General features: G+C 43.9%; 3 protein-coding genes, 1 long non-coding RNA gene and 2 pseudogenes across 4 annotated transcripts; 4 read left to right on the top strand and 2 right to left on the bottom strand.

Annotated features, from left to right (window-relative positions):
- Positions 1–15,609: 15,609 nt before the first annotated feature.
- On the top strand, positions 15,610–17,343 carry LOC136525466 (uncharacterized; annotated as a pseudogene).
- Positions 17,344–23,249: 5,906 nt separating this feature from the next.
- LOC136528067 (monocopper oxidase-like protein SKU5) lies at positions 23,250–28,044 on the top strand (annotated as a pseudogene).
- Positions 28,045–52,704: 24,660 nt separating this feature from the next.
- Positions 52,705–59,766, top strand: LOC136528268 (NAC domain-containing protein 105-like). The gene is made up of 5 exons (XM_066521197.1): positions 52,705–53,166; positions 53,422–53,601; positions 55,360–55,570; positions 55,657–55,943; positions 56,864–59,766. The coding sequence occupies exons 3-5, from the start codon at positions 55,390–55,392 to the stop codon at positions 57,419–57,421; spliced, it is 1,026 nt and encodes a 341-aa protein (XP_066377294.1). The 5' UTR covers positions 52,705–53,166; positions 53,422–53,601; positions 55,360–55,389; the 3' UTR covers positions 57,422–59,766.
- LOC136528269 (uncharacterized) lies at positions 59,763–63,321 on the bottom strand. The gene is made up of 4 exons (XR_010777037.1): positions 63,278–63,321; positions 62,258–62,360; positions 60,478–60,544; positions 59,763–60,317 (listed from the first exon to the last, which is right to left on the bottom strand). It is a non-coding gene; the product is annotated as an uncharacterized lncRNA (long non-coding RNA).
- Positions 63,322–63,701: 380 nt separating this feature from the next.
- Positions 63,702–65,792, bottom strand: LOC136528077 (uncharacterized). Its single transcript, XM_066520978.1, has 2 exons — positions 65,685–65,792; positions 63,702–65,018 (listed from the first exon to the last, which is right to left on the bottom strand). The coding sequence occupies exon 2, from the start codon at positions 64,972–64,974 to the stop codon at positions 64,066–64,068; it is 909 nt and encodes a 302-aa protein (XP_066377075.1). The 5' UTR covers positions 64,975–65,018; positions 65,685–65,792; the 3' UTR covers positions 63,702–64,065.
- Positions 65,793–65,920: 128 nt separating this feature from the next.
- On the top strand, positions 65,921–71,391 carry LOC136528075 (uncharacterized). Its single transcript, XM_066520976.1, has 15 exons — positions 65,921–66,408; positions 66,493–66,750; positions 66,982–67,161; positions 67,252–67,387; positions 67,912–68,246; positions 68,634–68,763; positions 69,151–69,279; positions 69,532–69,576; positions 69,721–69,800; positions 69,896–69,992; positions 70,072–70,161; positions 70,257–70,310; positions 70,425–70,490; positions 70,586–70,751; positions 70,850–71,391. The coding sequence occupies exons 1-15, from the start codon at positions 65,966–65,968 to the stop codon at positions 70,852–70,854; spliced, it is 2,214 nt and encodes a 737-aa protein (XP_066377073.1). The 5' UTR covers positions 65,921–65,965; the 3' UTR covers positions 70,855–71,391.
- The last annotated feature ends 392 nt before the right edge of the window (positions 71,392–71,783 follow it).

Raw genomic sequence — 71,783 nt, 5'->3', positions numbered from 1 at the left:
TCCACAAATCTGAGCTGCTGAACCTACTTGGCTATGGCGGCCCTCAAATCCAAGGAGTCACTGGAGGCGGACCCTATGGTCTAGGCAGTGGGTGAGAACCCCTCTGCTGTGTCTCTGACCTCAGGGTGACTGGAGCACGAGTACGACTAGAGCGGCGAAGCTGTGGCTAAGATGCCTGCTCTATCTCCTCAGCCTGCTATCCCTCCTGAGTCTGCTCTGCTGGCTATGGCTGCTACTGAGGCTCCCCTTAAGACTAACTGTCATCAATAGCGACACGTTGTCCTCCAACCATGAGAGTCCCAGCTAGACCACCATGACGGTGCTCAACCTGCTCAAGTGCAGCCCTCGTAGATGGAGAAAGCTGATCTGCAATAACAACACCACTTCAAGCACCTCCTCTCTTTGCGCACTCTATGGCCTCTGCAACTATGGCTGCTCTCGTTGTATCTGCATTAGGATACTTGCGCTTCCTTGTTGCTAGCTTCTTTGTCGTCTTGCCTTTTGCATCTGTAGACTAGCAAGGTAGGGGCCTCGGATCCTCATCACCAAGACATCCTCTGACATTCTTGACACGAGCCATCTGATGAAGCTATAAAGAACAACTGCCCTAACAAGAATCAACTGCCAACTGTCACTTTTGAGGCTTGGCCTTGATCCGTACTCACGAGCTTGGCCCCGAGTTAACTAACAACTGCCAATGGGACCACAATGGCACCAACTCGCTGCACGATAGAATAGATAGGATATACAAATAAATACAATATATCTATAGATACGAAACCCTAAGAAAGCAAGCAATAGATATGAAATTGGAAATGAGGGCTTGCTACCTTACGAACTGGTAAATCGATGAGAAGAGGAACAAAATAGGGAACCACCGGGTCGGCAATTGAATGTCAAGGGTTAGGGTTGCGGTGAAGTTCGGTGGCCCAACAATGCAAAGAGGACACGAGCGCAAGGATGGCAGTAGAGTCTCTGGTGCGGAGGACAGCTAGGGTTCTGGTGAATCTGGTGGTGGCGCTAGCGCGTGGATGATAGAGTAGAGCGACGCTAGGGCATGGGAGAACTCAATGGCAGTGGTGCGGCGGTGCTAGGGTGGCTGCATAGTGGCGTGAAGGCACGAGCACGCTGTGGTAGCACTGGAGCTAGGGCCCACAGAGCAGAGGCACAGCAGCATAGATGTGTGGTGGTGGCATACTGGCGCGGCAGCGCAGGCAGGGCGCGAACGACACAGGAGCATAGTGTAGGCGGCGGCACAGGAGCACGGCACGGGCGGCGGCGCGTGGGCAGCAATGTCGATGCGGGCTTAGGCAGATTGGGTCAAAACAAGGCACGCGCTGCGGTTATAAGGTGACCCCCATGACATAACAGAAAAGGAAATAGGAAATAATCCAGAGACCGCATGTTTTCTACTGACCGGATGCTCTGGTGGCAGCGACCGGACGTTGCCACCTAGCGTCCGGTCAATTCCAGATAGGTACAAAACCCCTGGTATCACGACCGGACACGTCCGATCACCACTGACCAGATGCAGCCAAAGTCCGATCAATCCTGGCTTCGTCTTCTTCGATCGACCGGACGCTGGATTGCCATCTGACCGGACGCTGAGAAAGCACTATTTTAGCATCCGGTCACTCCTTCTCGGCAGCAGTTCACCTCCTCTGAACTGACCGGACGTTGGACATTAGAGTCTAGTACAGCGTTCGGTCACCCATTTTCTAGCAAATCTTCAAAGTCCTTCGTGTTGCATGTTCCCAATCAAGTCCCAACTTCAGTAAGATCCAAATAAACACCAATTGGGACTGATGTGAGTGACCTCTCTCAAACCCTCAAAATTTTCAAAATATTTTGCCTTAGGCTATAATTCTTTTTAAGAAAATAGGCAATAATAGGGCAATTTAAGATAAACGACAAAACAACATTCATGCATATGCAAAGCAATACTTGAAAGTAAATCTAGTTGCTTCTCAAGTTTGATCCAAGGTTAAGCTTTTTCACACGCTTTTCGGCGGTTATCTTAACCATGTTTGACAAGCCCTATATGCATTACCATAAAGAGTAAACATGTTGTATATTACAATGCAATGCAAGGGACAACACAAGATCATTTTTTAGTGAAGTTACTAAAATCAAGAACATTAAGCTCATTTCACAATCGACAAAAAGTCGCCTCATCTAGCGATTTAGTGAAGATATTCGCCAATTGATCCTCGGTCCTTACACCTTCTAATGAAATATCATTCTTTGCAACATGATCTCTAAGAAAGTGATGATGGATATCAATGTGCTTGGTGCGTGAGTGTTGAACCGGATTATTTGCAAGTTTTACCACTTTTATTGTCGCACAAAAGAGGTACTTTTTCTAGAACTATACCATAATCTAGCAAAGTTTGTTTCATATAAAGAATTTGTGCACAACAAGCACCCACGGCAATGTATTCCGCTTTGGCGGTGGACAAAGCCACACTACTTTGTTTCTTGGAGGACCAAGACACAAGTGATCTACCAAGCAAATGGCACCCTTCGGATGTGCTTTTTCTATCCACTTTGCAACCAGCATAATCTGAATCAGAATAGCCAACTAATTTAAATATAGCTTTTTTGGGATACCAAAGGCCAATGCTTGGTGTGTGCTTAAGATACCTAAGAATTCTTTTAACGGCAATTAAATGAGTTTCCTTAGGGTTAGTTTGAAATTTAGCACATATACACATACTAAACATGATGTCGGGCCTAGATGCAGTTAAATATAACAAGCTACCAATCATAGAGCTGTAGAGAGTTTGATCAACTGTGTTACCTCCCTCATCTAGGTCGAGAAGATCATTTGTATATTTCTCTTGAGAGATGAAAATTCCTTCTCTCATTTGCTTGACTTGAAAATCAAGAAAGAATGTAAGCTCTCCAATCATTGACATCTTGAACTCCTTCGACATCAATTCACCAAACTCTTTGCAAGAATCTTCATTTGATGATCCAAAGATGATATCATCAATATACACTTGACAAATGAAGATATGCCCATCAAGCTTCTTGGTGAATAGTGTGGTATTGACCTTCCCAATGATGAAGCCCTTCTCAATAAGGAAGTCCCAAAGGCACTCATACCAAGCTCTTGGGGCTTGCTTAAGCCTATATAATGCCTTGAACAACCAATAAACATGATTAGGATATCTAGGGTCTTCAAACCTAGGAGATTGATCAACATAGACTAGTTCATTAATAAAGCCATTTAAAAAAGCACTTTTCATATCCATTTGATATAATTTCATATCATGATGTGATGCATATGCAAGAAGGATACGAATGGCTTCTAGTCTTGCAACCGATGCAAAGGTCTCTCCAAAATCCAAACCTTCAACTTGAGAGAACCCCTTTACAACTAGTCTTGCCTTGTTCCTCACAACTACACCTTGATCATCTTGCTTGTTGCGGAACACCCCCTTTGTTCTAATGACTCTTGCACCTTTTGACCACTCTTCAAGAGTCTAAACTTCATTGCGGGTGAAGTTGTTCAACTCTTCATGCATGGCATTTATCCAATCTGGATCTCGAAGAGCTTCTTCTACCTTAGTAGGCTCAAAACAAGAGACAAAAGAGTAATGTGCAATAAATGAAGCAAGTTTTTGTGAGTAAGTCATTACACCCTTTGATGGACTCCCTATGATGAGATCTTGTGGATGATCTTGTAGTAGAGGTGTGTTTCTCCTATTGACCACTTGAGGAGGAGGTTGTGGAGCATCAACATCTTGTGCTTGTACCACCATTTGATCATGGGAGACATGAGTGTCTTCATTTTCTACTCTCTCATCTTTATCACCATCTTGTGACACATTTGATGAAGAAGGTGGATCAATTGCTTGTACATCATCTTCATCATCTTTAGGCTTGATATCTCTAACCGGAATGTTCTTCATAGCCTCCCTCAATGGTTCATCACCTACGTCATCAAGATTCTCATATGCTCTTTGGGAGCCGTTAGATTCATCAAATTCCATATCATATATTTCTTCAATCAAGCCGGTGGCATGATTAAATACTCTATATGCTTTGGACTTTGATGAGTAACCAACAAGAAAACCAATATCACAACGTCTTTGAAACTTCCCTAGGTGTTGCCGCTTCTTATAGATGTAGCATTTGCAACCAAACACCCTAAAGAAGGAGACGTCCGGCTTCTTCCCATTGAGCAACTCATAAGGTGTCTTGCTAAGGAACTTTTGAAGGAATAGACAGTTGGATGCATAGCATGCAGTGTTGATAGCTTCCGCCCATAGAGCTTCGGGGGTGTTGTACTCATCTAGCATTGTTCTTGCCAGAGTAATCAATGTCCGGTTCTTTCTCTCAACTACACCATTTTGTTGAGGAGTATATGTTGCGGAGACCTTATGCTTGATCCCAACTTCATCACAATAGCCTTCTATGTTTGTGTTGTCAAATTATTTGCCGTTGTCACTTCTAATCTTCTTGAGCTTCACTTCAAATTCATTTTGTGCTCTCTTAGCAAAATTCTTGAAGCAAGATGCAACTTTAGATTTATCATGAAGAAATAATACCCATGTGTATCTTGAATAGTCATCAACAATCACAAGACAATAAAGATTTCCTCCCAAACTCTTGTATATTGTTGGTCCAAATAAGTCCATGTGAAGGAGTTCTAGCACTCTTGTGGTTGACATGAAAGCTTTTGTTAGATAAGTATTTGCAACTTGCTTGCTAGCTTGACATGCACTACAAAGCTTGTCCTTCTCAAACTTCACATCCTTCAACCCTCTCACCAAATCATTCTTCATTAGCTTCTTGAGTGAGCTCATCCCAATATGAGCAAGTTTTTTATGCCATAGCCACCCAAGTGTTGTTTTGGTGAATAGGCATGTTTTCAAGTTAGCATCTTCGGAGGTGAAATCCACAAAGTATAGGTTATTGTATCTAAATCCTTTGAATATCACTTGATCATCATCCATCTTAGATACAACAACTTCCTTCTCAGTGAACAAGCATTGGAAGCCAAGATCACACAATTGTCCAACAGATAGCAAGTTAAAGCTCAATGAAGCAACATAGAGCACATTTGAGATAGAATGATCATTTGATAATGCCACTTTGCCCAATCCTTTAAACTTACCCTTAGAATTATCTCCAAATGTGATTCTTTCTTGTCCATCTACTTCTTCATCTAGTGAGGTGAACATATGAGGATCACCGGTCATATATTGTGTGCAACCACTATCTATAACCCAATAACTTCCACCGGTCTTATAGTTCACCTACACATAAGAGATCAAGCTTTAGGAACCCAAACTTGTTGAGGGCCCTTCACCTTCTCAACAAGTGACTTTGCAACCCAAATTTTCTTAGGACTATTCTTGTTTGGAGGTCCTAAGAACATGACTTTCATCTTTCCACTAGAATTCTTTCTAAGCATGTAATGAGCATTGAAGGCAAAAGGTCTAGCATGCTTGGGTAAGGGTTGTGGTGGTGGAGTTTGGCACTCATGGGCAAAGTGGCCTTCTTGTCCACACTCAAAACACTTCTTTGGCTTTGGCTTTTGTTGTTGTTGAGCTTGAGCCTTTTTCTCTTTGTTTGCCATGTACCCAATGCCACTTTTATCCATCTTCATGACAATGTTTATTAGTAGCTCACTTTGAAGATACTTGCCTTTTGTGAACTTGCTCAATCCAATCTTGAGATGCTCTTTCTCCAACTTGAGCTTCTTGTTCTCTTCCTTGAGAGCATCATTATTCTTCTCTTGCTTGAGCTTCTTGTTCTCTTCTTTGAGCTTCTCATTCTCAAGAATCAAGTCACTATCATGATCACTAGTTTCAAGCACTATGGTGTTGGTGATCTTGAGCTCTTCAAGATCTTTCTTGAGCTTTTCATTGCCATTCTTGAGCTTGAGAAACTCATCATAATCATCGGCCTCAACCACTTGCTTGCCCTTACTACTAGAACTTAGCTCAATGCTCTCAATGATCAAATCATCACATTCTTGAGCAATAACAAGATTATTATGATTAATCTTAAGAGTAATATATTCTTCTTTTAGCTTGTTGTGGCTAGTGATGAGCTCTTTGTACATCCCCTCAAGTTTATCATGTTTATCTTTAAACTCTTTCTTAGAAGATTTGAGCTCCTTGAGTTTGGATGATATAGCATCATTTGCTTCTCTAAGCTCAACACTAGCCTTTTCGGCAATATCACATTTTGCTAAAAGTGAATCATTCTTAGCCACTAGTTTTTCATTCTTAGCTCTACTCTTTCTAATGATCTTAGTGTATTGATTTAGCAATTTAACAAAGATCATCATAAGAAGGTGATTCATATTCATCATCATCACTATCGCTATCATCATTGCTAGCATGTTCACCACTACTATCATCATTTGATACCTTGCGATCACCCTTGGCCATAAGGCATAGGTGTGTAGGGGATGATGGCGGTGGTGGTGGTGAAGATGATGAAGAGTCAATAACAATGGTGGCCACCTTCTCGTTGTCACTATCATCATCGGATGAGCCACTAGATGAATCAATGTCCGTGAGCCAATCACCGATGATGTATGCCTTTCCACTTTTCTTCTTCTTGCCATCTCTCTTCTTGTATGGCTTGTTTTTCTTCTTCTCATCTTCTTCTTCATTGCTTGAGTCATCTTTCTTGCCCTTGTACTTGTTCTTGTACTTGTCTTTCTTGGGCTTTGTGCATTGATGTGCTAGATGACCAAGTTCTCCATAATTGTAGCAATCCATCTCGGAGATTGGCTTCCTTCTAGAGCTTGTGAAGAACTTCTTCTTCTTGCTATCGAACTTGATGCCACTCTTGTTGAGCTTCTTTAGCATCTTGGCGGTTCTTTTCACCATGAGAGCAAGGCTTGCATCATCAACTTCATTATCACTTGAGCTCTCATACTCAAGCCTTGCTTTGCCCTTCTCTTGGCTAGCTTTGAATGCTAAGTCTTTTTCTTTCTTCTTAGTAGAGGATGAGCCATCTTGTGGTGTGATGTGCATGTACATCTCATGAGCATTGATCTTTCCTAAGATTTGTGTTGATGTAGCGATGGAAAGATCACCTTGATGAAGGATGATCACAATATGCCCATATTTATCAATGGGGTGAACACTCAAGATCTTCTTACAACATTAGATGGTTGCATTTGAGTGAGTCCAAGCCCATTGACTTCCTCTACAAGAACATTCAAGCGTGAATACATTTCATTAGCACATTCTTTGGGAAGCATCTTAAAAGAGTTAAGCTTTTTCATGACAAGATGATAGCGTTCCTCACGCTCACTCTTTGTTCCCTCATGGAGCACACAAACGTCTGACCATAGTGCATGTGCGTCTTTGTGGTTCCTCACCTGATTGAACACATCTTTGCAAAGGTCTCTAAAGATGGTGTTTCGAGCCTTTGCATTCCATTTTTCGTAATTCACCTCATCGCCTTGTAGGTGTGTAGCATCCCAAGGTGATGACGATCACCAAGAGTAACAAGCACAAACTCTCACTTGACCATGACAAGCCTAATAAGAAGGGTGGATGCACACTTTGTTACTCTTGCTTTCACTAATGAGAGCTCTCTTTGGGATTCTCAAATCTCAATCACGTCACTAGGACCTTGCTCTTCTTGGCACTCATAAAGGTGTTTCTCAGCTATTGGAATGAGCAAAAGTATCCCCACACACGAATGGAGAAAGTATTTATAACCATGGCTGAAAAATGAACCGTTATGTGCTTCTGCGGGGTGACCGGACGCTCCGTTCATGTTGACCGGATGCTCCGATCAGTTCTCCCTAAACTCTAGTGTTTAAAATGTGACCAGACGCTGGACAACATCTGGTCAACACTAACCGGACGCGTTCGGTCATGATTTTCCCTCTCAAGAACCTTACTAGAGTTGACCGGACGCTGGGACTCAACGTCCAGTCACTTCACGTCTCAGTGTTCGATCGCACCAGATGATTCCACCTTGATCAAATGAACTAACCGGACTCTGTGCCAGCGTCCGGTCACCCCAAAGCCAGCGTCCGGTCAGTATTTGATCCTCCATTCACGTCCAACTTTCGATCATATGTGAATGAAGTTTGCTCCAATGAATCTAAGGGCTTTTTAGGAGCTACCTAGTGCTAGGTTTAGCAAGTGTGCACCACATCTAACCCACTAAACTCACCTAGGTCAAGTTACCCGTCCATACCCCCTTAATAGTATGGCCAAAGAAAAAACAAAGTCCTAAACTACTCTAAGTGTCTCTTCCACTCCAAACGACACTTAGAACTAGTCCATCCTGAACCTTATCGTCCATCCTTTGAAAACCAAAATAATTTCCATCATAGGGGCATGACCACCATGATAGCCCAATCGATCTCCATTACCATGACCTAACTTAATTGCCTCTGTAAAACACACGTTAGTTATAGTAATCACATATTGTCATTAATCACCGAAACCCAACTAGGGGCCTAGATGCTTTCATAACTACCTAGTGCTAAGCACGCGGACTTTGTCCTTCATACTTAATTCTTTGATCCTGCTACAAGATGTTTCTCTATCTTACAGCAGGCTCGGGGACTAAGTGTGTACACTTCACCTTGAGGTGAATGTACTGATATTCCGTCTTACTAGTTTTTAGCTAAGTTGGGGGCTAGTTGTGTGCTCGGCTACGCTGGGAGTTGATTATCCTGATTTAGTGATTGTTATAATTGTTTGATCCTGACACTAGATGATGATCATCTGACTTCGCCAACGAAGCCTAAGTGTGTACACTTCACCTAAGGTCGATCTCTCCGGCAAGCTCCGCTATTGCTTTCTCCACCGATCAACTGGTCAGACCGCTAGGTTCATGACCTTCGTCGCCAACCACCTGGTCAGACTTTTTGGCAATCACTTCTACTTGACGCTCACTTTGTCGTGACCAGTTGGTTGGGTTGATCGATGTTTGTTTCTTCGCCAACCAACTTGTCGGATTGTCTGTCGCTTCATCGTTAGTTACACTGGGGGCTCGCCAACTAAGCTAGGGACTCCTCGATGTTCGGTTTGTTTATCGCTTCATCGCCAGCTAAGCCGGAGATTCCCTTGGCGGTCGGATCTTGCTATGTCTCATTGGTGTGCTATCAGCTCGCACCATGCTGTTCAGATCAGGGTGCTGATTTTGGGCAGCACATCTGGGTCTTGATACGCACATATCAGATGACGTAACAAGCTTTCAGATTTATTGTCTTTGATCCTGCTACAAGATTTATTCTTCATCTTTCAGTAAGCTTGGGAACTAAATGGCTACACTTTACCTAGCGGTGAATGTAGTGCTCTTTTCTTAGTTTACTCTCCTTATTTGACTAAGTCATAGATGATTCCTCGCAAATGGAGTCTAAGTAACTACACTTCGCCTAAGGTGAAGAATTTTCAAATTTTTATCTTGAGTCCTGTCGGGTACCTTAGAACGGGGTATCCCAAGCAAACATCAAAAGGGTCGATAAAGTCCCATCTAAAAAATAAAAAACTAGAAGGTAAGTCATGGGTCCCTCACCCGCCACGACCGAGCCCACTGGGTCCTCCTCCCCCTCGCCTTGAGCCTCGAGCAGGAGGTCTCAGCATCCTCACGCAAACTTCGTGTCGTGCGAGGCTCTCTAGGGAAGGCCTCGGCAGGGAACGCCGTCTCCGCCTCGCCCGAGGCTCTCCACGGAAGGCCTCGGCAGGAGGTGCATTCTCCGTATCGCGCGAGGCCTCGGTAAGGAGCCTGATCTCCGTCTTGCGCGAGGCCTCATTCTCCATGTCGCTCGAGGCCGGCTCGTCCGCAGCCCGTCGCCCCCCGCCTCGGTCGACCCTCCCGACAGCACGTCACGTCTCATTAATACTTCAACCACTCCCACAATCTTAGCCGGACGGTGGCTCAACGCCACAGAATGACCGACGTGACCCGAGGTCGCATCAGCGCCATACCGGCTGGGACAGGGCACGGCGGGGATTACCGATCACTGTGTCCTAACACTGTGTCCACGATCAGCACCATACCGGCTGGGACAGGGTACGACGGGGATTACCGGCCACTATGTCCTAACGCTGTACCCATGATCCGCCGCTCGCTCAAGGCCTCGGCACTGTACACCAGGGCCTCGATGATATTGGGGTTCGTGCTTGCCGAGACCTCCCCACCGCAGTGCGAGCCTCGGCACCGACTAAGTCTCGGTCTCACGCACAGTCCATCCACAGTGGCTTGCATGTTCGCCGCCGCGTCCACTCCGAGGCATTCCCGGGGCTCCCACGATGCATAGGATCTGATGGGACAACCACGCCGCCCCAGTACTCCAAGGATGTACCACTCCTACGACCACGCCGCCACAGGAACAGGCCACAGGGTTTGGACGTGCCACCCCTATTGGTACGACGCCGCATAGTAATACATGTACGGTCCTTGTCCTCCCTTCAACTATAAAAGGAGAGGACTTGGGCCACTTAGGGGGGAGATGGGGTAACACACACGCACACATTCCAGCCGCTTGAGAGCAACGTCTCAGACGGCCCACACGACACCCTGCTGAGACCTGGGACTAGTTCCTTCTCTCCCTTAGCTTGTAACCCCTACTACGAGCACTTCGGTGCAAGGAATACAAGTTCGATCTCTTAGACTGGACGTAGGACATCGATTGCCCGAACCAGTATAAATCTTGTGTCTCTTTGCATCACCATCCAGAATCGGGAGCATGCAGAACAAATTCACTAGTCGGTTGAGGACCCCCTCGTCCGAAACACCGACAAGCCCCTTACATCCTTCTGGCAAGTCTTACTTGGCTAAGTCTGAGATCTGCGTACCAGTTAAACCGGTCGACTTAGATTTTCACCGCTCAGTTCATCAGTTAAACTGGTCGGCTTTAACTTTCACCGCTCGAATCACCGGTTAAACTGATCAGCTTCATGTTAAACTGCTCGGACTTGCTCAAGACGTCGTTGCTCAGCGAATACAAGGCGATCGGGGATTAGCTGTGGGGGGTATAACCCCAAATACCCATGGCAATGGACATGGGCCACAACACTAGGGGTGGTCCAGCCCATAAGAAGAAGACGTGTGATGCAAGACACTGATTGGCATGCATCACATGGTTTTAGGAAGGAATCTTGAAGACAGAGAAGGATCTGTTCGGATATGATAAATATCGTATTCCTTGTAAATACTCATTATATACCTGAATAGATCTAGATCTAACCAACTTATAACCCTGCCCCCCAGACTATATAAGACGGACAGGGACCCCCTCGAACTCATCTCATATTCAATACAATCCAACAAAGACACAAGACGTAGGGTATTACGTTGATCAGATGGCTCGAACATGTCTAAATCGCTGCCTCTGCACCTTGTGTGTTAACGATGGCTGACCAGCTAAATCGATTTGTGCTTTCTAGCTAAAATAAGAACTAGAAGTACCATGTGTGTTGCAAGACTTTATAAGAAATAATTAGAGGTGCCATTGCATATATATATATAAGTTAGACATGCATGTTCTTGCATCGGTTCTGAATGATAGATCGAAGTGTAAGATGATAGAAAAGCATTAAAAAAGCATTATTCTCCACATATAGAGGATGGGCTTTGCACCATTGGCGGCTCCAATTTTATCTGCATCCAATCGAGCATACGACGACTTATTCGCAGGGAATTTGATGTCGAGCGAAGTGAAAGCTCTGGACGAGCTATTTCCGGCGACCAATGCTAGACTGGTAGAAGACTCTTATCGGATGACGGAGCAGGGTCGCGCAGCCAGCAGCGGAGACGCTCAGCTCCGTAGGTTACTGCGCTGCTCTTAGTGCGATTGTTCACTTTTATGCAATATCGAAGTTCGAAACAGTCTGCTAGGAAGGTCCAGTCACAACTGTAAAACCTCATAGGACGCTCATTAGAAGCGTGTCGTGTATATGGTTAAACTCTTGTTCTTAATTATAATGATACACAAATCTTTTGTGTATTAAAAAAAGCATTATTGAAGAATCAAAGTCAAGAGAAGCTTATACTCGTCGTTGCTTGCAGTAAGGGGTTGTACTCATGGAGGAACATGGCGTAATCCTCTTTTAGAAGAACTTGGTGGCATTGGCTTTAATTTCACCACACCACACCACGCCATTCCATTTCCATTTTCCTTCGTAAGCGTCGCCGTCCGTCTCGGTCGTGATGAACTTGTTGTTGCTAGTGTCATAACCATCCAAGTACCTAGCTCCTTTTTGGCATGCATCTGGTAGCAAGTCTCCCCGCCAGCACTGTCACCACTCCTTTTCTAAATTTATAGTGTTACGTGTGTATATATAAAAGGAGATTATAATCAACTTATCATATACTCAACGATGGCTACAAACCAAACGGCCATGCAAAACTTGTTTACAGATCGTGTGGCTGATGATATTGAAACCACATGCATGTCCAATGTGCCGCGACCTGGCTAGGTAGTGGTAACCGACCAAACAATCATATTCAAACCATATAGTTGTGGCCACCGATCACACACATGTTTAGTGAACTATTCCAACTGGGAATCGTTCCGGAACCGAATGAGCCATAGCATGTCCACCGATCAGAAGTATCCTTGTTCAAACCGTATGTAATATAACCGACTTTGTTTCTGACATCTAAAGTTCAATTGCTCGTTCGATTTACATATGCCACGGTTCGATTTCACTTAACACTAGAGCTACTCTGAGCTGCTCTGTGTGTGTGTGTCTCTCTCTCTCTCTCTCTCTCTCTCTATATATATATATATATATATATATATATATATATATATATATATATATATATATATATATATATATATATATATATATATATATATATATCGCATTCATTGAGCATCGACGAAACACACCGAAGAAGCATCACACCGAAGCCTCAGACACATCCACCACCAACTCCACACCCTCACACATACATATGAAGACATGATCTCAGAAGCTCTCTGAGAATCATCCACCACGAATAGTAGTAATCACACACTACCATTGTATCAGTTCACCTTTGTAAATTAGAGAATAAAGGAAGTCCTCGATCTTCCTGCGCTTGTAAGGTAATCCCTAAGGTTTGTGCTAAGTGCTTAGGGTTTCCCGAAAGGGAAAGCCGTATGTAAGCTTGCTCTGTGAAAATGAATTAAGCTTTTCCGTTTGAATCCCTGCCTTCCTTTAAGCTCGTTCATATGGGACGACGTCTCTATGCTAGGGACCCTAGAGGAGAAACCTCTGCGTGTGTTGTTCTCGTGTTAGCCCTGATAGCGGCGTTTGTAGAGAACCCTGTGTGCGCAGAGAAGTGTTCCCCTTGGGTGGAACTGCCTGGGGAGACGATAGAGCCTGAGTCCTGTGTGTTCGTGGCTGGGGATAGCGAGGGAGTAGACCGGGTTAGCCTGGTTCTGAAGCAAGTTAGTGATGCATACGGTGAGTACCGAGTAGGACTGTCACAAGCATAGTACGCACGACCGGCTGAACTTTTGGTCTCGCCAGCCTTGCTAAGATCCTTAGAAATATTCCGCATAAGCATATTCACTAAGCACCAGATTAGCTAATCGCGAAAGCGACATATCAATTTTATATTCACTAATCGCGCGCTCGCTCATCCAGCGTGCATAAAATATTTGCTTGTGAAAGCGACGCTTGCCTTGAATAGTGAAGTGGTTGAGCCACTCCCGGTGAGTGCTCGGGCACTGTTCATATCCCGAATTTGAATAGTGAACGCGAATTTGAATAGTGAATCTGAATTTGAATAGTGCTATGAATAGTAACTCGAGAATTTTAAAATTCGAATTTTGAGTTCCGAGTTCGCTTCTCGTTAGAAGGTACCCCCCCAGTCGTATTGGTATCAGAGCCTGGTTATTATATTTTGAATTTAAGGGATTTAATATAATCTATTGAAGATTGAAAAGTTATATTATTTAAATTTGGAAGTGAATACAGGAAAGACAGTCACTACTAAAGAGAATATAAATATAAGGTGTAGATTAAATAGTTCTGAAGAATATACTTGGCATACCTCTCACGGACAGATAAATTTAATAGTTGATTTGATACATAACTTTTACATATCTTGGGGAAAGAGGCAAGACGAGCTAGAACTAAAATTTGATAAGTTGCAAAAGGAACATAAGCACCTTGAAGAGCAATATTCAGCTACTAATAATAAATTAGAATTAGCTTTACAAATTTTGGAAGAAAGTAAAGTTTCTCTAGGAAGAATTAGCCAGAATAGTGATTATATTAAAAAAGATATAACTTATCTATATAAGAAGACTGATAATATTGTTGAGCATAACAAAGATATATTGTTATCATCAGCAGGAATAGTTGAGTCCACTAGATCTTTAAATTCAGAAAGATGGAAGTATCTGAGAGCCTGTCTAGAAGAGACAAGTCACTCCAGCTAGTAAATAAAGACATAAGACCTCTAAGTTTTAAAGATAAACTAAAAGGAGGATGTGAGGATATTGAAACCTTAGAAGAAGTGATAGACTTAGAAAGAGATCTTGAAAGATATCAGAAAGATACTTTAAGGAAAATAAGGCCTCAACAAATATATCAAATGGGTTGGTTTGAAAATAAAAATGGATTATATAGAATATCTAGAGAAGTAGAATTAAGTGTATTGTCAGAACCAGTTCTGCTAAGAATTGTTAGTAAACAATTTGAGAATGCTTTAAAATATTCAGGGTATAAATATATACATCAGGGAATGTATATCATTGGAATTAAAGGAATGACAAGGAAAAAATTAGGAACTAAGGTTCTAATAACTTTATTAGATAAAAGATGGGACACAATAAATAAAGCAGCATTAGGATTTTTAGAAGGTGATATGAATGAAAATATGTTGATAACATATATAGCTCCAGACTTAATAATGCCAGTTAAAGAATTTATAGATAAGATGGCATTCGGATTTCAAACTAAAGGATATGAAGAATTTAAAGGAACGAATTTATTAGTAAGCATAGAATTTATAGGAAGGTTAACCAATAGAAGTGAAACCAGATATAAGGTAAATGTGAACAATGTTGTAGAAAGTATGCAATCTAAAGGAATAAAATTTATGAGTCCTCTGAAAATAAGTTCTGAAGAAAGAGCAGGAGAAGAATGGAATATAAGCTCATTAATAGAACCAAAAATTTTAAAACAACCTAAAGATTACATAAGCTATGAAAATAATAGAGGGTTGACTAGTATTAGGTTTGTAGATTATAAAGAACAAAGTTTAGATGATTTAGAAGCATCCAGTTCAGAGTCAAAATTGGAAGAAAACAGAAGGCATAGCATATGTGAATTTATGAAAAAATTAGATATAGATAATGAAATAAATCATTATAAGCAAAAGCTAAACAAAATTCATGATGAATATAAAACCTCAATGATATGCAAATGGGCTGCTATAAGAGAAAGGGAACTCTACTTTAGACGAGAAATATATAGACTTGAGAATATCAAGAAAGATAGAGAATTAAATGCTAAGAAATTCAGCATCCCAATAAAGAAAAATGAAATTGTGTCAAAACAAATAGATAACAGGGTAAGGGAAGTCCAAAAAGAATTAGAACATAGCAAGGATAAGTTAAATGACATAGAAGATAATGATATAAGCGAAGATGAGCAATGGGAAATTAATAATAAGCTCTTACTAGAAAGCTATGAAGAAGAGGATGAAGATACAATTGAGATATGCAGTAATAACTCAATAACTCTCATAAACCCCTTAGAAAATAAAGAGTTGCCTAAAAATAATGCTATAGAAGCAATGGAAATAGATCCAAGTTCATCAAAAAGAAGAAGAGGTCCTGAAATAAAGATAGAAGGTGAAAGTGAGAGACCAACTAGACAACCAGAAACTTGGCCTCCAGAAAAAGAGGAACCTGCATATAGATATATACCTGGACAATATAAGCATATGGGTTCAAAAAGAAGAGAATTTAAAAAGAAGGTGCAATTCCAGAATTATAAAAGTGATGGTGCTATACTAAATTTAGCAGCACATGATCCTATAGATTGGTCAAATATAATTAGCATATGGAAAGGATTGATAGTCCAAAAGTATATACAAAATCAGCATAATATTGGAAATAGAGTAGAAGATATGATTACATATTTAGAAACATTTTTAGGAGAATCAGTCAAAGTTTTATGGGAACAATGGGTAGAAGCTTTCCCTAACCATTATGCTCAATTAAAAATGGCTGGTAGTAATCCATATAATTTTGCAAATATTATATCAAGCATTGTAATAGGTGAAGATCCTGAATTAGGTTTTACTGTATTACAAAATGAAAGATTAAAAGAAATAGAAAAATTGTCACTGACAAGTTGGAAAGGAATAAAAGAATTTTCTCAACACTATTTGTATAATGCTACGACTGCCAAGCAAGGCTATAACCAAGGTATAGTAGAAAAATATTTTAATAAATTACCAGAGCCTTTAGGTTCTATGATATTGGAAGAATATAAAAAGGAAACTATTGGTAAAGAATATAATATCTCTCAGGCTATAACATTCGTTTTCAAACAGTTAAGAAAAATATGCATGAATATATAAGCCCAAAGATCAATGAAGCAATCAGACTATAATTTTTGCAATAAAATAGTCCAAATACCATTGACATATGGAGAAGAGAGATCTAGAAATAAGAAATATTCTAAGAATTATAAGAAAGGAAATGTAAAGACAAAGAGACGTTATTTCCTTAGAAGATCAGACAATAGAGCTCCATTCCTCCATAAGAGAAATGTGAGAAGATATAATCCTAGAAAAAATTATGATAGTTCATGTAGATGCTTTATCTGCAACTCGCCAGATCACTTAAGCAAAACATGTCCTAACAAAGACAAGAAAAGGTATTCCAATAAGCAAGAAGAACAAGAAAAGGTTCAAATAATAGATAGTGTGAATGAAAATATCTTAGTCTGTGATGATGATATAATGGATGATGAATCAATATATTCAATTATAGAGACAGATGAAATAGAATATGATGAAGAAAAAGAATCAAGTGATGAAGAGTTAGATTTAATTGATGAGTTAGCAGGATTAAAGATAAAAATGATGGATCAAATAAATTGCGAGCACAAGTGGGATCATAAAAAAGGTGATCCTAATATAAAATGTGTATTTTGCATATATTATGAAGATCCAGTAGAAAGAGCAACATGTAGGCTATGCTTAAGACAAGCATGCATGTCATGTGTAAAACAGCAAAATGATATGAAAAAGAGCTCAGAAGCTAAAATAATATATGAAGAAGATAAAGTGCAAGAAGTAATTCTAGAGGAAAAAAGAAACAAATATTTAAACAATATTTCCCAAGAGTTTCTCATACCTAGATTAAGTTTTAAGACTGAATAAACTTTGTCATACTTTACTCTTGATGTTAAAGATATAATTTGGAAGAAATATGCTGAAAGGCATTACAAAACCTTTCATGATATACAAAAATACTTTATGAAATTATACCAAGGTAAAGAAAGACATCTAGGAATAATTGTGAATGCAAATACTTTTCCTTTACTTCATTTAGATGATAAATTAATTGTCAAGCCTCATCAAAGATTCTTAATATTGAAGGCTGATATAAATTTAAAATACTTCAGAAGTATACAAAGAAATATTGGAGATGATATATTCTTGCAGACTATTATTGATCATGGATTAGTTCATGATATATATGGTACATTTGAAGAAATATTTAAATCAGACCTTGGAATAGCTATCAAAGAAGCTTGTAAGAAATTAGCATGTATTCAAGGTAGATACAAAATTAAGTTTTGTTCTAATCCACCAAGATTTACACAACCAATAAGACCAGCATGCCATGATATTATACGACTGGGGGTACCTTCTGAACTCGGAACTCAAAATTCAAATTTTAAAATTCTCAAGTTACTATTCACAGCACTATTCAAATTCAGATTCACTATTCAAATTCGCGTTTACTATTTAAATTCGGATTATGAACAGCGCACGAGGCGGCTCAACCACTTTACTATTCGAGGCACGAGGCCTCTGCAAGTATGGCGAGACGTTGCTTTCACTTACGAATATTTTATTGACTCTGGATGAGCGAGCGAGTGATTAGTGAATATAAAATTGATATGTCGCTTTCGCGATTAGCTAATCTGGTGCTTAGTGAATATACTTATGCGGAATATTTCTAAGGATCTTAGCAAGGCTGGCGAGACCAAAAGTTCAGCCGGTCATGCGTACTATGCTTGTGACAGTCCTACTCGATACTCACCGTATGCATCACTAACTTGCTTCAGAACCAGGCTAACCCGGTCTACTCCCTCGCTATCCCCAGCCACGAACACATAGGACTCAGGCTCTATCGTCTCCCCAGGCAGTTCCACCCAAGGGGAACACTTTTCTGCGCACACAGGGTTCTCTACAAACGCCTCTATCTGGGCTAACACGAGAACAACACACGCAGAGGTTTCTCCTCTAGGGTCCCTAGCATAGAGACGTCGCCCCATATGAACGAGCTTAAAGGAAGGCAGGGATTCAAACGGAAAAGCTTAATTTATTTTCACAGAGCAAGCTTACATACGGCTTTCCCTTTCGGGAAACCCCAAGCACTTAGCACAAACCTTAGGGATTACCTTACAAGCGCAGGAAGATCGAGGACTTCCTTTATTCTCTAATTTACAAAGGTGGAGTGATACAATGGTAGTGTGTGATTACTACTATTCGTGGTGGATGATTCTCACAGAGCTTCTGAGATCATGTCTTCATGTGTATGTGTGAGGGTGTGGAGTTGGTGGTGGATGTGTCTGAGGCTTCGGTGTGATGCTTCTTCGGTGTGTTTCGTCGATGCTCAATGAATGCGCCCGGCGTCCCGCTTTATAGCATGGAGGGAGCGTCCTTCGCGCTTATCTTCTGAAGGAGCCTTTGAGGCGAAGTCATCGTCTGAGGAGTCTTCTCGACGAAGTCTTCAATTATTTAATTGAGGAGCCTTCGTGATTAAGGAAGCGGCCGATGTCTTCAATTATCTCTTTGTACTGTTGCCTGGACAGCTGGTCGGAATGATTGTCCTGGCTATAGTAGGCTACAGTAGAGTGACTGTATATTCCTTTTGCGCCGTCCTCCATCGCGCACTGATAGTATCCTTCTGGATATATTCTTTGGTATGGTCTTACACGCCCGAATGATTGATGTTGCAAACATCAAATCTAGGATAGGCATGCGGTATTAATTCCATGGCATGGCATGTATTATGGTGGCATGTATTATTATCTCTTCCCCCGGACAAATTATTGATAACACCTTATCAACATAAGGATTATATTTCTTGTATAAGTATATTGATATTGAACTGAGTCTATGCTGACTCTTCAATATTTTCTTCGTGATATTGAACTGAGTCTATGCTGACTCTTCAATATTTTCTTCGTTGTCCACTTCTTCCGGTTGCCATATTTCATACCAGGATCCACTTCTTCCGGTTGCCATATTTCATACCAGGACAACAATTCACGATATTCTTTTCGTAATTGACATTCTTTGCCATAACTTGGCTTTATTAGTCTACCAACTTCTCTCTGTATTATGTTATATCTTCCATAGTATTCTCTCAAGAATACTTTTATTATTTTATTTTGGTACATCATATAATATTCAGAAGCAAATTTGGTATTCCCTTCTAATTCTTTTGCTTCACTGAAAATTCTCCAATTATCATGGTTCGTGTCTTTTACGAACAACTCTTCATAATTTTGCCATGAGTCTGAGTTCCATGTAGTAGGAAAATTCTCCAATTATCATGGTTCGTGTCTTTTACGAACAACTCTTCATAATTTTGTCAAGCCTCATCAAAGACTATTCTACGGCTAGCCATAGAATAACTTATTCTATAGCTACCTTGATTTACAATAATGTCTGTACCAATTTACGATAACATGAATATGCATTTACGATACTCGTGTTACTATAACTTACGGTGATATTTACTATAATGTTATAGTAAATCATTTAGTAAGGAGTTACTGTAGTATTGTAAATTAGCATAGTAACTATTGTAACTCAAAGTAGCCACATAATAAATTATTCTATATATATACAAGATACTAGATCTTTATACTATATTTTAACTATTTTAATTAATTTATTTACACGAGGTATTATATTATATACAATATTAAAAAAGGAAGGTCCATACGTACTAGTACTAGATACTGATGGAGTAGATTGCTGATACTCATCGGCTGCCGTAGCCTTCCTCGGATCCGTCTCGTATCTTTTCACTCAGCCAGGCAGTCAACGCAAGCATGAGGAGGAGGAGGAGGAGGAGCACGTACCCCAGTGCCGTTCAGTACAGCTCTGGGCTGGGCGTGAACTGTCCCCACCACTCCAGTCCACCATCCTTTTGGGCGTGTTTGGTTGCCTGCATAAGGGCAAACCAGGTTCTCGGAATGCAGCCTGCTCATGTTTAGTTCCCTGATCATCCTCCCGAGTCAGACTCCGCTCGTGCAAAAGTCTTCTCCTGGCCTGGCTCACGAGGAACGCCCAAATCGACCATTTTTCTTCAGCCTGGCTCGCTCCGTGCTCCCGCGAGCTCGCGCGCCTGACGATTCCGTGCGCGGGAAGATGGCGCGAAGATCCTAGGGTTACCTTCCCCGTTCCCGCCATTCACCGCCTCTATATCTTTCCTTCCGCCGCCTCCCTCTCTTCTTCTTCTTGTCGCTCACCGTCTGCGCCGCCGATAAGCTCCACCTCCTCTTCCTCCTCCCCCCGGTGTTCTTGATGGATTCGTGGCCTCCTAATGCCTACCCTCTCTCTCGATTTGTTGCAAGTGCCGTGGATTTACGTCCTCTCGAAGCAAGTGAGTTTTTTCCCTTCTCTTTCTCCATTTTTTCTGTGCGATTTAAAATCCTAGGTCACCATTGTTTGTTGATCTCACTGCAGGCACACCAGATCTGATTTCTTGGCTGTTATTGCGGTATGGATCCTTGTTCTTATGTCTCATTTTTTTTCTTATTTTTTCAAGTAAAAATCCTATTTTCTGTATGCTAATCCTCTTTTCTTTGCTTGTGTGCTTGCAGATCTGAGCTCTCTCACCTGCTGGGTTGGGCTTTTGCTGGTGCTGCTGCTTGTTGACGTGGATATTTTGTATATCTACTCCTCCTCTCGCCTCCCCCTTAATCTGTACCGTGCGACAGTGAGTCCTGCGTTCTTGGATTTGGATGCATGTCCTACTTTGTGAGATTATGAGCAAGTATATGAAGTTATCATTTTGTCTGAGCTATTGTTCAAGTCTGTGATGATTCCTTTTGTCCTGAGCTATTGCCTTAGTCTATGATGATGCCTTTTTCTGAGCTATTGCCCTAGTCTGTGATGATGAAAGTCTTATTTTTAGCATCTTCTAGTATATGATGAATCTTTTTTCTGAGCTTTTGTCCAAGTTCATGATGATGACATTATCATTCTGAGCATTTGTTCTTAAATTCCATTCATTTTTTCTGGATGGACTTGGAAGAGAAGAGACACATTCTTTTTGCTCGTGCTGCTGCTCTTATCACTGCTATGTATGCCCTGCTGTTTGCTAGACTTAGAATGCTTCAGAGTCAGCGGCCTCAGATTAGTTATGGCCCAATGAGCATTAGGGATGAGGAGCGCCAAAGGAACTTGAACTTAATTTACAACTACAATGATATAGAGTGTGTGAACATGCTTAGAATGAGAATGGCACCATTTTTCCTGTGATTCTTCACTTGATCTGAGACTTTGGGCAATAGCAATGATGTTTTTTTCTGTGATTCTTCACTTGATCTGAGACTTTGGGCAATAGCAATGATGTTTTTTTCTGTGATACTACACTTGATCTGAGACTTTGGGCATGTGCAATGATGATAAATTTTCTATGATACTACATTTATACTGAGGCTTTGGGCATGTGCAATGATGATAAATTTTCTGTGATATTACACTTATGCTGAGACTTTGGACATGTGCAATGAAGAGTGAGGACTGATAAGGGCTTCAAAGAAATGTACCTGAACAAGGTGGCAAAGGCCCTGCAAGAGTTCTGTGTAGTGGGTGGTGGCCTGTCCCTGTGCAGTGGTGGCATCTTTTATGTATACCTAACTACAGTTGGTAGATGTGTAGTGGGTTGACCTTCTCTTTTATGCAGTTGATCTGATCCTGCATAGCTTACTTACTAACACTAACATATAGTTAGTGTCTTAGATAACCCTACATCTACAACCTAGATCAACCTAGTGGTGGCAATTTGACCATGAGTCCATTGCCAATGATGTGAACCTTGTGATTCTGAACTTGATATGGGCGCCAGCCTGTGCCTGTGATTTGCACAATTTTATTCTGAGCACTTGCCTTATTGCCTGTGATGTTTGTTTTCTTATATCTGAACACATGTCCATTGCCTGTGATGCTTTATGACTGAACTGAGCACTTGTCCATTGCCTGTAATGTTTTTAGATTGATCTGAGCACATGTTCATTGCCTGCGATGTTTTTTGATTAATCTGAGCACATGCCCATTGCCTGTGATGTTATTTTAATTAATCTGAGCACATGTCCATTGCCTGTGATATTTTTTGATTGATCTGAGAATATGTTCAACTATGGCTTGGTATGTTGTTCATGTTGGGAAAGAGCCTGGGGTCTACTCCAGCTAGGGCGAAGCACATGCTCAAGTAGATGTTTTCAAGGGAAACTGCTACAAAAAATACGAAACAAGAAATGAAGCTTTGCTAGTTTTCTATGGTGATCAACCTAAAAATCCACCTCTCCTCTAACCTGTCAGTGCACCTCTACTAAAAAATGATGGAAATGGCAACTTTTGCTTGTGCCACAGTTCATTTATACTTATAATAGCAGTAGTTATTGCCTTGCTAGTAGGTTTTTTTATTTAAAAATTGATGTAATATCTGATGTCAACTAGTGAGTGGTAATGTTACCACTACATGCAAGAGGTGACTAGAACTTGTTGTCTACAACCAACCAAACAATGATTCATACATGGGCTTTTTAAATCTATAAACACATACATGCAACCAAACACTGTTTTAGCCCAGTCTAGTTCTACATATGCATGTAACCAAACAACCCTTATTACATATATCTGGTCTGAACAAACATAGTGCTGCGTGAAGCTGGCCTGGCTGGGCTGGGAGGAATACCAAACACGCCCTTTCTTGCTTCGTTCCCCCCTCTCAACCCTTATTACATATATTTGGTCTGAACAAACATAGTGCTGCGTGAAGCTGGCCTGGCTGGGCTGGGAGGGATACCAAACACGCCCTTTCTTGCTTCGTTCCCCCCTCTCCGTGTTTCCGCTTCTCACACTGGTGTCACTACTCACTAGTCACGCGCTCCGCTCCGCTCCTCTCCTCTCCTCTCCACTTCGCCGCTCCCTTCCCCACTCACAAGAAGAAACTGAAGTTACTAGAAGAGCAGAAGAAACCCACACCACACCACGCCATTCCATTTCCACTGGACGGAGCCACGGAGGGGTGCAGGAGCGCAGATAAAAAGAGAGAGTTCGGATCTCCGTCTCCCCTCCCCACAAGTGAACAAGAAGCAGCAGACCTTCTTGACCTAGCAAGCAATGGCGGCGCTAGCGCCGCTCCTCGCCGTCGCGTTCCTGGCCGCCGTCGCGCAGGCCGCCGACCCCTTCGCCTTCTTCGACTGGGACGTCTCCTACATCACCTCCTCCCCTCTCGGCGTCCCGCAGCAGGTCCGTGCTCCCTACTTCGCCTTCTTCCTCTGCTGCTTGTTTGCTGCTACTACTAGTACTCAACTCTGCGTCTCATTTCTCATCCCTCTGCGTGCGACTGCAATACGAAATCGAATCGAATCCACTCGGGAGTGCGTGTTCTCCATTCCTTAGAAGCTGCCCCCAAGGCTTGGATTTTGCTTCCTCCTACGGTCCTACCTACGGGCTCAACAACATTTCGTCTTTTATTTCTGATATACGCAATAACACCATCGTCGAGATTGGATTTCTCGCCCCCTGATTCAAGTTAGGCGGCCGCCAGCATTTCTGACCGTTGGGGAAAAGATTCAGTTCTCGATGCCTGCATCTCCCTTTTCTGACCGGCTGACCCGACCCGCACACAGCAGTCCATGCTCTCTTTTGCCTCAAGATTCCCTTTTTTTCCATTCAAAAAACAATTCTGAGTTGCTTCCTGCGCATTTGCAGGATTTCAGACTTGCTTGTGCTCCTTGTCCGCTCAAAGATTTTCGACGTATATGGAAGGCAATGAGTGAACAGACAGACGGTTGAACGAACCAAACGCTCACCAGGGCGGTTCGAAGTTCAAACACACTGCTACCCGCAAAATTTCAGTATTCAGATCTCCTCTACTCCATACCCCTGCTTGCATATATACTTCCGTTCCGAGCCATTCCCATACTCCACACTACCGGCTGGTCACTGCCAAACTCACTGTTCCCAAATGCTTTAGGACTCAGCCTCCCTCGAAGACTTTCTAGTAGCTACTACAATATGCCCGTCTCTAACTCTGTGTATGCCTGTCTCTTGTTTCAGGTAATCGCAATCAACAAGCAGTTCCCAGGCCCTATCATGAATGTCACCACCAACTACAATGTGGTCGTCAATGTGCTCAACAGCTTGGACGAGCCCCTGCTTATCACTTGGTGAGCACTCTCACAGACTCATCTTTGCAGCGGCCTCTCTTATGCAATTGTTTTTACGTGCCCCCGCTTTCATTTCATTGACTCACTGTGTATGGGGCTCTGTGATATCAACCCAACAAGGGATGGGATCCAGCAGCGCAAGAATTGCTGGCAGGATGGGGTTCTCGGCACCACCTGCCCCATACCGCCGGGTTGGAACTGGACTTACAACTTACAGGTCAAGGACCAGATTGGCAGCTGCTTCTACTTTCCACCCCTTGTATGCAGCGTGCTGCTGGGGGGTTTGGAGGTATCACTGTCAACAACCGCGCGGTGATCTCGGTCCCATTCGACATGCCAGACGGGGACATCACGTTGTTCGTCGGGGACTGGTACAAGATGAACCACACGGTAAGGGGGAAAAACACGGCTTATGTTGCAGTATGCATGACATAGTTTTCGGATGATCATGGGTGTTCATTGTGTTCGTCTTCTCATCTGCAGCACCTGAGGAAGATGCTTGATGATGGGAAGGAGCTGGGGATGCCAGACGGTGTTTTGATGAATGGAAAGGGGCCATATAGGTATAATGACTCCCTCGTGCCAGATGGCATTGAGCACGAGACTATCAAAGTTGAGCCAGGTGATTACTTTTCTCGCTCTAAGCATCATAGGGCTCACATCAAACTGGGATGGCATGTTTTTGGATTGGTCACTAGAAGTCCACCCTTCCCATGTTTTTAAATCTCAGAAGTTCATCTGTTTGCTGTTGCTTCACATGAATGTTACCACTGAACTACACACAATGTTTTCCCTAGATGTTGGGGAATGATGGTGATAATTCATTATCACTTTCATGATGGCAACACCTACTAAAGTTTATTTGACTAATGATTGCTTATGTACGTATTCATAATCTGATAGCTGACAGCTTCCATTCCTCAACAGGAAAAACATACCGTTTCCGTGTCCATAATGTTGGTGTCTCCACAAGCTTAAACTTGAGGATTCAGAATCACAACATGGCCCTTGTTGAAACAGAAGGTTCATATACAATGAAGCAGAATTTCACTAATCTCGACATCCACGTGGGCCAGTCTTACTCATTTTTGGTCACTATGGATGAGAATGCAAGCAGTGATTATTACATTGTGGCCAGTGCTAGGTTTGTGAATGAATCGCTCTGGACCAGAGTCACTGGTGTTGCGATTTTGCAATATTCAAACTCAAAGGGCAAAGCATCTGGTCCTCTTCCTGATCCACCAAATGATGAGTATGACAAAACTTTCTCAATGAACCAGGCACGCTCAATCAGGTTTGTAGAAAAGAAAGAAACTTTCTTCATGGTTATTGGTTATCCAAGTGACTGCAGGCTTGACTTTCCTATTCAATCCTTTGTTAGTACTGCTGTGTATACAAGCAATATAGCTCCTTCTAGTTGTTTTGCCCCATACCTTGCCGTTGCCTTTTATCTATCTTGTAATATAGTTCATGTGCATTCCAAGAGATTCCCTTAGATGGTCTGCTTTCTGAATCTGAATGGAAAACCCTTTTTGAATGAAATACATGAATCCTTTCTTGATGAATCAAAGCTTTTGGGGTTGAAGCATTTCAGAATTATTTTCTGCCCAAATATTTGCCCTCTTTCTATTGTACTTCTTCCATATAAGTTGCATTAGAAACTTCAATCTGTTATGAACACCAACAGCAATCTCTAAAAGGCTTAATATTCATTAGTTTGTCTCTACTAGCATCATCAATGGACAGAGTGTTGGGGTGTCTGCTAGTATCTGCAGGCAACAGACAGTACAGACATTTAGCATTGTCTAACCAAGTTTTCATGTGCACACTGGATTATCAGATTATGTATGTATCTACATCTTGGCCTCACATAGCACCTTTTCTTTCTAGGATGAACGTGAGCACTGGTGCTGCTCGTCCGAATCCTCAAGGCTCATTTCACTATGGCTCCATCAATGTGAGCCAGGTTTACAAATTGAGGAATGAACCACCTGTTATCATCAATGGGAAGAAACGGACTACACTGAGTGGTATCTCTTATTCCCCACCTGATACTCCTCTGAGGTTGGCAGATCTCTATGACAAGAAGGATGTCTACACACTCGACTTCCCTACAATGCCAATTGATGGACCACCAGTGATTAGAACATCTGTCATTAACTCCACATACAAGAACTTTTTGGAAATTGTATTTCAGAACAATGACACAACTGTCCAGACCTACCATATCGATGGATATGCATTCTGGGTCGTAGGGTGAGTAAAGCTTCTATTTCTCATTTCCTTATGCTGACACATTTTTCAAGAGTCCTGGATACTGAATCATTTTCATACTACCAACAGAATGGACTATGGTGAGTGGACTGAGAATAGCCGTGGGACTTATAACAAGTGGGATGGTGTTTCTCGTTGCACGACTCAGGTAGCTGTTGTAGGATAAGTAATAATGTTTGTTTGTGTTTCTGGATGCTAATGTTCATACCTTTGTGGATACAATAAATCTGTTACTTTTACACTGTAATAAAGCGACATATCACATGCACTTGTGTAATGATTGCTGAAAGTGTTGCTGCATTCAGTCTAACTGATACTACTACTGTGTTATTGACCCTGTAGGTGTTTCCAGGAGCATGGACCGCTGTGATGCTGTCACTTGACAGTCCAGGTTTTTGGAATGTACGGACGGAAAACCTGGACACATGATATCTGGGTCAGGAGACTTACATCAGGGTGGTGGATCCAAATGGAGGCTATAATGTTACCGAAATGGTTGCTCCAGACAACATGCTCTACTGTGGCCTCCTCAAGGATAAACAGAAGTATGATATCTGCTTATCTTATGTGCTGCTGCTCCTCTAGATAGTAGAAAACCCCTTTCCTCCATTTATGAGCAAATGCCTGCTAATAACGCTTCGATTTTTTTCTCTCCCCCTTCCCAGGGCTCAGAAGCCTCATGGTTCAAGGTCATCAGCCTCTGTGGCAAAACTGAACTATCATGTGCTTGCGGTTTTGCTCGCTTTGGTAGCCTTGGCGTTGGGCCTTTGACAAGGACTGCCAGCTTGTGGTCAGGCTGCTGTTTGCAGATTAATTAGGCGTTTGACAGAAACACTGTTGAGTAGGTCAGTCGAATTCGTAGGTTCCATTCATGATTTGTCTATCGATTGAAATACTGCCGTTGCACATCTTTGTCGATCAGAACTGATTAACATGCTCAAGAACTGTGCATTAGCTCGATCAGCATATTTGAGGCTGTCGGCAGCTGGCACCCGCAAGCAAGGAGTGAGCAGTTGTTTTCTTGATCAGTCAATCTGTGGAGAGTTGGATATTGTTGGTTGTAGCCATGCATCACATTGCAATTAGTCTGTTATAGTAAGTGCTATCCAATTAATCTGTGAATTTTAGACCTGCAGTTGTTTCAGCTAAACTATGGAGAATTGAAGGCATTACTGTGCACAACAGCAGGCGTTACTGTATCGCAATTAGTCTGTTAAACAATGGACAATTCCGGTAGTACTAGATCTGATGACGCGACCGTTTGACTGACTGATGACGCGTTTTCTTTTAACTAATTTCTGCCCGGTTTACCGGTGACGGTGAGTGCTTAAAGCAGTCGATGGAGCGGTGGTGATGATTGATGAGTAGGCTTGCCCTTGCATGTGAGATCGCCATAATTAGCGCCACCATAAATCAGATCAAATAAAGTTACGCTGGGATTTTGACCGTCCGGCATGTTCGCTTGCTCGTAAATGATCGTAAATTTTCAGTCAGGAACAGTGTTTTTCTTTCACACCAAACCAGCTAGCAGTAAATAATCCACGATCGTTTACGGCCTCCCGAACAGGCCGGCTGATAGCTGACTAGCTGAGTAGTGAACAGGCCGGCTGATAGCTGACTAGCTGAGTAGTGACTATCAGCTAGTATTTCAGTGCTAGAGAGGTCAGCTGCCCATACAAGTTTGACATCTTTTTTGAATGCTTTTTTTATTGCTACAAGTTTGACATCGTTTTTTAATGCTTTTTTTTTTATTGCTACAAATTTGACATTTGAACCGAAACGATCGTCTCATCTACAGGCTATATAGAGTAACTAACCGTGCTTATCAAAATTATTGTATGCTTTCTGTTATATGAATACAAACAAACATTGTCAGTGTCGGTTCGTTAAAAAAAAATCTACAGGGTGTACGATGCCACTTGCCTGTTTTACCACCACTCATAGTTATCTCGTGAAGACTCTTTTTTAAAAAATTGTTATCTCGTGCTCCTTCTCAGTTATGAGACCATCTCCATGTTCGGCGAATTGACACGTAGGGCCACTATCTTCGGCCGTTCGGCGTGGCCACCTTGTTCGTGGCCGCAAGCTGGCTTCAGTCTCTGAATTGGTGGGACCATAGAAAGGATCGTTGGCGGCGCGGCGAGCCTAAGGATGACCACGGAGACGTGAGAGAAAGGGAAGACACGTCGGTGAAAAGACAATAGACTTTTTTTTTTCCTGAATATTAGTATTTTTAGACCAAATTAGCTAGGTTTGGAGAGCTAATGGGTAGTTGGGTGGTGGCTAAAAACCAAGGTTTTGAATCTCCGGCTATAGTTGTTTGAGAATGATTTAGCTAAGTTTTTTTTATGTACAAGTTAGCTCTTAGCTGCCGCTATAGCTGGCTATAGCCTGTTTTGGGACATAGATAGCTAAATGACTTAGCCGACTATTTAAAACATTGCCAAAAACTAAAGCCAGTGTTAGTGTCCTGACGGACACGCGCGGCCGGACGCCTGCACCTACACTCTGTTTTGTGCGTCCACGCAGGGCCCGCATCGCCCCAACGTCGCTCGCACTGCCTAATCCCCTGCTCGCACCTCCTTTGCTTCCCCGCTCGGTGGTGCCCCAGCAGCAATACCCGATCTACTTTTAAAACATCCAAATAAAATATTTACAACATGCTTCTGAAGACAGATGAAACAATTAAAACATGCATCTAAAACACTTAAAAAAAACATATGAAAACACTTCAAAAAGCCATTGCAAAACATATAAAACATCAGGTAAAACTTGCAACATATATGTGTAACATATGCAACATCCAAATAAGCACACATGCAACAAACGTCTGAAAAAGCAGATGAAACATTTGGAACGGGCGCTTGCAACATACTTGTACAACCATTACAACATGTGCAACATCCCGATCTATTTTTGCAACATCTGTATGAAACACCTGTAACATACATCTGAAACATCTGAAACAATTAAAACATACTCTTGTAATATGTGCTTTCAAGCTTTACCAGTTATCAATTTATACGAAAAAGGGGGAATAAGAAATTGGTGCACAACATCTCCTTGCTGCTTGGTAGAATGGAGGCTCATCGGTGTGTGGTGTTCACTAGAGGTAGTGGCCAGCGACCCTTGTAGCCGGCTGCAGTGGCTGCACGTCGCGGAAGGGAGGCGTCGGCCCGACGACTCTTGTAGCAGGCGGCAGTGGCTGCACGTCGTGGAAGGAAGGCATCGCCCGCACGAGCGGTGGGGAGGCCGCGACCGCACGACTTGGAGAGGGCAGCAGCGCGCCGCGCCTAGCAGGACCGGCAGCCGAGCACTGCAACTCGAAGGCGGCCGCGCGCCGTGCCTAGCAAGGCCAGTAGCCGAGCGCTGCGCCTCGGAGGCTGCCGTGCGCTCGAAGGTGGCAGACGAGCAGATAAGAGCGAAAGGAGGATAAACTAGTGGATAGAAATAAGTGAATGAGCAGTTTTTTAGAAACGAAGGAGCGTGGGTTGTTGGGCTGGCATCGTGGCCCAGCAACGAAGCATCCGAGCGGACGGACACCCGGTTCAGAGCTTCATAGAAAAACTAACCCACATGTTTAGATCCTCTGTTGAAACTAACGGTTTCAAACAACGTGGAAGAGACCGAGGCCTCCGCCCGTCGAACGTCGCCCTTGGGCGGAGGCTCGGGACAGGAACGATAAGGGGGGGAGTGGTGAGTAAGGGAATGACACGGAAAGCTATGGTTTCATTAATTCGTCCACCCACCAACCTGCACGGTTACAAGTGTCCCCTATTTATAGGACTCAACTACTACATAGCAGAATTTATTACAATGCCCCTCAACTGCTACAATATATTCCTGAAATATTCCGCCGCTAGCCTCTTGTTTGCGGGGCAATCCTGCCATACCGTCTTCAAGTGATGGGCTTCCATGAGCAGCCGGCCCACCATACCTTGGTCTTCGTCCTAAAGGCCTGGGTCCCCGGTGCTGGCCTTCATCTCTAGGGGCGCGCCGATGCCTCGGCGGGTCTCTGCCGGACAGTCGGAGTCATTACCCGCGGGTCTCCACCCGGCCGCACGGGGGCCATGGTTCTCGCCGCTGGCCTCCGCCTTTAGGGGCGCACCGTCGCCTTGGAGAGTCTCCGCCGGTCTGAGCGGAGACATCATCCGTAGGTCTCCGCCCGGCCGCATGCCCCGGCGTTGGCCTCCATCTCCAGGGGCGTGCCGTCGCCTTAGAGAGTCTCCGTCGGTCTGGGCGGAGACATCATCCGTAGGTCTCCGCTCGGCCACGCAGGGGCCATGCTGGCGCGTTTGCGTGGACCGCGAGCGCCTACGCTTGAGTACCTGCACACACTTAGGCAAGATCGTTTGTTTGATTAGTTTAGAGATAAGGCGGCCACCGCCCGTATTACCGGAGACGCCCACCTGAGCGGTCGGCGGCATACGTGCCTGGCCTTGGCGGAGTCCGCGATGAAAAGGAGATTCAGCACCCTTCGAGCATAGCCGGGAAAGTTCCTTTAGTCAGCGTCGGGTCTCCGCCCGAAGACGGTCGAAGACGCCTTGGCGACACCTCGCTGTCGGGGGCCTTCGCCACCCGCCAAAGCCATGTTACAACAGTTCCCCCCCTTTTGAGACCATGGTTTGCCGAAGCATGCCGTGAGCTCAAAACGCCTTGGCCGAAGGCGTCCGCGGGGGCGGAGGCCATATTCGGTGTCTTCGAGAGAGGCCCCGCTACTTCCCCCTGGCCCGCTCTGGCGTAGCCGTTGCCCTACGTTGCGGCCGTTTCTGCCGTGTCAGTGTCCATTGCATTCCCTGCAACTTTTTCAGAGGTGACCGTTGTGCAGCGGGTGAATCTTTCGGAGGTGACCGTTGTGTGGCGAGAGTCGGACCGCCTGCCCGCTGCCTATATAAGGGTGCTTTTGGTGGCGGGGTCCCCCCCACACCGCTCATTCACTTTCATTGCATTCAAGAAATCGCTCTCTGCCCTCTTCGCTTTCGCCTCTTGCTGCCCTCGCGCGTTCCGTCTTTCTGTTCGTGTCTTGCGCTTAGGTTGCTGTCGTGGTGGCTTTCCTTTCTGCCTCCGCCCAAACTCGCCAGCCCGCCTTCTTCGGACCCTACCGCCACCTTCTCAGCGTTAGGGCCGTCGGCTAGGGTGCGCGCTTTGAGGAGTGCATGCTTGCCTCTGCCTCCACGTTGGAGTTGGAAAAGCTAGTGGAGGAGGATTTGGGGAGTGTCTCTGCGTCTATCGGAGACCTAATCGCCGCGGACTCCAGAGACATGGTGATAAAGTCTTGGGACTTCGGCCCCTCCTCTATTACTGAGGAGGCAATCGCGAAGATGTTGAAGGAGTCCTGTTTTCCTTCTTCCAGGGTAAAAATCCCTCCACCGGGTCAGACTGTTCCGGAGCCGAAGGAAGGATATGCGGTGGTTTTTCGGGACTTCTTCACCTGCGGCCTCCGCCTTCTTTACATCCCCTTCCTTCGCCGGGTGTTGGAGACCTTCAATGTCCAGCTCCATCATCTGACTCCCACTGCTTTCCTGACGCTTAGCAAATTCTGCTGGGCGTGCGTCTCTTACGGTGCCGAGCCGGATGTGGACACCTTTTGCACATACTATGAACTGTAGAAGCAGCCGAAGAAGAAGAAGGAGGTGCGAGATGGCAAGGAGGTGGAGGTGACCTACCAGTACAGTAATTGCACTTTCATGTCTAAGAGGAACCAAGGCGTGGACCGCCTGGAGATCTCTTTTTGCCAGAAGGGCAAGTGGGACCGTGGCTGGCTCGAGCAATGGTTTTACGTGAAGACCTACGGGGTCCGCAACACAACTGAGGATGGCGAGGAGCTCTCGAAGTATCCATTGACTTCTCGGATGGAGGAGATGGCACCACACACGTGCGTGGATCCGCCGGAGGAGGTGTCTCCAACGTGGGAGGCCTGTGATCAGGCTTTTGCAGCAGCGTGCCGCTATTCTAGTGGCCGCGATCTGGTAGAGGAGATCATGGCCTCCAACTACTGGCCCTTGGGCAAAAACAACCTAGCTTTTCAGTTGGAACAGGTCAAGGTTCCCATTTTCGGGCTGGAGGCTAGGATTCCGTTCCCCCGCTTTGGTCGGTCCTAGGGGGAGGGGGTGATGGAGGACGGTTTTGTCTCCGAAGTTGAGGAGGCCGCCATAGGGTTGGTTGGCAAGATTTCCGAGCATGAGTACATGTCTCGAATGGCCGTGGCAGGCACCATGCCACGGCTCAATCGAGTTTTTGAGGAGGTCGGGATCGTCTACCGGGAGCACGAGGTTCCTACTGAGGTCCTAGCCTCGATTGAGAAGAAGAAGAAGAAGGCCTACGCAAAGAATGTTACGGCGGAGGCCGAGTCTAAAAAGAGGAAGGGCACCGTCAGCTCTCGGGCGCCTATGAAAAAGAAGAAGAAGAGCGGAGTTCCGTTGATCGTGCTGGCCATGTCTTTTGCTAGCAGTGCGGGCGCTGCCTCCGCCGGTAGCGAAGACGTTGAGAGCTCCTCCGCCCCATCAGCGGACGCTCGAGTTGCGAGCGGAGGGGATCGTGGCTCTCCCATAGCTCTGGTGTGCCCGACAAGCAGAGCTATGAGCGGTGTCGGGCGTCTGGAGACCGGCATTGCCTCGGCGCGCTCCTCGCATGGTGCTACGAGCGTCGGTGAATAGCCGGAAGATAGCGCCATCGAGCCTATGCCCGACGTTCTTGGCGGGCTGTGCTCAAGCTCTGAAGAGGACACGGAGGCCATCCTGCGACATGCTCCTTCGTCCCCTGCCATTATCGCACCTTTGCCCATGCCTGTGGCCAACGTCGGGCGGCTGGAGGCCGCTCTTGCTGAGGAGGCCCCGGCGGCTCGGCCTTCTTCGAGTCCTCCGCCCGCCGGCCACTGGCTGAGGAACTCCGGCCCTTTGGGCCTTCGCCACACGATACGGTGAAGACTTCTTAATGTAGATGGGGATCTCAATCTTCCGTCAGGTGATGGTAACTATCATTGTGGCGGAGAATGACACACCGATCCGGCTTCAGATCGAAAAGATCGAACCCTACAATCTTAGCACCACAGCTCCTCTGGTTATCAACCAAGTCATGGACTAGGTTGACCTCGCCAAGAAGGCTAATCCCTGTCTACGCAATGAAGAACACAAGCAAGAACAAGAAAGAAAGCAACCAAATTGCAGATGAATGATTAATCTCATGAGTTGGGGTCTCACAAACCGAAGAACGGCGAAACTGTTTCTTGACAGAATAATCTAAGCAAAACCCAAAACCTAATGATGATGGCTGCGTATGATTATAAAGGTCTTAGGGTCATCGTCTACCCTGGACGTGCCCCCTAATGGGCCCAAACACGATACACGGTCCAACGGACCAAAAGTAGGTGTCGTAGCACCCTGGCAGATTCTGGATGCTGACTTGTTTCAACTATTCCTATTGATTCCAAAGAGGTTTTGATGTGAAACCACTTGTATTAGCTTCCTTATCAAATTAGCTTTCCATCCATATGTGGATCATCGAAAATGGAGTTCAGATGCGTCCTGGGCGTCCGTTTTATTGTAGACTAGTCCTGACGACCGAGCCAGACTCGAACTCGGATTGGACTGGGCCTCTGGCTTGGCTTGGACGTCCTTGCTGGCCTCCTAAGGTGGTGGCCAAGGAGGAGGACGTCCAAGGCCATCTCTTAGGTGTTCTCCATCTTCTTGGGGCGTGCTCCAACTTGGGCCTGGGTCCCAAGGATGTCTAACAAGCCCATAACGACAGTGTAGCTCCCGTCAGAAATAGCGACAGAATATATTGGTGATTTGGAGGCCTTGCCGACGTGATATTGAGATGGGACCAGATCTATTTGAAAGCTTATCAAACAAGCTTTCCATCAAGTGCTCATTGACCTCGATCGCACTCCGAATAGATGAGTTATGGCCTTCCCAATGAGGCACTGTCGGGCTACCGACGAACCAAAAGTTTAACTTTGATGAACTTCCATTATGAAACACATTTGAATCTACAATCAAATAGTGACATGTACATATGGAACCAAGTGAATTATAACCAAAGCCACTATGCAAATATAGGAACGAGCACACCTTATAATCATTGTTCGTATCCGAAGGTGCCATGTCCTCATCATCCTCCCCTTCTTGACAACAAACCGTCCTCGGTTTGGGATTAGCCAAAGGAAACGTTGTTGGTAGTAGCCAACATTGCTCCCCTTCTTGAAATTTTACATGTTTCTTTATAACAAAACTAGGGAAACTCGACATGACAAGATTATAGCAATTGGAATCCTTTGGTTGATCATACTTTTGCGCAATATTAGGAGATTTCAGAGTTGAACAAATATAGACACGATGCACCATATACTCTCCTTTACAATTATATTTTCCAATAAAATGATATGTACAAGTAGACAACCATGGCAATTCAACACATTTAAGTTTCTCTTCTAAACTACTAAGAGCATATAAAGTATCAAACTCAATATAACCCAAAGTATTTGAAGAATACAATAATTTCTTTTCTTTTTTTCGGTAGCAATGGGAAGCAAACATTTATGTTCAGCATAAGTAATTGGTTCAAAAACATGGAAAACTGAAGCATCATCAACTAATTCATCTTTATCACAAGGAATATCAAGTAAATTATCATGCGACAAAGATAAATCAAGAGAGGGTTCCACTAACAATTGCTCTATGATAGCATGGTTTATGGAAAAATTTAGTACATTAAGACAATTTTCACCTTCCGTGAGTGAAGCACCATGGGCATTACCTGTGTTCTCAGCAGGAGTAATAGGTGCATTGTGAAGTGATGGTTCTGAATTTGCATATGAGGTTGTGAGCTCCTCATTTTCTTCCATGTCATCCTCTCGCTTATGGATATTATCCTGCAGAAGGTTAGTCATAGCAAGAGGAATAACAACAGATTCTTCCTCCAAATGGTGCACCTCATCATATGAAATCAAAATAGGTGGATTAATAAAGGTTTCTCGCATAAGAAGTTTTATATCATTTCAAGTTTGAGGTTTATCAGAAGGATCTAAAGACTTCCACCAAGATAAAGCAGAATATCGCAAAACACTAGCTGCATTTTTACCTTCCTCCTTGGACACATAAAGCGAGTAGCAAATATGTTGTCGATGGCAATTTCCCACTCCATGTACTCATCAGCACCTATACCATCATAAGTCGGTGGATACGAACAACCTATCATTGTTAGAAGACAGCAAAAGATAATACAAAAATATTATCCCTATCAAATGACTACGTGGTTGCAGTGGTGTCACTTTTGACAGCAAGTGGAAGCGTCTTACCAAGCTCTTACAAAGTTCTTACTAATGCAAGCAGTGGGCGGTACAACCGGCGGCTGGTTCGTGATACCTATGAGGTAGTGGTACCGAGATTGCAAGGACCTTTTTTCTATACTGATCTGAAGTATATATGTGGAGCTTGGGAGGCACGAAAAACAACAAATATATATATGTGGCACACAAGTCAGTGATAGACAACAATATTGAATAAATGTCCAGAGCACTTGTCCTAGTTGCTGGCCTATACGTGTTCCTATCACCAGTTGTGATAAACAAGAGAGGAAACAAGGATGAAAGAAAACAAGTATTAAAGGTAGCAACGGATATGAACAAGGCAAAAGGTACCACAAACAATAGAGCTATTGAGTGTTCCTTATGTGCTCCTTTTCGATATCTTCTATTCTCTTTTACTATTTTTTTTTCTTTTATTTTTTTGTCCAATCTTTTTTTCTTGCTTTTGCTCTTTTGATATTTTTTTCTCAGCAAGGAGCACACAAGAATAAACCACAAAAAAATTGAGCTCAATTGAATAAAAGATGTGGCCTATAGAAAATTAGGACTGTGCTCTAAAAAGCATACCAAAACTTGTGGGCCCAGAAACTCAATTTTCCTAATCGAATTTCGTAAATCTAATTTTTGCGAACCCAGCTATGCTGGGATGAAATAGATCTAAAATTTTCTGTCATTCTCCGTAGATATAAATTTTTCCCTGTTTCGAGTTTGAATGCAAAAGTTATGACTGTTTTAAGGAAGCTGCTCGAATAAGGGTTTTAGTGGACACAAGATGCAAACCGATGGTGATACGGAATAGCGACGGGTGGAGGGATCAACACAAACTAGAAAAGAACACAATCTAAATCAGCAATAAGACTTTGACCTAGGACAAAAACTCAACAACGGAATCTAAAACTAAAATATGCAAAGGCTATGGCGCGGAAAGTTCTAGGATAGGAAATAAAAGTATGGCACTGGACTATATGACGAATGCAAAACTCTCAAACTAGGAAATAAAAGTGAACCTGACGGTATACCTTAGCTTCGATACCACTTAATGGAGATGGGGATCCTGATATTCCGTCAGGTGATGGTAACTATCATTGTGGCGGAGAATGACACACCGATCCAGCTTCAGATCAAAAAGATCGAACCCTACAATCTTAGCACCACAGCTCCTCTGGTTATCAACCAAGTCACGGACTAGGTTGACCTCGCCAAGAAGGCTAATCCCTGTCTGTGCAATGAAGAACACAAGCAAGAACAAGAAAGAAAGCAACCAAATTGTAGATGAATGATTAATCTCATGAGTTGGGGTCTCACAAACCGAAGAACGGCGAAACTGTTTCTTGACAGAATAATCTAAGCAAAACCCAAAACCTAATGACGATGGCCGCGTATGATTATAAAGGTCTTAGGGTCATCGTCTACCCTGAACGTGCCCCCTAATGGGCCCAAACACGATACACGGTCCAACGGACCAAAAGTAGGTGTCGTAGCACCCTGATAGATTCTGGATGCTAACTTGTTTCAACTATTCCTATTGATTTCGAAGAGGTTTTGATGTGAAACCACTTGTATTAGCTTCCTTATCAAATTAGCTTTCCATCCATATGTGGATCATCGAAAACGGAGTTCAGATGCGTCCTGGGCGTCCGTTTTATTGTAGACTAGTCTTGACGACCGAGCCAGACTCGAACTCGGATTGGACTGGGCCTCTGGCTTGGCTTGGACGTCCTTGCTGGCCTCCTAAGGTGGTGGCCAAGGAGGAGGATGTCTAAGGCCATCTCTTAGGTGTTCTCCATCTTCTTGGGGCGTGCTCCAACTTGGGCCTGGGTCCCAAGGATATCTAACAAGCCCATAACGACAGTGTAGCTCCCGCCAGAAATAGCGACAGAATATATTGGTGATTTGGAGGCCTTGCCGACGTGATATTGAGATGGGACTAGATCTATTTGAAAGCTTATCAAACAAGCTTTCCATCAAGTGCTCATTGACCTCGATCGCACTCCGAATAGATGAGTTATGGCCTTCCCAATGAGGCACTGTCGGGCTACCGACGAACCAAAAGTTCAACTTTGATGAACTTCCATTATGAAACACATTTGAACCTACAATCAAATAGTGACATGTACATATGGAACCAAGTGAATTATAACCAAAGCCACTATGCAAATGTAGGAATGAGCACACCTTATAATCATTGTTCGTATCCGAAGGTGCCATGTCCTCATCACTTCTGCTCAGAGGGCGCGGCAAGCTGCCCTGCCTAGGCTTTTTATGAGTAAGTCTATTTGGTGCATATCCTTGTGTTTATTGTCTTCGCCCATTTCATTTCTTTGCGTATTGAGCTAAGTGCCAATACTGTGCATCTACTGCTTTGTAGGTGATGTCATGGCTGGACTTCTCACCCCGGAGGAGCGAGCAGCCGCTGCGGGCACCAGGTTCGGTCTGGGGCAACCGGGGCTGACGGCGCCGGGTCCGAGTAAGTATAAAATGTTTTTATTTTGATCATCATCTGGCCTGTTTCTGATCTGCCCTCAACGTCATCTTGTGAAGCTCCCTGGTCTGATCAACGGCTGCACGGACTACGGGGCGCTAGCGGGAGTGGCGAACTATTCCATACTTTTGGCACGCGGCGGGTGTACGCATACAGAGAGTATTCCGGAGGGGGCGCTGCCTGGTCTGGAGGAGCTCGGTGAGACCTCTCTTGGTTTGCGAAAAACCTTGAGAAATTTTATCGGGCACTTTTGGGCTCCATTTGGGAGATCTGCTGCCCGAAAACTGGCGGAGGACAAGAGGGCGAAGGTACTTATAGTCTTTGTAGTCGCCCTTTTTTTATTGTTGATGCTATGAAGGCTTTCGTTGCTTTTGCCCCTAACATTCTAGCCTATGTTGCAGGATGCGCAGAAGGGTCTTGCGGGCAGGCCTCCGTCGGTTCCGCGCTCAGCGACTGCGGTTGGTGCCTCCACCGCTGGTGGCGCTCCAGGGGGATCTATGATCGGCGAAGGCAGTGGTCGGAGGCCGCAGGCACCATGCCCACCCACAGCTGATGCAAGCTCCGCTCCAGGGACTTCTGCTGCGGCTGATGCGCCGGAGGTCTATGCTCTTTGTAGCATTTAGTTGTTCTAGCGTGTATCTCGCAGTCCAACTGGACTTTTGTGAATAAAGTTTATTTTGTTCTGAATGGTTTTGTGGAAAATTTTAACCTTGCGCAGGTTCTAAATCGTGAGCCTGTGCAAGATGTTGCTCCTTTGACTCTCTACAACGATGGTATTTACGTGAGCGGAGAGCTTTGGGAGTATTGGCGTTCGGCCTTTCCCCGCAGCATTGCGCACGATGTATTTGAGTCAGTTAGGTTTGACATAGACGATGAGCGCGCTGGGTTTACTCATGCGCTTGCTTGGCGCGGACCTCCGCCATAGTAGTTAGGATTTTATTTCAAGTTGGTGTCCTGTAAGAATGTTTCTCGACGCTTTATGGAATACAAGACATGTTCACTTTCTTGATTGTTTGTGCGGTGGCTTGAGCCCGTCGTGGTAGTTTACATATCTCGTCTAGTCCTGAGCTCGCGCACTGTTGTCCTTTGCTTGGGCGATCGAGCGCGATATAGAGGTGGTGGCCAGGACCTTCGCCCCGTTTTTTCTCATTCTCTATGTTTGCTTGATGGCCAGGGTAGAAGTCTTCGTAGTTTTTCGACCGGTGGAGGCGTACTTGAAGTCCGCCTGGCGAGGTTTGCCGATTCGTCGTTTGATCCGGCTGGGGGTTTGGTGCAGCTTGTGCAGACAGCAGAGACTCTAGATATTTCTTTAGCTGGGTGTTTTAGCTGTCTGGAGGCATGGGTCTCCGACGCTGCACACCCGTGGGACATGGTTGATCTTTGGAGATGGCAGGTTAGGTCTCCGGCGTCAAGGGGATGTTACGAGTTTTCGTGCGATATCCCCCTGCTCCCGTAGGCCTTTGCTATTCATCACCGTGCCATAGGCCCTCTCTCTTTTCCCACTGTCTCTGACTGTCTACCATTGCCTCTGATTTTACGAGTTTTCGTACAATATCTATGGCCGATTTGTATATCTAAGGAGACCCCTACCTCCATGGCTATCGCTATGGCTTTTGCCTGCACTATGCCTTGCTCCCCCCTTGCGCCCTTGCGCCTTATGCTGACTGAGTTTCTTAAGGGCACGGGGGAATTCGTTTTTATAGTGGGGTGGTGGCTTTCGGGTGTTAACATTTTTGTACGTTGTTAGGTGGAACGTATCTTGGCTTTAATGGCATGTATGTTGCCTGAATTATTCGTTCTCCTTGAGATCTTCTTTGAAGTAAAGAGGCCTGGCGCCACAGTGGTGGCAGTGTTTTGTCAAGCACTTTCTGTTTTTCCTGTTTTAGATGGCGGAGACCTTTTTCCTGGTTCTAGCGCCACAAATTTGTTGCCCCTAATGCTAGGGTTTTTTTTGCTAAGGTCGGAGGCCTGTTCAACTGAGGTTGTTTTTTTTCTTGGCGCCTAAACTTGTTCAGGTCTTCTTCGAGGGTCGGAGGCATGTTCGGCCAAAGATTTTTGCCTTGATGCCTGACTTTGGTCAGGTCTTTGTCAAGGGTCGGAGGCCTTTTTGGCCAAAGATTTTTGCCTTGATGCCTGACTTTGGTCAGGTCTTTATCAAGGGTTGAAGGCCTTTTTGGCCAAAGATTTTTGGCTTTGATGCCTGACTTTGGTCAGGACTTTGTCAAGGGCGAAGGCCTGTTTGGCCATAGAGGTCGTTTCAAATTGCCCTTGCCTATGGCTGGCGCTTTGAAAGGACCTGTAGTTTTTGTTTACCGAATATTGCGGTGCCAGAGCTGGCCGCTTTCGGTTTTGGGTTTTTTGTGGCGTTCTTTTGAGGAATTACCTCTTTATACTTGTAGAGGATTTTTACATTGAGCCTGCCTCGTTAAAAACCTCATCTCCGCTTGGAGTTCCCCTGTGAGGAAAAGAGTGCAGGGTCTTTTATATTTTGTTTTGATTGAAGTAAAAAAACTAAGGTAAATGCATGGAGGGGCCTCCGCTTATATTTTGCGGAGGTTGCCCTTTGGTACATTGCCTAGATGTAGTATCTGCGAAGGCTGTCAATATTCCATGTGTGGGTTGTCGTGACACCTTCGCTGTCGGTCAAGTGGAAAGAACCAGGTTGGCCTACTGCCGTTGCTGTGTATGGGCCTTCCCATTTCGGTTGCAACTTGCCGACAAGTTGTGCGTTGGGTTTTCTCCTGAGTATGAGGTCTCCGTGTTTTATGTCTTTCCTTACCACCTGAGAGTCTCTCCACTTCTTGGTTTGGGACTGATATTTTGCAATGTTATCGACTGCTTCTAGTCTGGTGGCTTCCATTGTTTCTTTTGCATATTCTTCATCTTGCAACATCAGCTGACTTGTTGTGCGAAGGCTTCGTGCTTTATTTCTTCTGGCATCATGGCCTCTTCTCCATAAAGCAGTTTGAATGGTGTGAATCCTGTTGTTCTTGAGACGGATGTATTGTGTGACCAAATAACTCTAGGTAATTCATCTATCCATTTTCCTTTGCGTAGGCCCAGCAGTGTTTTTGATATTGCTGAAAAGACTATTCTGTTTGCTCTTTCCACTGCTCCATTGGACTCTAGGTGGTATACCGAGGCGAAGGCTAATTTTGTCCCTATGCTTTTGTAGAATTCTTTGAAGTTCTCTAAATTGAATTGTTTTCCATTGTCTACTGTCAAGATCCTTGGTACACCGAATCTGCAAATGATGTTCTGCTAGAAGAATTTTCTGATAGTTTCTGAGGTTATCTTTGTCAGCGGCTTTGCCTCTATCCATCTTGTGAAATATTCCACTACCACTACTGCGAATCTGTTTCCTCCTTGGGATGGAGGTAATAGGCTGACCAGGTCCATCCCCCATCTTTGCAGCGGCCATGTCGGAGGTATAAGCTGGGTCTCCGACGATGGTTTTGACTGTCCTAGAGAGAATGTTTGGCATGCTTTGCATGTTTTGACTGTTTGCTCTGCGTCTTGTATGTGTGTTGGCCAATAAAAGCCTTGCCTTATTGCCTTTGCTGATAAAGCTCTGGAGCCAATGTGCGACCCGCAAATTCCTGAGTGTATTTCTTGAAGCAACTCTATGCCTTCGCTCTGCGATATGCATTTGAGGAGAGGCTAGACTACTCCTTTCTTGTACAGTATGCTATTTATGATTATGTAATTTCTTGCCCTAGAATGTATTCTTGCTGCTTTTGCTTCATCTTCTTTGGTGGTTTTGCCTTCTAGGAATTCTGTTATCACCTTTCTCCAATCTTCATTTTGTAGGTGTAGTATGGGTTTTAGTGCCTTAGATGTCTCCGCAGTTGCCGGAGACTTCAAGATCTGGTAAAAAGTGTTTGGAGGCAGTGGCAGGTTGTTTGCCGCAGCCTTTGCCAATTCATCTGCCTCTGCATTTTCTGATCTTGGGATATGCTTCAGGGTGAAACCCTTGAATCTCCGCTCCAAATTTCTGACAACGGATAGGTATTTGATGAGTTCTGGCTCTCTTGCTGTGTATTCTTTCTCTACTTGGCCAGTGACCACTTGAGAATCTATTTTGACTATCAATGTTTTTGCCCCTAGGGGCTTTGCTTTGCTCAGCGCTAAGATCAGGCCTTCATATTCTACTATGTTGTTTGTTGATTTGAACTCTAGCCTTGCTACGTATTTTAGTCTAACGCCGGAGGGTGCCGTTAGGACGATGGAGGCTCCTGCTCTGGCTTGGCCCTAGGCTCCATCCATGAATGCTATCTAGCCTTGAGTTGTTGGTTGTACCTTGGGCTCTGTCGGAGGTGTCCAATATGCTACAAAATCAGCTAATGCTTGTGATTTGATTGCTGTTCTGGGGACATATGAGATTCCAAACTGTGATAGCTCTGTAGCCCATTTGCCTATTCTACCAGACGCTTCTTTGTTTCTGAGCAAGTCTTGTAGTGGCAGCCATGTTGGAATTGAGATTTCGTGGGCTTGGAAGTAATGCTTTAGTTTTCTTGATGCCATCAGCACTGCGTAGGCAACTTTCTCTACCTCTGTATAGTTTAGCTTGGCTCCGGACAGTGCTTCTGAGATGAAATAAACTGGTTTTTGAGTTTTGCCTGATTCTTTTTCCAGCTCGTGGACTAAAACTGCGCTGACTGCATGGTCGGAGGCCACCACATACAGCAATAGGTGGCTGTCCGATTCTAGGACGGAGACCATCAGTGAGTTTGCTAGATACTCTTTGAGGTTATGAAATGCCTCCAACTGCTTGGACCCCCATTCGAAGTTGCCTTCACCCCTCAGGGCTTGGAAGAAGGGTAGGCTATGTTCTGCTGATTTTGAGATGAATCTGTTGAGCGCTGCTATTCTTCACGTCAGCTTTTGCACTTCTTTCTTGTTTTTAGGCTCTGCCATTGTCATTATTGCTCTGGTTTTGTCTGGGTTCACTTTGATGCCTTCGCTGCTTATGATATAACCTAGCATTTTCCCTTTTGTGACTCCAAATATACATTTCTCTGGGTTGAGGCGGAGGCCAGCTGTCCTGAGGTTGGCGAAGGTCTCCTGTAAGTCAGAGACATGATCATTCTTGTTCTTGCTCATGACCACTATGTTGTTGACGTAGGCTATGATGTTTCTGTCTAGTTGTGAGCCCAAAACTTCTTTTGTCATTCTGGCAAAGGTTGCTCCGGCATTTTTGAGGCCCTCTGGTATTCTAGTGTAGCAATATGTCCCGAATGGAGTGATGAAACTTGTCTTGTCTTCGTCTTCTTTTTTCATCCAGATTTGGTGATACCCAGAGAAACAGTCGAGGAGAGAGAACCTCTAGCATCTGGCTGCCTTGTTGATGGAGGCATCTATTCTTGGCAATGGGAAAGGGTCTTTTTTGCAAGCTTTGTTCAGATCTATGAAATCTATGCACATTCTCATTTTGTCGTTCTTCTTTGGTACCAGTACTACATTTGCGAGCCATTCTGAATACTTGACTTCCCTGATGACTTTTGCATCTAGCAGTCTTTGCACCTCCGCCTTTGCTGCCAGGATTCTGTCCTCCGGCATTTTTCTCTGTTTTTGCTTTCTCGGTCTCATGTTTTCATTGATATCCAGTTTGTGCTGTATGATGTCCCTGCTGACTCCCTAGAGGTCGAAGGCTGACCAGGCGAAGATGTCCTTGTTTTTTACTAGAGTTTCCATGAGCTCTTCCTCTTCTGCCTTGCTCAATTGTGAGCTGATTTTTACTTTTCTGTCTGGTAACTCCTTTTCTAGAGAGATCAGCTTTGTCTCTTCTTGACCTGCCATATCTGTTTCTCCTTTGGGCATATCCGGAGGCTCTAGTTCTTTGTTTACCGACTCGACTGCATTGATGTTTCTTTGGGCTCTGTAGATAACTTTCTCTATGTTTCTTGCTTCTTTCTGGCTGCCTCGGACTGTGATGATACCATGGAGTGCTGGTATTTTCATGCACAGGTAGGCCATGTGCAGGGCTGTGTTGAATTTGGTTGTGAATCCTCTGCCCAAGATGGCATTGTATGGGTAATATAGATCGATGATGTCGAAGGTTATGTACTCGGTTTTGGCATTCGCTTGGGTTCCGAACGACACTGGGAGTGAGATTTTTCCTAATGCTTGTATCTGCTTGCCTCTGAATCCTATTAAAGGGGATTCGGAGGGTTGTAGTTGATTTCTGCTAAGCTTCATTTGGTCAAATGTATTTGCGAAGATGATATCTGCTGAACTGCCCATGTTGACCAGTATTCTGCTTATCTCCCATGCTGCTATGTTGGTCTTGATCACCATTGCGTCTGCGTGAGGGTAGCTCTCTAGCTGGAGATCTTCTTCTGTGAAGGTGATTGGGACTCTAGACCAATCTGTGTGTTTCATCGGGCCTTGGACTGCTACATTGTTTACTAGGCGGAGGTGATCCTTTTTCTGCTTTTTCGTTTGAAACTCCATTGATGATCCTCCGGCGATTGGCAATATCATGCCTATTGTTGGCAGTGCTCCATGAGAGTTGACTTGGTTTTCTAGGTTTGGCTCATTTTTTGGTGTTGGGGGTTGGTTGTGTGGTTGTGGCGGAGGTAGTTGCTGCATGTGGTGCTGTGGCTGCGGAGGCTCGAACCTTATTTGGTTTTGCTCCAGTGGGTTTGTTTCGAGGTAGGTTATATGGGGAGATTTTGGGTTTATGCAGGTCAGGCTTGCGTCCGACCTGTAGTTGCCCGCTGGAGGCTGCTGCGAAGGTGATGACTGCCATGCTAGTAGGAAGTTTGGGTAATAGGCAGAGGCCAGTGTGGAGGGATGTATTTGGGTTGCGTTTAGCACTGGGTACATTGGGCAGTACTGCTGGTGGCCAGTTGTGTAGGTGGTGTTGACCTCTCTTGCACTCTGCTGTGTCGGAGGTTGGGTAGTCTGCTTGTTCTTCATCCTTTCCTATGTTTCTTTTATCTCCGGACAATCTTTGGTGTTGTGCCCTACATTTTCGCCGTGAAAAACGCAATATGGCCTGCGTTGTTTCTGGCTTTGGTTTCTGTTTTAGTTTTTGCCTTGGTAACCTTGCCGACCTTGGTTCCTTATCTGGGTCTCCGGCCATGTTGGCGCTGCCTGTTGCCCTTGCTCGGGGTGAGGTTGACCCTCGATACTGAGCACTTGCCCCTGGCCTGGCTTCTGATTTGATACATTCTGGTTCGTATAGGTTTTCTGGGAATTTTTGCTGTTGTTTTGTTGTCTGTTTTGACCTTGCTCCTCCAGCCTCTTGCGGAGGTCATTGTCTGATCTGCAGTACTTCTCAAACTCGTCATACAACTGCTGTATGGAAGTTGGTTTCTTTCTTGCTAGGTGTGCTGCGAACGGCCCGATTCAGAGGCCTTTGATCGCTGCTTCAATGGCGATCTCGTCTGGGACATCTGGTGCCTTCGCCTTTAGTTGCACAAATTTCCGGAAGTAGTCATGTAGTGTCTCTCCCTGCATTTGCTTGCACTGAAACAGATCTGTGGAAGTCAGCGACTGTGCTGTTAGCCCTTTGAAGTTTGCTAATATCTTGTCTCGGAGGTTCTCCCAAGAATAGACTGTACTTAGTTTGAGCATAGAATACCAAGCCAGTGCGTCGCCTTCGGCTGCAATGACAAATGACTTTGCCAAGACAGCGTCGTCTCCGCTGGCGGAGGCTACTGCTGCCTCGTAACTCATAATGAACTGATGGGGGTCAGTCTTTTCGTTGAACTTGGGTAGTGTGATTGGCTTGTACGCTGTTGGCCATGGCGACTGTTGTATGCCTTCAGATAGTGGGGACTTGGGATTGATAGGCCTCTGCATCACCTGAGATGGCATCGTCGGCTGGCTGATCACTGGCATAGGACCTTGAAGCATGGTTGCAGTTGGTGTTGCTATGGAGGCTGGGATTGCGGAGGTTGTCGCTGGTACTGCATGCTGCATACTTAGCATCTCAACATGTAGGACTGCCAACTGCTGCCTTATTTCTGCTGCTTGTGCTGACGCTTGAATAGCTTGCTGATTAGCTGCGAATGCTGCTGCCATTCTGTCCCTCTCTTGTTGAGCTCTTTGCAACTGTGCTTGCAGCTGTTGCAGTTCTTGCTTGGGTGCTGTGGCTGAGTTTGGTTGGGCCTCCGGATCTTGAATCTCTAGGTCTTGGGGTTCCGGTGGTTGACCCTGGGCATCTGCTTTGGTGTCATCCTCCACTGGCGAGGTTGCGTAGGCGCTACGAATGTTACGCCTAGGCCTTCCTCGCTGACCCGTGGTCACTGCTGCTCTGGTGGTGGTCTTTCTTTTCTCTGCCATCGTTGGTTTGCCTTGGCCCAACCACGGTGGGCGCCAATGTTAAAACTAACGATTTCAAACAATGTGGAAGAGACCGAGGCCTCCGCCCGTCGGACGTCGCCCTTGGGCGGAGGCTCGGGACAGGAACGATAAGGGGGAGAGTGGTGAGTAAGGGAATGACACGGAAAGCTATGGTTTCATTAATTTGTCCACCCACCAACCTGCACGGTTACAAGTGTCCCTATTTATAGGACTCAACTACTACATAGCAGAATTTATTACAATGCCCCTCAACTGCTACAGTACATTCCTGGAATATTCCGCCGCTAGCCTCTTGTTCATGGGGCAAGCCTGCTATACCGTCTTCAAGTGATGGGCTTCCATGAGCAGTCGGCCCACCATACCTCGGTCTTCGGCCCAAAGGCCTGGGTCTCCGACGCTGGCCTTCATCTCCAGGGGCGTGCCGCTGCCTCGGCGGGTCTCCGCCGGACGGTCGGAGTCATTACCCGCGGATCTCCGCCCAGCCGCGCGGGGGCCATGGTTCTCACCGCTGGCCTCCGCCTTTAGGGGTGCGCCGTCGCCTTGGAGAGTCTCTGCCGGTCCGGGCGGAGACATCATCCGCAAGTCTCCGCCCGGTCGCGCACCCCGGCGCTGGCCTCCATCTCCAGGGGCGCGCCGTCGCCTTGGAGAGTCTCCGCCGGTCCGGGCGGAGACATCATCCGTAGGTCTCCGCCCGGCCGCGCAGGGGCCATGCTGGCGCGTTTGCACGGACCGCGAGCGCCTGCGCTTGAGTACCTGCACACACTTAGGCAAGATCGTTTGTTTGATTAGTTTAGAGATAAGGCGGCCTCCGCCCGTATTACCGGAGACGCCCGCCTGAGCGGTCGGCGGCATATGTGCCTAGCCTTGGCGGAGTCCGTGATGAAAAGGAGATTCAGCACCCTTCGAGCATAGCCGGGAAAGTTCCTTTAGTCAGCGCTGGGTCTCCGCCCTAAGATGGTCGAAGACGCCTTGGCGACACCTCGCTGTCGGGGGCCTTCGCCACCCGCCAAAGCCATGTTACAACATCCTCGATCAAGGACTAAAAATTTGTCAGTTAGCTATTAGTTCTAGCCTCCGGAGGATCCAAACAGATATTTTATTTTAGGGGAGGATCTAAACAGATCCTAAGTACAACTTAAGTCATCGACCTATGAAAATCTCTGCCCTCGTGAAAATTGCCTATTCCATAGGCCTTGTAAAATTCATGTTCAGATGCGTCCCAAGAGAGCGCCACTGGTACATCATCGCCGGGTTTCAGAGGTAGAATGCGGATGTACCTTTTTAGGAGGTCCGAAATGGTGACTCCTCGGGAAGGAGGGATCCACTCGGGTCTCACTTTATGTGCGAGGACGACACTCTGGGAGACAAGCAAAAAGAAAGAAGTTACCACTAGCCTAGGAAGCCAAATCCAGTTTAAATTCGTATTAGGATTTTATATTAAAGGACTAAAATACCCCCTATAATACAAGGAATATATGCTCGACATCTAGTTCTAGGGTAAGAGCATTATATAGTCCACATAATGTAACTTTGGCACTACAAATAATGTTCCCTGGAATGAAGCAGGCATTTTAATTTGCAGTGGGTATCGCACCATTTCCGCGAGCTGTTCGGCTAATGGTTTCTGCACCTGATAAGCTGACTGAAGCTGATTTGTTGTGAGAGAAAAACACTGTACCATGGCTGATAATAGTTCAAGCGATCAAGGACTTCGCGTCACCGCCGACCCGCCATATCGGAGACTCCCCTCTGATGAAGCCCTAGAATCGCTCTCCAGATGTAACAGACCAATGAAAGGGCACACCAGAGGGCATGGTAGTACACAATTCAAGATAGATGCAACAGAGAGAAGACCCAATGCAATGCAGGAACAAGCAAGTCTGAAACAAACAAATAAAAAAATAGAAAGAATCGCAGCCGGCGTGAGGCTAATCATCGGGTGAAGCTCACGCCTGCACCTGCACTACGGCAATGGATGGATCAAAACGGAAGCTACTACCAACTTTCTAGTAAAAGCCAAAACTGTATTCTCCAACACACCTCTCTGCCGGCCTTTAAAGTTTAGCCTTTTCATGAAAGCTTTCTCCATCTCTCATGATCCAGACCTACCCACACGACAACATTTATATGTATGTAGCTCTGTCTCTGTGTAATCAATCAATGGATCCTGAGTTGTGTAATCAATCAATGGATCCTGAGTGAGACTCAGTAAACCACTTGAACCTGATTGTAATTAATATGATATATGCATGGTCTGATGAATATATATAGATGATGCAATAATATCACTCTACTTGTAAACTCTCGTCACATATAGTGATTATTGTCCATGCTATGCATGTTCTTTTTTCTTGGAGGAGTTTAGTTTCCATGCATGTAGAAATTGTCATGTGTACAAATCCCACTTCTTCATCAATTCTTTTCCTAGTAAGGAGTAGAAATTGAGGATCGATTGCAAATTTTGTCCAAATTAAATGAAGGGTCCAATATCTAATCTAAGACATATGAGTGGCACCTACTCTATATATATAGCTATGATCTATATTCTTCCTTCATCTCATTATTGTCGATCTATCTCTCTATGTGCACATAATACACCACTAATGCATTGCAACATATGAGTGCCAGGCCAACCGGGCCGGCGGCCATATGATACACATGAACCCTAATCATATCACATATATTAGGGACAGGAACATTATTATACATTTCTCCATTACTCAGCTCGTCCCTAAGCTTCACCCCACATCAAGCACAAACACATATATACATTTTATACACACATATACCCTCCTAGGCTACTTTGATGCGTGACCAGGGGACGACGATGGACTTAATACACTCTCCATATCATGATTGCACAAAAATCTAATTGCTCGTTCGATCTTGTAGATACACAGCAATTGTGAACGTCGTAAAGCTATCAATCCGGTCCTGTCCGACTTAGGTCCAAACACATGAGAAATAAAAGCAGAAAGATAGCAGGCAGATAACATCATCATTAAACTAGCTAGATATAGTAGTATATAGATCTTGGAGCTGGCTTACAGCCGGCTTACCACGAGTCTACGCTCCCACAGGTCCCAGGTCCACCGAAGCTATAACATATAAGGCCTTGGGCCTTCCCAACCCAAAAGACTAGCCTGATAGGTGGGGGCTTCTTCCACCTTATATGTTGTGCTCCCCCACCATCGCTACACGATGTGGGACTAAACCCCAACATATACTGTATCATCTAAATGACAACTAAAAGTTGCTAAAGTGGAATACTCACTCACAAATATATAGCAATTAAAACCATCTCTTTCGGCGTTCAGACTAGCTACTGGCTTCATTCCCATCATCTATATACATGTCATTTGTTATTATCTTAGTGTAAGGATGGGACCTGCGGGGATAGAAGGTGTTGATGCAGGCATGCAGATGCAGCCCACGGTTATCAAAATAGATGAAGTAGGCGGGAAAGGGACAATGAAGCTGGTGATGAAGTTGAGCCAGACGAAACAAGAAGGCGTTGTATAATTTGGCGCAAGGTGTGATGATCCAGAGGCGGTGGTCCTCGAATAAGATGGCAAAGAACATGAACAACCCATCGAAGACCATATGCACGTGTTTCATGCAACAATGTAGTCGAGGATGTAGCCGCAGTGAATTGAGGATGTAATAACAACGGAGAAGACCATGTGTGGCGATGCTGCGACGTAGCAAGGCAAGTAGCAGTAGCCTCATTGATCAGAGAGAAGGCACATATATAGTACTAGAGTATGAACTTCACACGGGACCCCAAACACAAATGGTGATCAAAACGGTCACGCGGTGAGGCGAAGTAGGCAACAGGTCCTAGTTGATCAGACTGATTTCACGGAAAATTGGAGATAACAACGATGATGTTGAGGGTAGACTCAATAATGCTTCACTGACTTGTGCCACCTAGCCCTGGGTCGAGCGCTCAAACCGAAAAGACAAGGGCAACAGTTAGAGCACGATCACTCGTACTAGATAGGATTACGTATCTGTATCAATTTCTATCTAGATCAACATGCTTTGTTTGCCAAGTTCCATGGGGCTGTTTCCTCTCTTGATCAGTCTGCTCGGTCCACCCCTTGTTTGGGTGTGGGTTTTGGCCTTGATGAGGATGCCCGGACTCCATGGAGTCGACAAGTAGAAAACTCTCGTCTCACACATGTGAACACAATCTCTAACAATCAGTTCTCTCTTCATGTCGCTCTCAGCCTTCTCTAGTGTACGCACCTACACGCACAGTTATCAGGACGAGCACACATCCAAAACTCTGTCTTGCACTATTTCACAAAGCGTTTCTAGAGACGGGCAGGCCTACTGTCTCTATCAAATGGTCTATGTTAATAGGTCATTTACAGAGGGATCTGCTAGCAGAACATTTGTTAAAAATCAGGAACCACCCCCCCCCCCCCCCCCCCCCCCCCCCCCCCCCCCCCCCCCCCAAGGGATAGTGGTTCGAAGTTTTGTGATTTTTCGCGTGATGAAATACATGCATGTTTGCTTCATGAGATTCAAACCATGAGCTCTAGCCTCGCGCGACATCTCCATACCACTACATTACACACTCACTTGTGAATATAAAGAATGCTATCTTTTTATATTAACATTTAGTAATCTTGTATTGAATATTTTGGACATAAATGATCTAAAATGAAAAAAATTACTACAAATTTTTAGATCTGCCTAGTACTATACAACTTAAAATGAGCATTTGTGGACTCTAAATGCATGACTTCAAATCATAATCTTATAAACTACAAAGTTGTAGATCATGTGGACCTCTACAAGTTTAGACTTATTTACCATGTAAACATCCAATTTTTAATTTTGAATTCTAAAATATGATAACTTAAAAACCAAATTTTACTATGTTAACCAGTGAGAACAACGTCACCAATGCCTTCGACCACCTCTGGTTATACTACTGCAACTATTTTAATTGTCTTGTCTACTCCTCTGATCAGTATGTTTAGAATGTCTACTTTTACAAGTAGATCACACACTCGCATAGTTACTGCCATAAATATGTTTACTCTCTATCCCAAAAGGAGTGTTGCTATGAGATTCGTATTGGCCAAAGTTTATTAGGTTTGACTAGATTTACAGAAAATATTAACAATATTTATATCTCTAAATAAGTTTATCATGAAAATATATTCAATGATTAATAATCTAATGACACTAACTAATTATGCATCATAAAACCTAACATTTTTTATATTATATTGGTCAAAGTAGAAAATATTTGATTTCTTGGGAGGTGAGAATGACACTCTTTGTGGGATGGTGGGAGTATTTACTTTTGGATTAAAATATGTGATAGTATATATGTCTAAATTTCTAACACTAATTTGGTTGGGTGGAATTAAGTGATCGGTCCAAGTAAGAGTAAGACATATATATATATATATTACATATAAATTGTGTCTATATTACTCCAATCTAGGGAAAAGAAACTAAAAATGGGAGACTGAAGGAAGAGAGCTTAAAGAAAGGGATGGATGGAAGGGAAGGAATGATGGCGCGAGGCAGTGGACGGGGGATTTGTTTGGTGCTGGTCGGGTGGGGTGGGGCCCACCCTCGCGGGTCCCACACGGTGTGGGCGTGGGGCCGGGACTAGACAAAGTTAAGGAAGGGGTCGCTGTTCTTCTACGTCTCCTCCCTCCCCTCCTTCCACTACGAGCGAGAGAGAGCCGGCAGACTGCACCGCCGTACCCTAGCTTCTGCTAGCTAGTTCCTCTTCTTCCTCATCTCCCATCTCTCTTTCACTGTTCCCTTTGCCTGATATTCCCATAGCGGCCATAGATTGCGATTGAGTTTCTAACTCCAGCTAGCTCACTCTCCTCTCCGATCGATCCGGCCACCGCTTGGTTTCCTTTTTCCCATACATACAAGAGAGATAGATCAATCCCGTCAGTTCACACCATTTATTAGTTGGATCGGATCGATCAGATCAGCAACCCCGTTCCTCCCCGTTCCCGTTTGCACGGCAGTCATCCTTTTATCTCCCTCCCTCTCTCTCTGTCTACCTAGGTCAGGGGAGAGGCAGCAGAGAGATCGAGGAACAAGTTAGTGCGTGATTAGCCAAGGTCGATCAATCGAGCTTGCATGCACTGATTCATGCAGATCCATGAACTCTCTCTCATGCATGTTATAGCAAGGTAGGTATACTGCTACTCTCTGATCGATGCTACTATATATGAACTATTCAAACCTAGCTTAAAGCAGTATATTGTTTCACCTGGATTATTCTCTAAACGTTTTATTATTTGGTTCATCTCGATCTACGTGGCTTGTTGTGTGCTTTCATCCTGTTGATATCATTAGTTTCTTTTTTGGTCATCAATCTTGTTGTTGTACGTACGTGTATAAAAAATCTCTATCTGCTGTGACATTCTTCTTGGGATCTGAACCAGATAATGACCTAGAGAGAGAACAACAACCAGCAGCAAGACAGGGATCGGAGACCGACGAAGAGAGAATAAAAGTTCATTCCTGTCTCCACCATGCACACGTACTATAGCTTCAGCTACTACCAAAGCTAGTAGTAGAGATCTCTCTGCAAGGTTTCGCCACATCTCTCTGATTTGGGAAAGGTATATTCTCCATCTTAATTATGTTACTTTTCATGTTAGATTTGCATATAGATTTTACCGGACCCCGGAACCCTAGATAGGAATGTCCGATTATGTATAGACACTATATAGTATATATATGATGTTTTGTTTGAATCTGACTAAGATGTTCTTGATCGCAGAAGAAAAAGCTATATAGCACGAAGTGTGTTCTTGCACTAGTTCTCTCTCTCTCTCTCTCTCTCTCTCTCTCTCTCTCTCTCTCTCTCTCTCTCTCTCTCTCTCTCTCTCTCTCTCTCTCTCTCTCTAAATTCAGCATCAAATTACAGATAATCTTTACTTCTTCAAATCTACAAACACACGGCGCTGCAATGATTTTGTTCCCTTGAAATAATTTCGAAGGGCCAGATCAGCTTGCACGATTAATCACTTACCACCATGGGTGAAAGTAGAATTTGCAAGTGCAAATATACACTATTTTTTTGTTCTACACGCCATGTTTCAAAATGAAACCATTACCATTTCTTACTTGGATTGATCAATGTTTAATTCAGAGTTTTTTCTTATTTATTTTAGAAAAAACATATTTTTTAGATGATGTGAGTTTTATTATTTAAAACAAGAAAACTAAATGAAAGAATATATCCCTGCCTCTTTTAGTTTGAGAATATGGCTGTGTGGTGGACACAATTTGTTTTTCAGCAAAGGATTTTTCAACCTTTTCCAAGAGTTTTGTTTCACGCATGCACAACGATCTCTCCTGCTGTGTGTGTATATAATAATAGGGCCGGGTGAGGCCGAAATATTGTACCTAATATAATACATAGCATATATATGAACAATATACAAAGTATCTGTAGATAGGAGAAAAGAAGGATAATCATATATATGTGCCACACATGCTCTCTTTTGCATATGTACAAGTTACAAATGTGCATCAGCTAGCGGTACGGTGTACTAATTAACTTAAACGCAACGAACATTTCTTATCTTAATTAATAATAAACTAAGAATATATTACTGCCACACATGACTGACCATGGTATGGTAATTAATTAATCTATAATATGATAAGAACGTACATACACCAGTTCCAAATAATCAACACATCTCTCCAACAAACATCGATCAGAACAATACAAAAAATGACGACGACGCTTATCATGCACACCAAGTAGTAGCTAGCACATATGATCATAGACACGCATGCACCTAGCGCGTGAGTGCCACACTTTAGGGGGTGACCCCATCCAATGTTGGGTGAAATGCATGTATACATTACTATGCACTAGAGGCCAGGCCAGCCAGCCTGCACACTAGGGAGCGAGGGCCTGCATCCAGGACATGTATGATGAGAGAAAGTTAGCTTTGAGCAGCAACAGCAGCAGCAGGGGAAACATTCCACAAAGAGTAGTGAGTGGTGATGCTCAGTACCACATATATACTACACCACATGCAGTGCAAGGATTGAAGTCATTAGTAGTGCATGCGTCACTACTGCAAATGATCATGCTTGCTTCGAGTATTACTTTTTATCTGTCCATTATCACATGCGTACCCTAGCCTGCTGCCATGGCGGGTTAAAATTATGATCGACGGTACACATATGCATGCATTCATCCATTACATCCTGGCAGGCCGATTGGTTTAATATTTAGGTCCCGGTCGTCTTATAGTACCTGCTATATACTAGCTAGCATGCATGCATGCATGATAAAAGATGTAAACGACTTAACGTAACATATGGTGGAATCATGTGTCGCATCCATGCAATTTCAGGTTGATCAGTCTAGTTATCTACCTAGCTAGATGGGTATGAGCAGCACACAAGCGCAGACGCAACAGCTGGTTCCTCCAGGTTTTCGATTCCATCCGACAGACGAAGAGCTGGTGGACTACTACCTCAGGAAGAAGGTAGCCTCAAGAAGGATCGACCTCAACGTCATCAAAGATGTCGATCTTTACAAGATTGAGCCATGGGATCTCCAAGGTCAGTACATTTACACTGTTATATATATGTTATTATCACTGATATATATAGATGTTTTAATCTCATCATCTTATTACAATTGGCAGAGAAGTGCAGCTTGGGAGGACCTGGCGAGGAGGAGCAGAACGAGTGGTACTTCTTCAGCCACAAAGACAAGAAATACCCGACAGGCACCCGGACCAACCGGGCCACCGCTGCAGGGTTTTGGAAGGCCACCGGCAGAGACAAGCCCATCTATGCCAACAAGCAGCGGCAGCTGGTGGGCATGAGGAAGACGCTGGTGTACTACAAGGGCAGGGCTCCCAATGGCCACAAGTCTGACTGGATCATGCACGAGTACCGCCTTGAAACCAATGAGAATGGCCCTCCCCAGGCAAGCAAAGCAAAGCTCTAATTTATTTACTTCATTGTATTAATTACTCTAGCTTAATTATCTATATTAATTAATTTCTTTCACTGCCTACCAAATATATCATACAATGAGGTTTTGATCATTATATTCAGTATAGTATGATACAAGCAATTAAGGAGTTTTACACTATATATCATACATAAGTTCAGATCATGACAATCCAAAAATATAATGCATGCCATATATACACATATTGGTCGTTGTGATATGTATATATTGATATTTATCGCATCCCCTCGATCAGCAGCCAGCTGATTACCCTGCATGTGTAGATTGTCGTTGTTACTCACAGCAGCCAGCTTTTTATCCTGCAGATTAGAATTATCATGAAGAAAATATAGATGCATTATAATTTATACCATCGTCATGCATGCTATATATATATATATATATATCTTTTATATATCTTATTCATACATACCAACAGCAACCGTATAATGATAAGTGTATTTGTTATAAACTTAATTATAATGTTATTTAGAAGGATATATATTCTCTACTCATGCACATCGTCTCAAAGTTTATCCTATATAAAAGTAGAACTTATCTGAATTTAATTGCCACTCTATCTCTCCTTTATTTATCTGAATTTAATTGCCACTCTATCTCTCCTTTATTACTTTGTTCCTGCTTTCCGTGATGTGGCGTACTGTGTCTTCCATGCATTTTATTTAGAACATGCATGTGTGCAACATATGGAATTGCTCATCTACTGATCACTATTAGGGCACTGGACTTGATAATAAATTGATGGCATGGGTTTCAATCTATTAAGAACTATACCATTTAATGTTTTACATTTAAGATGGTCTTTGTTTTCTGAATGATCACATATACTTCATCAGCTACATCTTTCAACATATATATCTTCTATATTTCAGGAGGAAGGATGGGTAGTATGTAGGGTGTTCAAAAAGCGACTACCAACAACAAGAAGAGAATCAGACCATGATGCACCATGCTGGTATGTCGATGAAGATGGAACATTCATGCATGACCTTAACTCTCCCATGAGTGGAATGCCACCACACCACAGCATAGCACAGCTGCAAGAACAACACCTCCAAATGCTGAACAATAGCTACAAGAGGGAACTGAAGCTACAATTCCAGATGCCAAGCCATCATATTCTCAATGCCATTCCTCACGAGCTAGAGACTCCATCCTTCCATTCTCTTTTGGTCTCACCAGACCATCAAACTAAAGCACACCATGCTCACCAACATGTTCAGCTCATGGAGCATGCAGTCGACCAAGTCACTGATTGGAGAGTTCTGGACAAGTTTGTTGCATCTCAACTTAGTCACGACGATGCAGCAAAGGGTGTTGTCGATTATACTGATGAAGGAGATATCCTTCAGGTAAATGAGAAGCAAGAGGTGGCTACCGATTATGCATCAACGTCAACATCCAGCAGCCAAGTTGATCCATGGAAGTGACGATGATGAAATTAATCAAACATATCACCTCATATAAAATATTATATTAAGAGCTACAATAATATATGATGATTATCATATCGGATCAATTGGGACATATAAGTAATTTGATCTACATAGTGGCGTGTAAATAAGACTATATATTGAGTTGAGTATCTGTGTACTACTTATTATGTCCTTCAGGATGTTGTACTGAATATACTTATCACACCGTGTTTCTATATAAATAAGGTCATGGAGAACTTAGAAACTTCATGAATCATGATTTGTAATAGGTGATACTCTTTCAGTTATTATGTGATACTGAACTGTTGGTCTATCAACCAATTAACTCGAGATAACCATATTTATATATTTCATTTTGCAGCGATTCTATATATACAGTACCTTTGGCATCACATTTTTCTTTGACTGGATACTATTAGGACAAGTTAGATAATATGGAATCTTAAACTGATATATATGCTTAAACATGCATTCTGGATCACAAACGATATACACAATAGTACATCCATACCAGTATTGATTAGGAGGATGCCATAACCAATAAAGAAGAGTTTAGTTCAGTTTGCTAAGTGAAACCTTGTGGAACTTGGAATTATTTATCTGAACTTTTTTCAAAGAACCAATTATATGAGTTGTCACAACTTACCTATGGAGACTATATATATTGCGTACCATTTTTTTGCCAGCTATGATCCTCAAGCATTACTGCCCAACACTTTTCAGTACACTTACCCACGCATACTACTATATGTTTCCAATACTTTTAACCCTTTTCTGAATAAAAATAAAAAAAGAACTGCAAAGAGAAGTACCAGCAGTTCTACATAGAAAAAGATGGGGGGAAATATATCAAAATTAATAAGGAAGGTGAACCATCGTTTTCCTATATGTGATCAGAAAGATGAACCATCATTCTCTGTATGCAGGGATGATGTGAACCTAACAGGGATCAGCTCATTAAGTAATAATAATCTTCTTTCCTTCTACTCTCGAGAAAGAAAATAGCTAGAGAGTACATGCCTAATTCAGTAATTCCTCGTTTCTAGAAACAAGACCAAAGGTATAGACGAATTTTTTTACTGAGATAGCATTCTATACATGCATTTGTTTTGTCTCCTTAGATGTGCAATTGTGCAAACAGCTAATTTGCTCGAATAAAATGCATTCAGGGCTTTAAGCAGGTCAGCTATGGTTTACTGTTTCTGGGTCCATAGGCTATACACGTATTACTGGGAGCATAAAATTCATCCACTATTTACAATTAATGGGCCGGGCAATGAGTTTCAGGCCAGGATATTAGTGGCACACCTTGTTACTACACTGGTCACATCAATAAGAAATCCTAGCCCAGTGTAACTATCTATGAATGGGGACGTGTATGGTTCTCCATTACGGTTCTGACTAAATGAGCAATGCAAAGGACAAGGAGCGTAATTGATAAGGCAGAGCTCGACAGGAATACCATAGTAAGCAAACTAATGGGTATATCTAGAGTGGAATGTATGCTCTCTACATTTGTACTGGAAATTAAGATAAGATTAGCTCAAATATAATTCCAAGTATATAAGCATAAGAAACAATATGGGGAATATCAAAGGGTAATGCACCAAAAGCTTGTTCAGATCATCATGAACGAACAGGCCAAAGAAAACAAAACAACTAAAACTCGGTTTAATCATGCATACAGTTATCAGCACATTCCATTTGCATCGCTACAAGTATGTACTTCACTAGGAGTTAGGGAGAAGCTGCTGCATGATCACCTATTCACGCTTAGCTTTAGATCACTAACTTATTTTTAGGAATAGTAATCTGTCTAACTAGCCTGTTCAGGAAAAAAAAAACTAAGCTAGCAGCTCCTCTCTCATTAGTCATCAAACAGTATAAGGACGAGTTAAGAAGCGAAGGCATATCATTTATTTTCGAAGGGACATACGTAGAATGGTAACATATATAGATTGGTTATAATGAGTTTGACCAGCTAGCAGTAATTAAAGAAATTTCTATCTAGAGAACAGGTAAAAAGAAAAAAAAAATGACAAGTCCACAAATATCATGGTAACTAATGACATGAAAGAAAGGTTGATAACAGTAACATAACTCACCTACCACTGAGAACACGCTGGTGATCATGGCCCAGGGATTATGTGGAACAAGCACAAGCTAGATGACAAAGATTACAGGAGAGAAAGGGCCGGATAGCGACACCACCTTAAGGAGTGGTGCCAATGTAGAGAGTGAAGGGCAATGCTTCCTGACCGATGCTTTAAGGGATCAAAGATAGCAAAGCATGCATAGGAGCAGCAAAGAAAGACATGCGTGTATGCATTGCATGCTTCCCACCAACTGATCGAGCTTCCGGCTTATATAGTGCAAGAGCCCCACATACACCTGACCGCAAGCCAGCCGGCCATGCAGTGCAGTCCACACACCCTTCAAAGCAATGCAAGCATTACACACTCCAGAAAAGCATGGTCTGCATCACACCTCTCAACTACTTCCCAGATGTGTATACTGATAGATGGGACACATACGGCCCTGCATGTCAGTGGCTGCAGTTCCTGTGAAAAAAGAGGCAAGCCACAATATGATAAGATTATTTGCGCGTGTATGAGGTTTAAAAGGAAGGTGTGGAAAAGGCAGGTGTGTTGGGAACCAGGCAGGCAACAACATGCATGCATGCATGAGATCGATGGGCAATGAGATGAGAAGGAGAATCGAAGTGGGTATAATTAAGTACACAGAGAGGGGAGGGTGATGTTTGTTTGTAGAGGAAGATAACATGATGCCTGCGTGAAAGCCTTCATGTGAGACCCCATCATGTCTGCTCGCAGCCCTTCTAAATCTCTAGCTAGTTAGTAATCCGCCATACGCAACTGCAGTTTTCACACTGCATGTACAATCATTCATATGTCAATCTTAATCCAAGCAACACAAATAAAATAAAGGAATATATAGACGTGAAGTCTCATAGAGAGAGATGCACTTTGAACGCTTGACATGCATAAGAAACTAAGAGATAGATAAGGGAAAAGGCTCCTTGTACTTGCCTCATTATTGCGTTCATTTCACGCTGGAGAAGTCTGTATCATGTACTCATGGATCAAGACCCCTCAGCTGCCAAATATAATCACATTGGTTATTAAATCCGCCATTTTTTGTTTCATATAAAAGAAAACAATATATTAATTCTGCCTATCTCAGAAATTAATCGAATCATTAGACTGCATGCAAAAGAATAAGACATAGGCCATTTAATTCAGATCAAGATTCTTTATTGTCCATTTGTCTGCTCCATGCATGGTAGCAGGGGAGGGATGTTTCACTTCTATAGTCTTATACATAAAACAGCATAAATAACTTCAAAATGTGCAGGATGACCAAGGTGAAATGTATCCAGAATTTGACTCAAAGAACTATAGAACAAATTAAGCTCTGTTTTAATCCACAAGAAGAAAAGGTAGTATCATCCAAAACAGGGGACAAAAATTTCAATTCGATATACTCTTTCCCTGATGATGTGCTCTATATTAAGCCAGATGCCCTATCAAAGTAGCAACCCTTTCTAAATGCTGCTTGTTCCTAGTGTTTTAGCTCCTTTTTTATTTGTTTCTGAAACCAAGTGTAGTGTTTTTAACTCTAACTCCTAATCTTAGTGTTATATATGATTGAACTTATGAGCATTCAACCCCACCCCTGCACACCTACCACCATTGTCCAAGCTTAGGTAAGAAACATCGGATTGCATCCCTACATGTCTAGTTATCATGTAACAACAGGTATATTTTTTTTAACTTTTCTTAATGAGGTTAATTTCTATAAGCTCAATTCCATTATATGTCTAGTTGTATATCTCTGGGTCGCTCAATCCAAAATCAAAGTACTTTCTAGATCTTTTTTTATATGTCTAGTTAAAAATATCCGTTTCAGAAAAAAAAAAGTTAAAAAAGAGAGGCAGAAACAGTCATTATCATGGTTCCAGAGTTCAGACTGAATGCCACTAGGTGGCAGCCAGCAGCATAATCTGAAATACTAGGGCAAGGAAAATTGGTGGAGATATGGCCAGAAGCCACTCCAAACTTGCGTGCTGCTACTGGGATCGGGAACACCAATCCTGCCGCCGACTGAAGTGGCTGCATATGCAACAATGATTGCGGCGTGTCTCTTGCCTGGAATTGATATGGCATGACTAAGCTGCACCTGTATGCATCACTCATGACGAAGCAAAATACACTCATGAGTTGAGTTGGGCATAGAGCCAACCACACATGAAGACCATTCCCTAGCCGCAAGCAACCACAGTGAAACAACAATAATGCGGCTAGTTCTGGAGGTAGAACTGTAGAAGGAAGCAAGCATGCATACGGTGTGGAGCCGAGCTCACTTGGGGGGTTGGGGCCGGGGGCAACAAACAAGGGGACGATGCTTCTTCCATCAGTGATTGCTGTTTACTCTACCAGGGACCGGATGCTCAGAAAAAGGCATAAAGGACACAAGCAAAAAGGCTATGTTGAGTTGCTTTTAAGCGTCAGCACAGGTGTTTGTCCTAAGTATCTCTCTCACGTTTGCCACTGCTACTTCTTTTGACAGTCCCGAGGAGTTTGTTTACCCAGTTACATGTTAGAGCTAACATGCTGAGGAGTAAAATAAGAAGCAGAGTACCTCATAAATTGTTAATTTAGTTTTCAGTGTGTTTGTCAATTGTAGAGCTTCTGCTGCAGGTTATTTAGTATTTATTTCAGGCCAAGGTCAATAATTTTCCATAAATCATGTAGGAATTTGTTTTAAAAAAATAAATCATGTAGGGAAGCAGGCAGAGCCATTAACTACCTTTATCAAGGATTATTATGGTCTCATCCATAGCCATATGCAGTTCAAATAACACTGCAAGAGAACAACCTGGAACCAGTCCAGTAGCAATACGAAGAATGACCTGACCAAGTAATTAGCTTTAACATCTATCACGGCTAATGAAGCAGTAAATCACTAGCATGGCAAGATCAGACTAATATTTTCAAGAAAATAGTTTACCAGATTATACAAACCAGAGGGTACGACTGTGCTGGTATAGTTAAATTTGTTCCTGGAAAATATCTATCTTGCCTTATGGCAATTATTAGTTCAAGTTGTTAATTACTTGAGAGAATTACAAGGATTAAGGCAACCGTTGATCACCATGACCAGCTCCCATTATTAACAGTTGACCGTATCGGCGCCTCTGATAGTCTGATGAGTTCATCTTATCCATACAAGAAGTGGTTCAAGAAAACAAAAGTGAACTGTTTGTTCAAACTATTCAATTCAATTCCAGATCAAGTATTTAAAAGCTATTTCATGGACACTCAAGATTTGTGACAGTATGCACTAGTCATGTACTGATGCTTCTCAGAAAGTTAAGCACTTTAGCAGTTAAATGGTGCGTGACCTTTTTTGAAACATGTTTCAGGGAGCAGGAAAAGCTGCTTGGTCGCTTGGACATATTCCCTGGTGGCTAGTAGTAACGAGCACAGTTAATAAACTGTAGAACAGTATGTATAAAAACTGCTACTCGTCAGGAAGTAGTGATAAAAAGGCTGCAAAGTATATGTATGATAATGGCGAGTTCATGTAGTGGAGAAAAAGGATTGTAGAAGAAAACAGCAGCAAAGAGAAGAGGAGATGTGTTTAGATGTCTGGTTGGTGGCAATATTTTAGTATATAGAAGTTCAGTTTTTTATTGCAGAAAGAACTAATACAGCAAGCAAAAGACTAAGGGCGGAAGACAAATTTAATTGGTAGCTAGCACGAGGAATGAGAATGTAGTCAAGTTTGATGAACAGGTGGTTTCTTACGTGGTATTTGCGTATTTACCTTAGAACTGGTGAAGAAGATTGGGCACGGAAGACGACGGCAATGAGCTTTTGTTCGTTTCCTTGAAGAAGCTTGTTGCTGCAGACAGGCAGGCAGGCAGCAAAGGCTGGGTGCCCGGCGGCGAGAGAGGCGGCCTCTGAGCCCTGCCAGGGAGGAGAGCAGGGGACGGCAATACCATCGCCGGCGCAGCGGTGAGCGGTCACATGGCAGACGGCGCCGGCGGACGGAGGAGGCGAAGGCTTCTTGGGCCATAAGGGAAAGCCATCACCAAATCAATAAGATTGATTGCTGGCCCGAAATCACCGGATGACATGGACAAAAGGCCCAACTCACAATTGTTGTTCCGTAACGTATCATTCAAGTAGCCTTCCTCCTCCATCCAGATCATAATAACACGGGAGTTAATCAATCAATCAATTAGCTAGGCTATATAATCCCCTTCCTCAAATAAAGGAGCTCATGTTGTAATTGTTAAATGGAGCCCAGCCAGAAGCACAACAGACTCCATATAATACTGTGGTAAGTACAGCACAACACAAACTCAACAGCTTCATGTATGTAAAAGCTGCAAACAACATAAACCTCCCAAGCCAAAATTGCTCAAAGTCGCCAAGTTTGGCGCAAGTAGCAGACCCTACTCATCTTATTCAATCTTGGTTATATAACAAAGTGTTTCAGCAAAACCTCATCGGAAGCTCAATAAAGCTTTGCTAAAAGGAACGGCAGCAGCCTGCAGTTTAGTGCAGTTCTTGCATTGGTTGAACAGGTCAAACTTGCTCGGTTCTTCATCAGTACTTGCTTCGCCACGCGTTCCAGTTAAGCTTGAGCTGATACCACAGAGGAGAGACCCCGTGGACTCCCCTCGACAACCGAGAATCAAACACATTGAACTCACATCTTCGCAGGGTATCCAGGAGGACCTGGGCCGGCAAGGCTGGGAGGAGCACGGGGATCGCGTCTTTAGGCACCGACGATGCAAGCTCCCGCGCCTTGTGCAGGTGAGCCTCAGCAACAGATGCAACCTTGAAAACTGCGTCTGGCAGCCTCTCGTCCATCCTGACCTCTGATCTGCCACCCTCCCGTGTGAGTAGGCCACATTCCTCAGCCACACTAGCTGGGATATAAGGTACTGTCCCTTGCTTATTTACATGGTGAGGCAGTGCCTTGAGCAGTAACAGAAGCCCGCTGGCTTTGCCGATGTGAGAGGCGGCATGATCAGCGACGGTGGACTGTATCCCACCAGCCTGCAGGGTCATGTAAAGGATGGTGGACTGGGTGTCTTCCACGTACCTCTCCAACTCAGCGCTCGTCTCGGGAATGGTGCCCTCGTCACGGTTGGCATCGTTTATCCTTGCCTCCACAGACCGCTTGAGCCAGTGCTTGCTCACCTTGTGGTCTGCAATGACCGAAGAGAGCGCCTGGGCAACGGGGTGCTCGACCAGCTTGTTGGCAAAGACCTTGTCGACGGCGTCCTTCCACCAGAGGAGGCGCATGAGGCCAGTCCGAGGGTCAGACACGACGTCCATGGCCTTTGCCGTCTCGACGTTGAAGGCGCGGAAGGTGAACGCAGCCTTGCGCATGTCCGGGGGCAGATGGAGAAGGCAGAGGTAGTGGTGGTAGTCATAGGCACGGACTTGCCTGACACAGTATGAGAGGGCTGCCTGTAGGCTGCTGCTTGCTGCTGGCGTGCCACTCATGAGCCCTGCCTTCCTGTATCAGGAAGGAAGGTCCCTGCACGACCCTGAAAAGGAAATGCAGAGTGTTAGATTAGATTCTGTGTATCCAGCAGCTGAGATTGGTAAATGTAAACCGAACAAGGTATGCTAAGTTACTGATAAACGAAATGAAGAGGCAACATGAATCCAAAAGGAACGCCTGCTTCAGTTTCAGGGGTTCATAGTGCTGAATATATAAACCAAATATAAAGTAGGGAATTCGCAGGGAAATTAAACATGACATGTGCACCGGTAAATTGCAATTGGTGTGGGACATCCAATAGTGCGATCAACAACGCAGACGCAGCATATCGAGTGGAAAGAAATGTGGCAACATAGATGGGCAAACTAACTGCATTTTTCATTTAGAATGAAATGAACCGCTGCTGGCTGAATCGAAGGTGACCTAGCAGTAGCAGGTGGGAGGGCAACTGAGGATGGGAGACCGCCTGGCGTGGTGGTGGCTAGGGCCTAGGGAGGTCATTACCGCCTTACCGGGCACCGGAGGGTCAGAACCCGGTGACAGCGGCCGGCCGGCCGCCGGAGGCGCACCACGCAGCGCGTGGATCCGCATCCTCAGGCGAACTAAGACTAGCATGCAGATGCGGCGCGAGCCAGTGTCTAACAGAAGCAGGGAAGAGCACAGCAAAGGAAAGAGGGAGGGATCCTTCTCTGAATGAAGGGAAGCGTACCTGTGCGTCGCCGGAGTACCGGAGACGGGCGGCGGCGCGGCGATCAGCTCTGCCCGTGGTTGCTGTTGGGCGGCGGAGTCAATGGATGGGCCGGGCCTCTCAATTTCCTTCTCCTTCTTTTGGTCGGTTCGGTTAACATTAATAAGGCCCCGGCCCAAATTGAAGTATTATGGGCCAAACCGGAAAGGTGTCGTCCTCCGGCCGTGCAGGGTGGGGCGTTTATCCGACTCGTCTCTCAGCGACCGCCCACCACTCATGCTCAACAGCCCGGCGCGGCAGCGATGCTCCTCCTGCGCGCCAACACGCTCGCCGCCGTACCGGCCTCCTTCTCCACGGTGCCGGCGGCGTCCTATAGTTACTTCCCCTGGCCCTCTTCCTTATCCACCACTGCCGCGCGCTGCTCCGTCGGCTCCACCGCCAGGCTCGCCGCCGCCGTGCAGTTCGATCCCCTCCGCTCCGGCTCAGGCTCCGACTCCGACCCGTGGGTGCAGCCCGACGGCGTGGTCACCGCGGAGGGCGGCGAAGAGCAGCAACGCGATGACTCGGAGGGGGACTCCACCGACTGGGAAGAGGAAGGGCCCCAAGGATCGGACCCCAAGGGCATCTCCGGCATCCACGTGCCGCGCCAGTGCTACATCGCCGTCCCCAAGGCGGCCCTCCTCGACGCCGTCCTCTCGCAGTTCGCGTCCGACGCCGACGCCGCGGACTTCAAGCGCTGCGCCAGGTGTGCTAATGTTATTTCCCACTTCGCCAACAATCTAGCACAGTACTAGTAATTATTTCATTTCACTCCCTCCCTGCTCTGCAGATGCTTGGACGCCATCCTTCACGCCGAGCACAAGAGGATGCTCGAGGAGATGCGCACCTCTTACATGCTCACGCAACGCCACCAGGAGGAGGGCGATGGCAGTGCCACTGACAATTCTTCGACCTCCGACGTCGTCAACGGCAAAGACTCCTCTGGATTTTTCGGCATTACCCAACAAGACGGCACGTTGTTCCTTACTAGAAGCTTAGGCTTGAGAACTCTGCTCGGATTAACCCCAGACCCTGATTCCCAGACCAGGTAATAATAATAACAATAACAATGATAGAAACGGATACATGAATGCTCTTAAACTCTAGTTGCTTATAAATTCAGTAAGCTATATCCATGCTAAACCACCTTTTTTTAGAAAAGCCATGCTAAACCACCTGACCTGACTTTTTTTTTCTTTTTGGGCGAAGGACCTGACTAGTGCCTCTACTGACTGATTGCTATTGTGTGACTGCCGTGTTTTTTTTTTTAAAAAAAAAGAGTTGCTTTTGCAACTCAGTTTCAGCGTTCCTTCATGAACCTACTACGCAACGCTCAGTTTGAAGAGCTCTCCGCACAAGATCTGCTCTTGACTAACGCCCTGAATAGCGATTACCTCCTCACGCTGCCCATTTATGTCGATTGGAAGAAGGCTGCTCAATCTAATGCAATAATATTCAGGTCACACTTGTCTGATTCATATCTGTAAAAGGAACTATCACTCTTTGTAGAATTACTCCAGACATCCCTTATTTTTCCTCCCTTATACAGGCGTGGATATGCGACCGAGAGACAGAAAGGCCTCCTGTTGGTTGAGAAACTTGATTACTTGCAATCAAAATTCTTGCAGAATGTCTTCTTCGGCCTCTCCAAGCCCTTGAAAAAGCCAGGCAAATGGCTTAATGAGGTCAGTCAATCTTTCTGTCCTCACATGTTACATGCCTAGTGTTCATGATCTTCAATGTGACTGTGACCTCTTACTTATTATTATATCCTGTTCACCTGTCATACAATCAACACTAACTCTTCAGTGGCTCTAATACTGTTGTACACAGTACACACACAGAGTTGAAAGAGATGGTTCTAGTGCGGAAGTAACATTTGTCTCAGATTATCTATACATGTTATCATAACAGTTTAGGAGCTGCAGTTATTATTGTGCATCACAGTACATGTGCTTTTAGTTCTTTGGCCAATTAACTCAAAAGCATCTATTGCTACAATCCATGTGTGCTCTTAGACCATTGCAAATGAGCTAGCTAACTATCAGAATTCGAGAATAATTTAAATGCTGCAGATTTCGCTACTTCTAGGCAACTTGTTATGAAATCAGCATTCCAATTATGTTCCTTTTTTTCTGAACTCTTACGGATTTTGCGTGTCACTCAGAACTTTTGGCTAATTGTATGTGATTATTTTAGTTCATGGCAGGCTTTGAAAAGATCAACAGATAATCCGGGATTTCAGATCTGGATCGACAAATTAAGACTCTGGCTTAAAGAGCAAACTTATGCAGATAATTCACTGCTGTTGATAGAAAGCTCTTCATGGGACAAGCTTAGTTCTGATCAGTTACCTGATGCAGATGTTCCTATTTGGATCGCTGCACAAAGGGCAGTCTCTCGTTATGAAGGAATTCTGTCACCTGTTGGTCCTCGTGGAAGACTGTTAAGAAGATTGCTTAAATGGACTGGATTAATACCTTCTCTGCCAGAAGCAACGATAAGATCCAACAATGAAACTAAACATCTTGAAGGATATGTGAGGTTAGAGCCCAAGTATATGCATACTGTAGTTTTCTCTTCACTTTAGGGATACTTTATTACATCTTGGTAATATTTGTAGTTTGTGCAAATGAATGCAGCCCAGCTCTACAGAATTATTGCATAAGACCAAGCTTGTTATAAACTTCCAGATTTCTGAAGCATAGCCCATATTCGATTGTTCCTTTGCACATATTCTTCTAGCTACAATAGATATTACTATTACCATTTTATTGTTTATATACATAAATGTGGAAAGAGTTTGCTATAACAAACAAAATTGTACCCGAAAAATTATATGAAATGGTTATTTACTCATTTGCTTGCTAATTTCTTTTGTTGTGATATTATATAACTCGACCATTCATATCATATTTCATGACTTTGTAGGCCAAACTTTCTACCAAGAATTACCCTTGCTAATATATGGGAACCCGCAAGCAGAGAATCTTGCAATAACAATATCTGGGAGATAGTGAAAGCTTCTTTTGGTATTCTGTTTGGGAGGTCTACTCTTCAGGTATGTAGAAAGTTGATTTTGGGTCATCCATTTCTTATGATATGATTGTTGCAATGAAAAGGTGTGAATGGTTGTGTTGGTTCAATAGCTGATTGATCACATGCTTACATCAAGTGCAACAAGAAAAAAAAAGAACAGGTTACACTAAAAACACACGCATGGCCATGAAGTGCCTTGGACAGCAATACAAAAAAAAAGGAGAGAGAGAGAGAGAGAGAGAGAGAGAGAGAGCTATAAAAGCAATTAAAATGGCATAGGATGGACACGGCCTTTGTTCAAAATAATTTGACATGCTACTACCATGGATAGAGAACTGGCAATATTTTAATGATTTATCTTTTGTTCTGCATAGACTTGGGTATCAAATTAAACTAGAAACTTTGCCAGGAACCAGCATTCCAGGAGTTAATACTACTTTACACTGATGAAGCTGCTCAAAGTGAAAAGAAGGATACATCTGAGATGCTTCCACTACAACTGAAAATTTATGAGAGGATTCCTATCCCAGATCTGCCAGTAAGTCCCTGAGTCTCAGATATACCGGAAAAATAAAATTTATCATTTCCTAGATGTTTAAGGAAAACAATGTTTCCCAGATCTAGAGTACATTTCATTAATATCATCCTAGTTAGAAAGCTTGCTATCTTTTGTCATTACTCAGATGAGAAATCTATTGTCTTGATTACTTTAGTACTGATGAAGCCTTAAAAAGCCTTCACACTGTTGTATTGGCATCATAGTGACTGTCATGCTAAAATTTGTCTGCAGGTAGTTTTTCCCCACAAGGAATTGTCCTTCCGCATCCTAGATACAGTAATTCTCTATCTAACCTTTTTTTTACTCTAATCAGTAATCACCTGTTGTCGATGTGGACCCTTACTATATGACTTGTATACATACATGAGATTCTTTTCTGTTCCTGCACATAGGTTTGTTGATAGTTTGCCTTTAATGCAGGTAAGGCTAGATATTGCTACTGTAATAGGTCTATTGGCATATGTTGTGAACTACAAATTTGAGAGTTTAGCCTCATCTCCGTAAGTATGTAATTTGTATCAGTATAGGCTGATGGAACCACATTTTAATTAATAAAATTATATATAGTGGTTTTGTTTCTTGCATGGTAATGCAGGTCAGCTTTTCTTCTTGATATAGTTGCTGGTAGTGCACTTGTCATACTTGTGTTCCGTGTGGCACTGGGCTACAAACAGACCCGGGATAGATACCAGGTAAATCATTTGCTTCTTTTTTTTTCCTTTGTTACATCACAATAGATCCTTTAGTTGACTGTATATCTTTTTTTTCCAGCTTCTGGTGAATAAAACACTATATGAGAAGACATTGGCAAGTGGGTTTGGCTCGGTTTACTTCCTTCTCGATGCTTCCGAGCAACAACAGGTTTGTATTCATCACCGAGCAGGCAAAGCATGATTCTCAATTTTCGGCTTGCTGTTTGAGGCAAATGATTCCTTTAATGATTTGGTTTTGTGCAGTACAAAGAAGCACTTTTGGCATATGCTATGTTACTCTGCAGAAAGAAGTATCAGGTATGGCATGCTCACCTTTGATACCCTGATACATAGTGTTCTTTTTGAAACTCACTGATACCTAGTTGATAGTTGTCACATTACTAACTAATCCACCTTTATGGTCCTTTGCAGGTATCATCTCGTGCAAGCATAAAAGATACATGCGAGCAGTTTATGTACGAGAAATTCAAGGCAAAGGTGAAAGCCTATGGATACATTGTTCTCGTTCTCATGGTGTGGCATGAGATGCGAATATATAATGGAAATTCTGAAGTATTTGGGTTTGCTTGTAGATTGAGATGCCGATTGACAATGCGATGGAGACACTACTGCGGCTGGGGCTGGTGATTGAGCTTCCAACCGATGGTGGGTCAAGCGTGATTGGTCTCCCATGTTCGGAGGCATACGAAATCCTGAAAAACCGTTGGGATGGCTTGTTGGAACAGGAGACAGAGCAAGGTAGGTGGACACATGCATGGTGATGATGTATAGGTAGATGGACACAGATTCATGGCGATGGACCGATGATATATAATAATTATTCGTTTGCTGTGCAGGATGATGAGACATGTACATTGGTGGTTTTGTGTTCTTGGAGTGAAGTGGAATGCAGTGCAGAGACCATTGTTGCAGTAAATCGGATAGAGGAGGTGCTGGTACTTTGTGCTGCTTGACGTGTCGGCAAAGCTGAGGCAAGACGTATGCGTTGAGTCTGAGATGAGATTGAGCTCTCTCTTATAGGAGGGAGTACTAGCAACATAGCAGTATATATACCAGTTGTGTATAGTGGATATTCACGCACTAGTAATTCAGAGCTGGCGAGAAGACAGACGATGCCAATGAAGCGAGATGCAGATGGATGGATGGATGGATGGAGAGATCGATCAGGTGGTACTTAGATAGGTAGGTGCATGTATATGCTTGTATCATTGTTGCAGCTATATATGGTTGTAGGTTCTACCAAGTGTATGTGTATATTTAGTTCATAAAAAAAAGTGTATTATGTGTATATGTGCGACGTGCATGCATAATCGTGAATTCGCACAGTATGTTATACACGATGGCAGTGTAAGTATATGGGCGTTTTTATTTGTGAAAAAAAATACTACAAGTATTTTCGAAAGAATTACCGTCTCAAACAAATAAAAAAGAATTACCAAGATAATAGAACTAGTAACTCTGACCTGATGGGATCAGGTTGTTGCAACGAATTTCCGTGAATTCCTCCGATCCGAGAAATTCGTGAAATTGGAGGGCCGGTGCAACTCTCCAGTTTCTGCGTGAGTCGTTATGGTGCGTGCGCTTCAGTTCTCGCTCGCTCGCTATACACGGAGTATATAATAACAGCAACTTCCTTTATTTCTTCTCCGACGATCTATCTCGATCGATCTCTCTACTCTTGAGCCATGCATCTCTCTCTCTCTCTCTCTCTGATGATCTCTCTTTTTTTGAAAAATGTGATGATCTCTTCTCCTCTCATACTAATTTGTT

The sequence above is a fragment of the Miscanthus floridulus genome, chromosome 19, assembly GCF_019320115.1.
Source record: "Miscanthus floridulus cultivar M001 chromosome 19, ASM1932011v1, whole genome shotgun sequence".
NCBI classification, from domain to species: Eukaryota; Viridiplantae; Streptophyta; class Magnoliopsida; order Poales; family Poaceae; genus Miscanthus; species Miscanthus floridulus.
Note: the sequence above shows the minus strand (reverse complement) of the source record. Positions and strands in the feature narration are given on the sequence as shown.

What these genes read in the sequence shown, in the direction of transcription:
- LOC136528077 (XM_066520978.1), bottom strand. Translation starts at nt 64,974, where the DNA reads ATGAGTGGCACGCCAGCAGCAAGCAGCAGCCTACAGGCAGCCCTCTCA.
- LOC136528075 (XM_066520976.1), top strand. Translation starts at nt 65,966, where the DNA reads ATGCTCCTCCTGCGCGCCAACACGCTCGCCGCCGTACCGGCCTCCTTC. An exon ending in GACCCTGATTCCCAGACCAG is followed by an intron (nt 66,751 to 66,981) that starts GTAATAATAATA and finishes TTAAAAAAAAAG; the next exon opens with AGTTGCTTTTGCAACTCAGT. An exon ending in TCTGCAGAAAGAAGTATCAG is followed by an intron (nt 70,311 to 70,424) that starts GTATGGCATGCT and finishes GGTCCTTTGCAG; the next exon opens with GTATCATCTCGTGCAAGCAT.
- LOC136528268 (XM_066521197.1), top strand. Translation starts at nt 55,390, where the DNA reads ATGGGTATGAGCAGCACACAAGCGCAGACGCAACAGCTGGTTCCTCCA. An exon ending in TGAGCCATGGGATCTCCAAG is followed by an intron (nt 55,571 to 55,656) that starts GTCAGTACATTT and finishes TACAATTGGCAG; the next exon opens with AGAAGTGCAGCTTGGGAGGA. An exon ending in ATGAGAATGGCCCTCCCCAG is followed by an intron (nt 55,944 to 56,863) that starts GCAAGCAAAGCA and finishes TCTATATTTCAG; the next exon opens with GAGGAAGGATGGGTAGTATG.